Source organism: Brachyhypopomus gauderio, chromosome 1 (genome assembly GCF_052324685.1).
Source record: "Brachyhypopomus gauderio isolate BG-103 chromosome 1, BGAUD_0.2, whole genome shotgun sequence".
Lineage (NCBI taxonomy): Eukaryota > Metazoa > Chordata > Actinopteri > Gymnotiformes > Hypopomidae > Brachyhypopomus > Brachyhypopomus gauderio.
In genome coordinates this window covers 41572092-41644180 of record NC_135211.1, presented here as the reverse complement: position 1 = coordinate 41644180, position 72089 = coordinate 41572092, and the positions used below count along the sequence as shown (strand labels likewise).

Here is a 72089-nt window from a genome sequence, read left to right as displayed (position 1 = left end):
TTTCTAATGGCAATGACAGGCTAATTGGAGATCCCAGTGGGAAGTTTTCAGAATTTACATTCCAAGATGGAGAGCGTTTTACTTCCCTGGCACTGTGGGGAAATGGAGCTGGATCACGTCTGGGTGGTATCAAGTTTACGACCAACCACTCCCGAGAGTTTTTTGCACATATGACTGAATGGGGTCTGCCAGTAGAAAATAAAATTGATGTTGGTTCTGGAGTCTGCGCGGGAGTCAGAGGAAGAGCCGGGGCAGACATTGACAGCTTAGGATTCATATTTCTATAACCCCATCATGTCTACTGTGTTCATGAAGGTGAATTATCCCACACTCCACAGTGTGATTCCCAGTGTATCTATTTAGGAACTCTATTCCATGACCTATTACATCTCAAATCGGATGTAATTAAGGAATTTGTAACAATTGGAAAAATAAAGCACTTTGAATTCAAATGCTGAAGTTGCACACTTGTTTCTTTGTTAACACTATGATGGTTTTTGTAAACTGTTTGCCTATGTATCAAATTCATTTTGACCAACACAAGCTTATAAATCTCATTTGGTGGTTAGAGAATTGTGCAGGATTAAGTGATGTGGACTCGTTAGTCAATACCACAATCTGGAGCAGGAAGCCATGTGTCCTTTCTTGTGGACACAAACTGATTGGTCTTTATGAGATGACTAGATGTGTAAACCAAAGGTTTTTAACAGGCAGTCTTTACTTCTGTAGGCCCCTGATTCAAAGGCTAAAATTCCCAAACTGCTGGTGAGGTCAGACATACGAGATGAGATTACAACAACCAGGAAGAAAGGTTAAAAAACCTAAAACAGGGTGTAATTACATCAGATAATGAAGACTAATGAGACACAGGTTAGATTAATGATGATGATTGGTGGAGAATTACATGAGGGGGAGTGGTAACTGACAGCGTAGAAGCATGGGCTTGATTTTTGTTTTTAACTGAAACATGGTTAAATGAATGTACTGCCACAACTGTATTGATTGATTCACTACCAACAAACTTCAAATTCATAAATGTCTCTGGGGCCAGCGGTAAAGGTGGAGGTATAGCTGTTCTATTTAATGGTTCCGACCTATGCAAGTAGTTATCATTTGTTTATTTATATTGGGGATCTGGGCCCATACGATTGTAAAGCTGCTTTGTGACATGTGTTGTGAAAAGAGCTATATAAATAAATTTGAGTTTGACTTTTACATCCTTTGAGTAGTTCTGACTGGCATCCCAATAATATTACTATTAATGTTCTTTAGGCCTCCAAGTTACAATACAGATTTTACTAATGAATTTTCTGTTGGCTGTATCTCTCATACAGCCAATATTTTCTGAATTGGCTGTATCTCTCATTTCCACTGATTTCAACAACTGTTGGGGATTTTAATATACGTGTTGACAATCCGAAGGACAGTTAAGCCAAAGAGCTCTGTGCTATACTAGACTCATTTGGGCTCTCTCACCATGTGGATGGGAGTACGCACTGTCATGGTCACACACTGGATTGGTTATTTCTAAAGATCTAAAGATGTACCTTTATCAGATCATTACTGTGTGTTCTTTGATACATGGGCCTCAGCAGAACGGAAGACCCGGCATGTCAATTATAGGAAGAGGATTATCAATGACAGAACAGCTACACTTTTCACAAGCAGAAGAAACACGTCACCATATGAATCATCTGGATCTGTTAATAATTTGCTGAACAATTTCAACTAAAAAACTGTTAGTATTCTGGGTGAAATTGTTCCATTCAAAGCTAAAACTATTTCAGGTGAACAGAGAGCACCATGGAGAAATGCTACTGCAGTTCAAACCCACAAGAGAGAATGCAGGAAGACTGAACGCAGATGGCATGAAACAAAACTTCTGATTCAAAAAGAAATATACAAAAATATGCTGCATGCTTAAAATATAATCATATGTAAAGCAAGACAAACCTTTAACTCCAACATGATCAACAATATTAACAGTAGTAAATTACTGTTCTCAGGGGTTGACAAATTAACAAATGTGCACACACAAATGGTCCCTGAACTAATATCATCTTTCTAAGCAATGTAATGAGTATGCTTCTGTCTTTAATATAATTAGCATTTATTTGATGGGTTAATCTGGAATGCGTTAGAAAGCATCTACATATTTTATTGTAAAGACAATATAATTATTATTTGGTATAAATGATCGAAACACTTGAATGACCACTCAGACTTTTCTGAAGTTGTATTTCTGTCGTAGGATTGAAACGGTGCCATTACTACTTTAGAGCAGTGTTTCTCAACCTTTTTTCAGTTGTGGCACCCTTTATATGCATGCAAAATTAAGGCACCCCAGTTTACAATGCGTTAAAAACACAGGCTTTGGGGGGTGGGGGGTGGAGACGTAAGTTGTTGACGGGGGGTGTGAACGTAAAATGGACACAAATTAAGTATTATATCGCAATCTATCGATCGCGGGTGGTTGGCGCCAAAGCGAACTAGTAACTCATTGAATCATAGATATGGATCAGATAAATAAACAAGATTTTTTTTTCGGATGTGAGATATCGGAAGTGTGCCGTGAGAGCGTGTGAAAACGGCCAAATGCGTGTGTCTCATGCTCAATGCGTGAGCGTTGGCAACCCTGAAAATATACTCTCTGCAACCATCTCCCGGCCAACATAACACAAAAAAAGTGATTATTAAGACAGAGAGCAGATAAATGTGACTTACAGTCAGTGGGAAACCTGCGTAATCACGTGCTGACCTTGGTCATATGCAGGTCATATGCACGCTTTGAGCGTGAGACTCACGCATATTTAGCGATTTCACACGCTCTCACGCCACACATGGAATTTCTCACGCTTGAATATTATTATTATTAATTTATTTTTTTAATAATCTAATCGCCGCACACCGCAGCATATTCAGCCAATCCATCGGTTGTATATTATAACAGGTTGAACCAATCAGAATATAGATCGCGCTGTTTCTTGGTAGACTTTAGCCAGCCCGCTCCCCAACCACACACACACACACACACACACACACACACACACACAGCCGCTACACTAACCATCGCGACAGATTCCAATCCCCCCCGCCTGAAAAAAAGCTCACGCCCACCAAACTTGAGAGATCTGGTCATATGAAATACATTTTAATTATTTTTAAAGCGTATAATAACTTCAATTTTTAAAACTATAGTTTTTTATTTCACATCAGAATATTTTGACGGCACCCCCGATGAAGACAGACGGCACCCCAGGGTGCCGCGGCACCCCGGTTGAGAAACGCTGCTTTAGAGGTTGCTATGGCTTCAGTTGTCCACCAGATGTCACCGTCACCGAAGCTTTGAAGCTTTGAATCTTTATCGGCACAATTGTTAGGAAACCCTCAGTGCTTCATGAGGCTTCACTTGTCCATCACTAATAGTTAATACAAGGTTTAGAGATAGATATTGCCAACGTTTAAATTATAACATTTAAATTGGCCGCCCTTGTCTCGGATCCCATTAAACCACGAGTGGTGACGTCAGAGCCTCGGCGCATGCGTAATGTAAAAAACCGTTGTTTGGAAACACTTTGTTTCTTTGTTCGAACAAACTATTACACGTTTTCAGGTTCAAATTCAAGTTTTCACAACTCATTTTTGTTAGTTATAATAATAATGAAAGCCAGATATGTGGAGATGAGTGAAGATTTCCCACTCACCAAGCCCATTTCCCAGAATCCCCAGGTAATGTCAGACCCCGCCCTCTTCAGGTGCTCTATTTAAGAGAGCATGGGTCTTCCAGCTAGCACGATACACATCTTGGGGAGGAGCTCGGTCACATCTTACTTGGAACGGAGCTGTAAGTTTGTTTAATGTCATTTGCAGCATTTACTTTGTCCAAAATCTACCTACTTAACATTGTCTATCGGAAATAAATGCAAACTGTACTGATCCTGCTGTCATATATTCATGACTAATGTGTGAATAAGGTTAAAGAACATATTGTGCAGTCATTGTCTTTGTCCTTTTTTAGGTTTGTATTAAGAGCAAGACCATGCCAACGTCATTCATTGTTGGTGGGTCGGGAGGTGATGAGTTTATCTGTGATGGTAGTGGCTGTGGAGCTACCTTGACAAAGCTGTTTGTGTGGGCCGGAGGGTGGCAGATCAAAGCCATTCAGGTGTTTCTCTCTAATGGCAATGACAGACTAATTGGAGATCCCAGTGGGAAGTTTTCAGAATTTACCTTCAGAGATGGGGAGTGTTTTTCTTCCCTGTCACTGTGGGGAAATGGAGCTGGAACACGTCTGGGTGGTATCAAGTTCACGACCAATCACTCCCGAGAGTTTTTTGCACATATGACTGATTGGGGCCTGAAAACAGAATATCCAATTCATGTTGGTTCTGGAGTCTGCGTAGGAGTCCGAGGAAGAGCCGGGGCAGACATTGACTGCTTAGGATTCATATTCCTATAACCCTATCATGTCTACTGTGTTCATGAATGTGAATTATCCCACACTCCACAGTGTGGTTCCCAGTGTATCTACTTAGGAATTCTAATCCATGACCTATTGTATTCAATTAAGGAATTTGTAACGATTGAAAAATAAAGCATTTTGAATTCAAATGCTGAAGTTGCTCACTTGTTTGTTAATACTACGTGATAGATTGGCAAACCGTTTACAAGACCAGTTCCCTAACCACCAGGCCATGACTGCCACATGACATGACTGTTTTGTTAGTGTTGTATGTCTTTGTTTTATAATGGGCAATTAACCTATTCTAATAACCTTTAGAAGCAATCAAGCAGCAAGCATGGCAAACCGACCACGCAAACCAATTTTTTCTTAAGACGAACTAACTCAAATCCTGGAAGAAATTGAAGAAAATAAGAGTATTCTATTCTCCAAAGCTTGAAGCTCAACAAATAAAGAAAAAAAAAAAAACAAATGGGAAGAAATGGCCCAGAAAATAAGTGCCTGCAGTGCATACGAGAGATCTGCAATGGACATACACAAAAATGGCACGACTTCGCTAGTCATGCTAAAAGAAAGGGAGTGAACTTGGTAAAGAGAGGGCTAAGACTGGTGGGAGTCAGTCATCTATAACAGCCCTCACACAAGAAGAGGAAAAAGCCCTGGGAATACTGGGCCCAACTGCAACCCAAGGCATCACTGGGGGGATGGATGTAGCCTCAAGTGAGTTCCCCACTCCCCCACCTCAACCTGCATCCCCTGTGCAACCTTCTTTTCCCTCCAACAGTCCTGTCCCATCTTCTGGCCCTTCCTCTGCACAACATATCCAAAGGACTTCACATGCTCCTGACAATGAATGTAGATGTAGTGAGGAGTTAATTTCTATTGAAAGCCAAAGGTTGCAGATAGAGCGTCTGCAGCTAAAACGGGAAAAGATGCAACAGAGGGAGAGGCACCATATGTAACTGGTGAAACTGAAGAGGGTCCAACTTGAGATAATGGCCAAACAACTTTCAATGGCTGAGTTTGTTATCCAGGCCCTCAATTTCTGTGCCAATCATATTGCCAACTGAACAAGGTAAAATACTTTGCTATGTAACCATATTGAATGTACATGAAAGTTACTGATCTCTGATATATAAAGAAAAAACTAATCAAATTCTAAAAGTTAATTTATTATATCTAATTTTTCAAATCCTTTAGTTTTGTGGCAGTTTCATTAATGTTAATATTTTTCTTCCAGACTCCAGTTCTACTCACACAGACACTGTATAGTAGGTGCACAGACAAGGATTTTTTTTTCTATTTTATTTAATTCCTTATTCCTCCCTCTAATTGTTGCAGGTAATTAGTGGAGTCAAATAAAATACTTTGAAAAGCATAACTTGTGCCCAATGAATGCCTTTGAGTCTGTTAAATTCCTAAGAATTCGTGCTGCCAAGCCAGCCTGGTAATGTCCTTCTCTCCCAATTCCTGGTTAGATATTGGACAAGGTGGCTCCTCTAAAGACTAGGTCTAGGCCTATCATTAACAAAACTCCATGGATGACTGATGAAGTTCGTTCTTTAAGACAGAAGTGTCGTAGATCTGAGAGACTTTGGAAAGCTACAGGTTTGGAAGTACATCGTCTGTACCTAAAGGAGCTTCGCATCTCTTTTAATGATCGAAGTAAAGGATGCTAGGTCCTCCTATTTTGCTAATCAAATTTTACTCTCCAAAAGAAACCCAAAGATTTTATTTAATACCATAAACAATATTGTAGCTCCACCTCCTGTAGCACTGCCATGTCTTTCAGTCAATGACTGTAATAAGTTTCATGTATTTTTTGTGGAGAAGATCATGGACATTAGGTCCAGCATTAAGCTAGTGGCAGGTATTTCCTCTTCTAGCCGCCCACCTTCTCTTACTGTTTTGGATTCCTTTCAGCCTATCAGCTTAGAAGATCTGCTGGATATAATTGTGAGGCTAAACCCATCAAGTAGCTCTGTGGATGTGATACCCTCTTCATTATTGTTGAAGGTCTTACCTACCGTTGGCCCTGCTATATTGGCCATTGTAAATTCCTCACTGTTAACAGGTTGCTTTCCATCTTATTTTAAACACGCCACTGTTCAGCCTCTTTTAAAGAAATTAAATTTAGACCCGGCTGTGCTTAAGAACTATAGGCCTATATCTCAAAATTTTTGAGAAGGTGTTGGCAAACCAACTGATTACAGTTTTAGAAAATCACAATTGCTACGACTCTTTACAATCTGGGTTTCGGAAGAGGCATTCTACAGAGACTGCTCTCCTGAGGGTCTCAAATGATCTTTTAATGTCTGCTGATGTCGGTGATTGCTCTGTGTTGGTGCTGCTGGATCTCAGTTCTGCGTTTGATACCATTGATCATGAAATACTGATAAATAGGTTACGTGACTGGGTGGGCATATCTGGAACAGCACTTGATTGGTTTATTTCTTATCTCACTGGGAGAAGTTTCTTAGTTATGATGGGAAATTACACGTCTGAGGTAACCCCATTAACCTGTGGGGTTCCACAGGGTTCAGTTTTAGGGCCTTTGTTGTTTTCTTTGTACATGTTTTCTTTGTTTGGGGCAGATTTTAAATAGTTTTAATATTTCCTATCATTTATTTGCTGATGATATTCAGCTTTATTTCTCTTTTAAACCAAGTGAGGTTTATAGTTTGTCTAGGCTATTAGATTATCTTCAATCAATCAGAGAATGGACCTCAAATAACTTCCTACAGCTAAATGACAACAAGACTGAGGTATTGATCATTGCTCCCGAAAGGCTTAGTCAAATGATTAAACAAAATCTTGGGCTTCTTTCCTCTGCTGTCCACTCTAGCCTCCGAAATCTGGGAGTTATTTTCGTTCAGTCTTTAGCATTTGATTCTCATGTTAAACAGCTGTCAAGATTCTGTTTTTTTCCTCTTGAGAAATATCAGTAAACTGAGATCTATGGTTTCAACAGCAGATCTAGAGATGCTGATCCATGCGTTTATTTCATCTCACATAGACTACTGTAATGCCTTGTTTTCATCTCTCAGTGTATCAGCTCGTGGACGTTTACAGATAATTCAAAATGCTGCAGCGAGGTTACTGACCAAGTCAAGCAGACGGTCTCGCATAACGCCCATTTTAAAATCCTTACACTGGCTTCCTGTAGAATTCAGGATCCAGTTCAAGATTTTAACTTTAACATATACAGAGCACTACACAACACAGCTCCTGTGTATGTCGCTGACTTGCTCTACCCCTACACTTCATCGCGATCACTCAGGTGAAAAAAAACGTGAGTTTACTGTCTGTGCAACGCTCGCGTCTAAAGACTCCGTGCGTTTAAGGTGGTTGCTCCAAAACTGTGGAACACACTTCCTACACATTTAAGATCAGCTGACTCTGTGGATACTTTTAAAAAACAGCTAAAGACTTTCCTTTTTACGCAGGTGTTTAGTTAGTGGTGAGGTTGCAGCCGTTGACCTTGTGCACTGTATTTTCTGTTTGTTTTTATTTTTATTTTATTTTTTTGTTGTAAAGCACTTTGTGGCTTGTGCCTGTGAGAAGTGCTATATAAATGAATTTTACTTTACTTTACTTTAGATAGCAGGAATGTGTACGTCTCCTCTCTCCTCATCTTCCTCAATGTCCTCATCAGGAACGTGCATGCCAGCCTGCACTGCCATGTTATGAAGCATAGCACAACAGCATTTTAGTTGACGACCTCAAACACCTGGATGGGTAAAGAGGATTCAAACAGTCCCAAATATATTTGGGAGCCTGACCATGGAGTGCTCTATAAGTTAAAACCAAAATTTTAAAGTGACTCCTCAAATGCACAGGGAGCCAGTGTAGGGAGGCCAGAACTGGAGTTATATGTGCTCTTCTGTGTGTTACAGTAATCCAAACGGGATGAGATAAAAGCATGAACAATCATCTCAAGTTCCTTCAGAAACACAACAGATCTCAACTTAGAAATATTTCTTAAATGATAAAAACAGTTTTTTACTAGTGTTTTACAGTGACTGTCAAAAGATAAGGAACTGTCAAAAACAACCCCTAGATTTCTAAGACTATTTTTAACTGTAGGAGTTAAAAATGTCAGGTGCTGCCTAATTCCTGAAATTTTATCATCCGGCGCAAGAATAAGAGTCTCCGTCTTGTTTGCATTTAACTGTAGGTAATTATTGTTTAGCCACATTTTGATTTCTGACAGGCAGCTACTAAGTTCAGACAGTTTGTAAAACTCTGAGGCTTTAAAAGAACAGTACAACTGGATGTCATCAGCATAGAGATGATAAGACACATTACTGTAACATTTTTAAATATTCCCTAATGGGTATAAATACAATAAGAAAAGGATTGGGCCCAAAACTGAGCCTTGGGGCACCCCACATGAGAGTTTTGCCTCATCAGAATAAGCATGATTCATAAAAACTGTAAAAGACCTATCAGATAGATATGATGTAAACCAGTTTAACAAAGATCCAGAAATGCCAAACAAATCTCTTAACCGATTAATCAAAACAGTGTGATCCACAATGTCAAAAGCAGAAGTCAAATCCAAAAAAACAATTTAGTTGTTTTGATACAACTTTCTCAAGAATTTTGGATAAAAATGGTAGCTTTGAGATAGGCCTGTAACTTTCCGGTAGAGATGGATCCATATTAGGCTTTTTAATCATTGGGCATACAATAGATTTTTTAAAGCATTGGGGTACAGAGCCAGAGCCAAGGGAAGAATTAATCAGTTTTACCACACAGGGGCCTATTGAGCTAAAATAGGTCCGGAGTGGATAACCACTGTGACCCAGGACGTGTCCACCAGCAAACACACCTTCAGTTGCCATCTGACATACTCCTGAATTTGACAAAATGAAAGAGTCATGAGTACATCCAGGCCACTTAGCCCCAATGTCTGTGAAGACTCTTTGGTGGTTGCATACCACTTGAACGTTTACTGCAGAGAAGCCTTTACGACAGGTGTAGTTAGGGCTCAAGAGGTTGGTATTGTGTGGGGGGATGAGTGTGCCATCCACTACACCAGGGGTGGCCAACCCGCGGCTCGTGAGCCGCATGTGGCGCTTTGCCTGGTTTTGTGCGGCTCCCCAGCCGGTCCGCGGGCTCACCTGCACTAACGGGGCGACACACCGCTACATTTTCGTGGTGCGCGGTTTGTTTACAAACCTAGCGAGCCGCTAATACTTTTAAAATCGGCGTAGTGGAAAACTCGCATTTGACTTCACAGCTAATCATTTACACTCGCCACCCCCCCCCTCCCCCGCTCAACAACTAACACTCACCACCCCCATCGCCCCCATGTATGATGTGGCTCTTTGCCATAACAGAGTAAGAAAATTGGCTTTTGGTCTATTACGGGTTGGCCACCCCTGCACTACACCAATAATTCCAGGAATAGCTGCAATTGCATGAAAACCTATTTTGGTTTCTTGCAATGCATTCCTTGTTTGTGGAAATTTTATGCATGTTGGTGCCTGGCACAGAAGAGCTTTAGTCACAGCATTCACACATTTACACACAGCAGCTTTGCTTAGGCTGTAGACATCACCAAGAATCTACTGAGATCTACCACTGGCATAAAAACGACACACTGTCAGTAGCTGAATGGTGGGACTGAGGGCAAAATTTCTTCTAGTGCCTCTTGTTAACTCCTGTATGAGACCAAGGAGAGCCATGATCTCCTCTCTAGGCAGGCGGTATCTGTCACACATCATCAGGGAGATCAACACTTACCTACACTTAGACGCCAAACTGCGTTAAGACGAGCTGGCTGTCTACGTTGATTATGGCGTCTTCTCAAACGACGTCTTTGACTGAGAACCAATATTCTCTGTACAGCTGTCATGTTCACCGCATAACCACCACTGTCAGCTCTTGGTTACTTATATGTGTAAGTAATTAATGAATGAATTTGATTGGTTAAGAGTTAACAAGCTTAGAAGGCCATTTGTAAACATTGCTAGGGGAACAATATATTATTTGACTTTCCACTGGAAAGAAAATAGCATTTATGCCATTTATATGTGTATATTAATAAATAGTATGTTGTATTATGTGAAAACAATCATTTCAATTTAGTATGTATATTTATGCGCAGTATTGAACTAAGGACGTGGATCTAATTTATGTGACGCAATTACGCTTTCAAAAGTAGCCTACATTTAACTGTTCATGGATTTGTTTTGTAGTTCGGAGCATTTTTAAAGGGATAATCAGCGGCCTCTATCGTTTTTCAGACAGAACTGCGCGTAAACAACTTGGCGAGTTACGACAGGGTCAGATCACTCATAGATTTATGAACAAGGTTAAGTACGATGTGGGTTACGAAGAATTTTGGGAAACCGGCGTAAATTTAAGAATGTTTGTAAGTACGAGGTTACGAAGTACTTAGTGCTAAGAACGTTTTGGGAAACTCACCTGTAGACTGGTGGAAAAATAAACAAGATGTTGAAGTTTATGCTTATGTTCATTGATTCATTCAAACTTAAATTAATATTTCTCATGTTAAATATTGAAATGCGATTAAAATGTGATTAATTTTGATTAATTAATTACAAAGCTTTTTATCAAGTCCCACTCCTAAATAATAATGAAATTCATTAAATTAATTATTGTAACCAATGATGTGTCATCAACAGATGATGTCACAGAATGAATGTGAACAGTACGAGGAAGCAGTGTACATAGATCACCTGTGTTTGTGCTGCTGTTACAGTTGTGTGTTTTTATCTAACAAGTGTGACGTCCGGGCGCAGCAAAGGACGAGACACGGAATCTTCAGAGCACACGTCACTTTTAATGTATAACATATATTGCGCAATAGTGCACGAGAACACAGTCGAAACACAGAGACGTGTAAACATTAGACAACGATGAGCACAGGACACTGTTAAATAGACAAACCACATTAGCCCCACGTGATTACGAGATGAGACACAGGTGAGACAGACATTATCACAAGACATAACCACAACCACGAGGATCCACAGATGCAGACGATACACGTGGACAACGTAAACACACACCCAAAAGGGAGGGGCCGTGGTCCTCAACGTGACAGATGCCCCCTCCAAGGGCACTACCCGTCCCGGGGTGCCAACAGGACCGAGTGCCCCGAACCCACATCGATGGGCGGATCCGACGCGCTCAGTCCTGCGTCTGGGAGGTGATCGCCCTCAGTGAAGCGTCCGCCACGAACCGCCTAGAACACCCTCCCTGGGAAGACCGGGGAGAAGACGTTAGACACGTGTAACGGGACATTCACAAGCACACAGACTGGTACATTCACACATAGAGGAACAAAAGGGGAAAAAGGGGTTTGGTACACACACGGGAAGACTCACAAACTGGGACAGACAAACATGTAACAGGCGCCAGGCTACGCGCCAGGAGGAGAGCGATGAGGGGGGAGAGATCGGGAGCTGCAGGCGCTGCGGTGGACGGTCCTCCTCCAGCCTTTGCATTGAACCCTCCGCTGGGAGCAGCGCAGCTGGCGGACCTGCCTGGTGCAGTGCGGGTGGCGTACACGCCTGGTGCAGCGCGGCTGGCATACGCGCCTGGTGCAGCGCGGCTGGCGTACGCGCCTGGTGCAGCGCGCCTGGTGCAGCGCGGCTGGCGTACGCGCCTGGTGCAGCGTGGCTGGCAAACGCCCCGAGCGGGCCGCATGGGAGTTCCCCGTCGGTTTCCATCTCCTCCTCTTTCCCCTGGCTCCACTCCATGGACTGCTCCGGGCAACCCCGGGAGTAGTCCATTCCGCTTTCGCCAGAGCGATCGGAGGGTGGACTCCTCTCCGATCTCCACCTCCCTTTCACGGTCCCGGTGGATAGCTCCGAGGGGGGAGGGCTCTCCTCTTCCTCCTCGGTGTAGGAGCCCTCCGACGGAGGGTAATCTTCCTCTTCCTCCTCACCGTCGTTTACGGTGGAGGCGTCGCACACCAACGGAGGGTAGCCTTCCTCTTCCTCCTCACCGTAGTTCACGGTGGAAGCATTGCACACCGACGGAGGGTAGCCTTCCTCTTCCTCCTCACCGTAGTTCACGGTGAAGGTGTCGCACACCGACGGAGGGCAGTCTTCCTCCGCCTCACCGTAGTTCACGGTGAAGGCATCGCACACTGACGGAGGGTAGTCTTCCTCCGCCTCACCGTCCGCCACGGTGAGAGAGGGGCACACGGGCAGAGGGAGGTAGTCCTCTTCCTCCAAGTCTACCTCCGAGTCCCCCTCCCCAAACTTGCCCTCTGGGGTTGACGCGGTGGCGCCGATCATGCAGGTGCCCACCCTCAGAGGCGAGAGGGCGCAGGAAGGAGAGGGGTGTTGCTCCCTCCACATCCGTACCGCTGACTGGTGGTACTCCTCTGCCATTTCGGGAATATCAAAATCTCCTGTGCCGTGCACAGCATGTACGCGCTTACTGGATCTTGTTTCAGCTGCTCGGGAGTCGGCGTGGTGGTGTTGCGCTGGGCAGGTGAAGAGGCATGGCGTCGCTTGCTAGGGCGCTGGCCCTTCTTTGGCCGAGTAGCGTAGCCTGGCGTCTTCGGGTGTCTCTGGTCGGCTCGTCTTTCTGTGACGTCCGGGCGCAGCAAAGGACAAGCCATCTGTTTGAGCCATCTGGTATCCATGCACCTGCATGTAAAACAAAGACATACAACACTGACAAAACAGTCATGTCATGTGGCAGTCATATAGCAGTCATGTGGTAGTCATGGCCTGGTGGTTAGGGAACTGGTCTTGTGACTGGAGGGTCGTGGGTTCGAACTAAGGCCATGACTGAGGTGCCCCTGAGCAAGGCCCTTAATGCTCACTTGTATAGAAATGTCAGTCGCTCTGGATAAGGGCGTCTGCCAAATGCCATAAATGTAAATGTAAAACAACAGCCCACAGCAGAGTAAGATCACTACAACCATGATCACAGGCATGGCTGCCATGATCCACACCTTCCAGGATGTGAACCAAGCTCAGCAAGAGGATACAGACGACATCTCATGGTCTCTTAGGTCCCACCACCACAGATGTGGCTGCCATGATCCAGACCTTCCAGGCTCAGCAATAGGAAATCTTCTACCGACATCCTCTCATGATCTCTCAGGTCCCACCGCCACTTCCCAGATAGCAAATTCAATGTGGCCCAGATTTGGGTTTTATTATACAATAAATTCTTATATTATACAAACAATCTACTTTCTGAACTTTGCCACAGTGTAGATTATATGACATTATTGATGTTCAGCTGTCAGTAAAACAGCAGCTTCATCTCTGGTTCACACACACACACACACACACTAAAGCAGGTCACATGTTCTTGTTGTGCTGTACTGTTTGAGTCTTGGTTCCTCTCCAGGTTTCTTCCTAATGATCTTCCTGAGTTTGTCATTGGCATTGTTGCCTTTGGCTCGCTCACTGGGGGCTGTGGTCCTGGATGTCTGTAAAGTGATCCTGGATGTCTGTAAAGTAATCCTGGATGCCTGTACAGTCATTCTGCATGTCTGTAAAATGGTCTTGGATGTCTGCAAAGTGGTCCTGGATGTCTGTAAAGTGATCCTGTATGTCTGTAAAGTGGGCCTGGATGTCTGTAAAGTGATCTGTAAAGTGATCCTCTATGTCTGTAAAGTAGTCCTGGATGTCTAAAGTTAGGGTTAGGGTTAGAACATGTGGTTTTAAAAGTCCTATTTAAAATTCCTACTTCTTAAATCAAGTGGAATGGAAATACAGTGAGAGGGCAGTGTTGGAGATCCAGCACCAGTGACTGTGTAAGGTGTCATGTTGGTGTGATTGTAAAGTGTAATGTTGGTGTGACTGTGTAATTGTGTTAACAGCTGCATTTAATCAATGGCTAGATGTTGGCCCACACTTGGCCCATCAATCAAAATTTATTTATTTAGCGGTTTTTACAACAGTTGTTGTCACAAAGCAGCTTTACAAGCAGGCCCTAGTGGAAATGCGCCACAAGTGCCGAGTCAGCAAGTTCAAAATGCGGCTGCAAGGGTTCTGACCCACAGGAGAAAGAGAGATCATATTACACCTGCACTCCACTCACTGCACTGGTTACCTGTCAGCTTTAGGATAGATTTTAAGGTTCTAGTCGTGGTTTTTAAATGTCTTCATGGTGTTGCTCCTCTTTACCTCAGTGAAATGATGGTTAGATATGTTCCAGTCAGGTCTCTCAGTTCTTCAAACAGTAATCTACTGGTGATTCCTAAAATCAATCAATCAATCAAATTTTATTTATATAGCGCTTTTTACAACAGTTGTTGTCACAAAGCAGCTTTACAAGTGCCGAGTCCTAGCCCCCAGTGAGCAAGTCAAGGGCGACAGTGGCAAGGAAAAACTCCCTAGTTTTTTTCATGAGGAAGAAATCTTGAGAGGAACCAAGACACAGGGGGGAACCCATCCTCCTCTGGCCGACACCGGTCACCATGACAACAACAACAATTTAGACAGAAAGAAAATTAGCTCTGTATGAGGACATATACAGGATGGATGAAATAAACATTTCTGGAGTGTGGCAGCAACTCCGGCATTAAGTTAAATTATTACAGCCTAGCTAAAAAAGGCAGAACCAGAGGGTAACATAGGCTTGGGGGCATTCTGAGACAATGGCATCCATCCACTGCACTGTCAACAAACTTGAGTGACCACGAGCAGTGACAGGATGACAGCACCAGCACCCCAGTCTACCATAAACCCTTCGTCTATGAACCCTTGGATCTGTACTTTTATCTAAGGGGGGATGTTAATTATCAAACGCTAAACTAAATAAGTAACTTAGACTTAAAGATTGTGACTGTGTCAGAGTCCCGGACGCATTTTGTAAGATTGTTCCAAAGCTGGGGGGCCTTACAAGAAAATGCTCTTCCCCCTGCTGTTACCTTATTAATTTTTGGAACTAATAAAAAACCAGCACCCTGTGATCTTAGTTGACGTGGGGGTTCATAGTAGGAAATAAGTTCCTGGAGGTATTCAGGAGCAAGCCCGTGCAGTGCTTTATATGTTAATAATATAATTTTAAAATCAATACGGAATTTAACTGGGAGCCAATGCAGGGCTGATAGGACTGGTCTAATATGCTGAAATTTTCTAGTTCTGGTCAGAACTCTGGCTGCGGCATTTTGAACTATTTGAAGTTTATTTAGATTCCTATTTGAACATACTGACAGTAGTGAATTGCAGTAGTCTAATCTGGAGCTAACAAAGGCGTGCACCAATTTATCAGCATCATCCTGTGATAATGCATTTCTTAACTTGGCAATGTTGCGCAGATGTAGAAAAGCTATCCTAGTAGTATTATCTATGTATTTATCAAATGATAGGTCAGAGTCGAGTATGACGCCTAGGTTTTTGGCTACTGTGCCAGGTGTAATGGGGTAGTCTGTGAGATTAAGCATTAGATCTGGAATTTTCTGTCTTGAGGCCTTAGGGCCCAGAAGGAGAACATCTGTTTTGTCCTCATTAAGTTGGAGGAAGTTTATTTCTTCGTAATTCTGTAATTCCTGTAAGTACAAATAGTCATTATTCAAACTTGCATTATCTTTCAGATGAATATAAACAGGATCTTTAACTTCCTCTTTTTCTATTTCTTCATCTATTTGAGCCATCTGGTATCTGTGAACCTGCATGTAAAACACAGACATGCAACACTGACAAAACAACAGCCCACAGCAGAGTAGGATTACTACAACCACGATCACAGGCGTGGCTGCCATGATCCAGACCTTCCAGGATGTGAACCAAGCTCAACAAGAGGATACAGACGACATCTCATGGTCTCTTAGGTCCCACCACCACTTCCCAGATAGCAAATACAATATGGCCCAGATGTGGGTTTTATTATACAATAAATTATTATATTATACAACCGATCTACGTTCTGAACTTTGCCAGAGTGTAGATTATATGGCATTATTGATGTTCAGCTGTCAATAAAACAGCAGCTTCATCTCTGGACATGTTCGCACACACACACACACACACTGAAGCAGGTCACATGTTCTTGTTGTGCTGTACCGTTTGAGTCTTGCTTCCTCTCCAGGTTTCTTTCTAATGGTCTTACTGGGTTTGTCATTGGCATTGTTGCCTTTGGCTCGCTCACTGGGGGCCATGGTCCTGAATGTCTGTAAAGTGATCCTGGATGTCTGTAAAGTAATCCTGGATGTCTGTACAGTGGACCTGGGTGTTGTAAAATGGTCCTGTATGTCTGTAAATTGGGCCTGGATGTCTGTAAAGTGATCTGTAAAGTGATCCTATATGTCTATAAAGTGGTCTGTAAAAAAAGTAATTAGTTATAGTTACTCACTACTTGTTAAAAAAAGTAACTGAGTTAGTAACTGAATTACTCTGTAATAAAAGTAACTCGTTACCAGGGAAAGTAACTATTTGTGTTACAGTTAAAAAAAGTTATATGCCAATGAATAAGGATTTTTTTGAAAAAGCAGTTTTCACAGTCAGTTGAAATGAGTAGATCAGAAAAGTGATTAATGTTTGCTATTTATTGCACATCCACAGACCAGTGCAGGATAAAATCCTTTAAAATCCCAAATCTCTGAGAGAAAAAGTACATTTACATCTATCAAATTAAATAAAATTCTCTCAACCTGAGACAACTGGTTTGTTCACAACAGAAGTAAACTTAACAATAAAACCTCTATTCTTAATTCAATAAATCAAATACCCAGTCTGGTAGACATTCAAGAACTTCAAGTATTTTCTTAAATAATGTTTATATCGTCACCTTGAAAATGCAAATTTTTCTTCGGCTTGCTCCTGACTCGTCATTTCTGCCTCTTTTCCGATTGTGTCGTGTGCTTCGGCACGCGTGTAAAAACACTGGCTCTGATTGGCTTCCATAACGCTGCCTTAGCAACTTACTCACTTGTTAAGTTAAACAGGTGTTACTCCGAGAACTGTGACCTATCGAGATCTGTTACTCCTCACTAGCCTGGGCAGCGGTCCGCTCGCATTGCTGTTAGAATATCAATATATAGTAACGCACCGCTTTTAATGACCAGTAACGTCAACGGCGTTGTAACGACAGGAAAAGTAATTAATTATATTATCCCATTACTGACAAAATGACGCCGTTACCTAACGCCATTATTTTTAACAGTGTTATTCGCAAAACTGGTAAGGTGTCATGTCGGTGTGACTATGTAAGGTGTTATGATGGTGTGACTGTGTAAGTGTAAGGCTGGTGTGACTATAAAGTGTAATTTTGGTGTGACTCTTTAATTGTATTTAGATATTGCCTTCAATCGCTAGACTTTGGCCCACACTTAGTGATCTCATTCTAACACAATTCAACCTTTTTGTACTTTCCACTACAAATCGTTCAATATTATATTCTATATTTAAAATGTTGCCAGCATTGTATTGATTACATGTCACTATATTGCAAAACATTTTAAGTTGGGCCAAGCACAGCTGACTTCACCAACAACAATCCTTTCAGGTTTCGACCTGCGGGGTCATGTATTTGAGCTCTGCATAAATACTGATTTCTTCATAATTCTGTAATTGCTGTAAGTACAAATAGCCGTTAGTGGCCTTTGCATCATCTACCACATGAATATAAACAGGATCTTTATCTTCCTCTTTTTCTATTTCTATTTCTATTCATCCACGCCTGTGATCACTACAACCACGATCACAGGCGTGACTGCCATGATCCACACCTTCCAGGATGTGAACCAGGCTCAGCAAGAGGATACCGACATCTTCTCATGGTCTCTTAGGTCCCACCACCACTTCCCAGATAGCAAATTTAATGTGGCCCAGATGTGGGTTTAAGTATACAATTATTACATTATACAAACGATCTACGTTCTGAACTTTGCCACAGTGTAGATTAAATGACATTATTGATGTAGAGCTGTCAGTAAAACAGCAGCCTCATATCTGGACATGTATATACACACACACACACACACACACAGAGTTCTCAGTATCACCAATTATGCCACCAATTACATCTGCCTGCATGGAACAAGTGAATATTGACAAGTGAATATCAGGACATTCTAGTTATAAATTGCCTGGAAAATGCTCATATATAACCATAGCTCTATATTTATATGATTAATAAAATACCACTATAAATGCCTAAGTTCATCCTTATCATGCTTTGGAGGAATGTAGCACTCATAGCACTGCATGGTCTATGCAACATACAGCCATTTCACTTTCCCCTGTTCCCCTAATACTGCTGTGTTATCGCCTATACAAATTATAACATTTTGGGTTTTGGCTTTGTTTCTCTAGCTAAATTTAACTGTGTTTTGAAGGGCTCAGCTCTGACAGGTGTGTTATCCATTTTTGGAATCGATTAGAGTTGTAGATTAGAGTTGTAATTTAATAAATTTAAGTTTCAAAATTAACTAGACATGCATTTCCTGAAGGAAATACATAGTGCTTGAAAAGAGATGCAAGTCTCTGTGTGTGTGTGTGTGTGTGTGTGTGTGTGTGTGTGTGTGTGTGTGTGTGTGTGTGTGTGTGCGTAGTGTATATGCTCCATCTGCCCCATCTACTCCATCTGCCCCTCTGCTCTATCTGCCCCATCTGCTCTATCTATCCCATTTGCCCCTCTGCTCCATCTGCCCCATACGGCCCTCTGCTCTATCTGCCCCCTCTGCCCCATCTGCATGTAAGTATGTGTGTGTGTGTGGTGTATGTGTGTGTGACTGTGTGTAGTGGGTATGAGAGAGATGCATGTGTGTGTGCGTGCGTGTGTGGGGGAGGGGGAGAGACATTCAAAAATAACTGACACCACTCTGAGTGGAGTAGCCTTGTTTTATGTGATTTGCACCCTCCGAACAAACGGCCGTAGTTCGGGACCCATTTAACTTATCGCTTCACCGAAGAGATTGTGTGAGAGAGGACCCCTTGCTGATGATTGTGATATATTTTGGTGTGGTTTGACCCAAAAAGGACTGATTTATGACAAGTTAAAAACACACAAAAATCTCAACAAAGCTGATTCTGATTCTCATACATTTATATGGGGGCCAATGGGGCAGTTTTCTGTGTCTAGTGCCAAACAAATGCTCATAACTCTAAAACTAATTCATCAAATGATTAGATATCTCGGCATACCAGAAAGGACAAGTTTCTCTCCCATTTAAAGTTTAAATGGAGCTTTTAGGTCAAGGTGTAAGGATTTTACAGCAGTTTATCCAAGAAAGTTTTGATCATTTTTAATGCCAGCTCACACTCTAACTGGCAGTGTAGATTTGAAATTCTGAACATTCCACCATTCATTTTAATATAGGGCTTTTCAAGCCCTATAAAAAAGCCCCATTGAAATGAATGGTGGAATGTTCAGAAATTCAAATTATAACTGCCAGTTAGTGTGTGTGCTGGCATGAAAAATTATTTTAAAAACCTTGTGGATAAATTGCTGTAAAATCCTTACACCTTCACCTAGAAGCTCCATTTAAATTTTAAATGGCAGAGAAACTTGTCCTTTCTGGCACGCTAAAATATCTCATCAATTGTTCAAGTAGTTTTAGAGTTATGAGCATTTGTTTGGCACTAGACACAGAAACCTGGCCCATTGGCCCCCATATACATTTCTCAGAATCAGAATCAGCTTTGATGAGATTGTTCTGTGTTTTAACTTGTCATAAATCAGTCATTTTTGGGTCAAACCACATACAAAATCATCAAGCGGTCCTCTCTCATACAATCTCTTCAGTTAAGCGATAAGTTAAATATGTCCCGAACTACGACCGTTTGTTCAGAGTGTGCAAATCACATTAAACAAGGCTTCTCCACTCAGACAAGCAGAGATACAGTGACAGTTATTTTTTAATGTTTCTCCCCCCACACACACACACATACATACATCTCTCTCATACCCACACACACACACACTACACATACATACATCTCTCATACACACTACACATACACACATATACACCACACAGACATCTCTCTAATACCCACTCCACACAGACACACACATACATACACCACACACACACACACATACATCTCTCATACATACACACATACATACATCTCTCTAATACCCACTCCACACAGACACACACATACATACATCTCTCATACCCACTCCTGCTCGGCTTCCCGCCTGGGGGCTGCTAAAACCGCTGCTAACACTCCACACACACACATATACACCACACACACACACCTGCATCTCTCTCATACCCACTCCACACACACACACACACACACCACACAGATACACACATACACACATCTCTCTCATACACCATAGGGAGTTTTTCCTTGCCACTGTCGCCTTTGGCTTGCTCATTGTAAAGCTGCTTTGTGACATCATGTGTTGTGAAAAGCGTTATATAAATTTGAGTTTGACTTACATACATCTCATACACACACCTCTCATACCCACTCCACATACATTTCTCATACACACTCCACATACATATATAGATAATTGGACACGTTTTGAGGGCAGGCCTGGCCTTTTGAAGCGAGACGGCATTCACCCCTCTTGGGAGGGTGCTGCTCTCATTTCTCATAGCATATCTGCTAGGCTTAATAGTGGTAGTGTAGGTGTAGTTAAAGGGGATTGACAAACCAGAGCCGAGGCCAGGCAGCAGACAAACAGGCTAATCCGACTGTCTGCGAGCTGCAAAGAGACGTCACCTAGGTCACACCAGATTGAAACTGTGTCTGTTCCTCGAGTACCAAAAAATTATTCTCGTAAAGTTAGTAGACAAAATTTAATCAATGTTAAATTCAACTATGCTCCCTCAGAGAGCAGTTTAAATCTGAAACTAGGACTACTAAATATTAGATCCCTGTCATCTAAAGCATTGCTTGTTAATGAAATGATTACCGATCATGATCTATGCATGCTTTGCTTGACGGAAACCTGGACCCGACCAGACGACTATATGGCCCTAAATGAAGCTTCTCCCTCTGGCTATAGATATGTCCATAACCCCCGTCCAAATGGTCGAGGAGGTGGGGTCGCTACAATATATGACTCTGATATAGGCATTTCTCAAAAATTTGGCTTCAAGTTTAATTCTTTTGAACACCTCATCCTCACTGTATCAAATGTTTCAAATTTAACAAGCAACAAAGTGTCACAGTCGTTTATGTTAATTACTATTTACCGCCCCCCTGGTTCATACTCTGAGTTCTTGCAGGAGTTTTCAGACTTCCTGTCTCATGTAGTGCTATCAGCCGATAAGGTGATTATAGTGGGTGATTTTAATATCCATTTTGAAAATCGGTGTGACTCTTTTAGCATTCATTTTCAAGCAATTCTTGATTCAATGGGTATCACTCAGAATGTGGTGGGTCCTACGCATAACTGTAGTCATACTTTAGATTTGGTCTTGTCATTTGGTATTGACATATCCAGTTTAGCAATTCTTCCTCAGAGTGAGGCTGTTTCTGACCACAGCCTCATAACATACGAGTTGTGTTTAACTGACTGTGTTCATTGGCCACCCCGCTATCAAATTAAACGAGCTATAACACCCAGCACCATAGCCGTGCTCACTGATATTTTACCGGGTCTGACAAACACTGATCCACTTGTAGCTCCGGAAGGACTAGAGCGTTTCACCGAGCACGTCGAGACTTCCCTTCGTACAGCTTTAGACAAAGTTGCACCACTACGATATAAGAGAGCCACGGAGAGAAGAATAGCGCCATGGTACAATGAGCACACGCGTAGCCTCAAACGAGCCGCGCGGATCCTGGAACGTAAATGGCGAAATATGAAGTTAGAAGTGTATAGACTATCATGGAAAAGCAGCCTTATTGAATATAAGCATGCCCTCCATATGGCAAAGTCCTTATACTTATCGGCCTTAATAGAAAAACATAAAAACAATTCAGGACTCCTTTTTAAAACTGTTTCCAGCCTTACGAGGAGTCATGAACAAAACAATTCTCTTATTCCACTAGAGTGTAGCAGTAACAATTTTATGAAATTCTTTAATGATAAGATTGATAAAATTAGGGAAAACATTAGTAGTGCTATCTCAGAGCCTGTCAACATGCCAATGCACCTTGACAGCTGTCTGGTCAGCTCTGATGCCCTGTTCGAGTCCTTCTCCCCAATTGGTCGTGAGGAGCTTATTTCACTGGTGAAATCTGCTAAACCCTCCACATGCATACTAGATGCTGTACCAACCCATCTACTTAAAGAATTACTGCACAGCAATGTAGAACCGTTGCTTACTATAATAAATTATTCTCTGAGCCTGGGCTACGTTCCCAGTTCATTTAAACTTGCAGTCATCAAGCCGCTAATTAAAAAACCTGGTCTTAACCCCCAAGAACTGTCCAACTATAGGCCAATTTCTAATCTGTCATTCATATCCTAAATTTTAGAGAAAGTAGTTTCTTCACAACTCTCTTCCTTCTTACAGACAGAACATGTCTTAGAGTTATTTCAGTCTGGATTTAGAGCTCATCACAGCACTGAAACAGCACTAACTAAAGTACTGAATGATCTCTTAATATCCTCTGATAAAGGACACATTTCGTTTCTCATACTGCTAGACCTCAGTGCTGCTTTTGACACCATTGATCATAATATTCTACTTAATAGACTGGAGACACTCATTGGCATAAGAGGTCAAGCACTCTCCTGGTTCAGGTCCTACCTGACAGATCGTTACCAATTTGTGCTAGTAAATAACGAATGCTCTGAGCATTCTAAAGTAAAGTATGGTGTCCCACAAGGATCTGTACTGGGCCCCATATTATTCTCATTATATATGCTACCACTGGGCACTATCATTCGTAGGCATGGTATTAGCTTCCATTGCTACGCAGATGATACTCAGTTGTATATATCTTCTAATCCAGATGATACCACCACAACTCTCAAGATTGAGAACTGCGTCCAGGATATTAAAAACTGGATGGCGTCTAATTTTCTTAAACTAAATTCTGACAAGACTGAGGTACTGATTCTTGGGCCTAAAGCTGTTAGAAGCAATTGGGCTGATATTCCCCTTACCCTAGATGGTTTTTCAGTAACACCAAAATCTACTGCAAAAAGTTTAGGTGTCACTATTGATTCTGATCTTTCATTTGACACACATGTATGCAATGTCACTAAGGCTGCCTTTTTCCATTTACGTAATATTGCCAAGCTGAGACACTTACTTTCTTTAGCTGATGCAGAGAAGCTAGTTCATGCTTTTGTCTCGTCGAGATTGGACTACTGTAATAGTCTTCTAATTAGATGCTCTAAACAGTCCATAAAGAAGCTACAACTTGTACAAAATGCCGCAGCTAGAGTCCTAACCAAGGCTAGGAAATTCGATCATATTAGTCCCACTCTCGCTGCACTACACTGGCTGCCGATTAAATATCGCATTGAATTTAAAGTTCTCCTGTTAACCTATAAGGCGTTAAATGGTCTTGCCCCACAATATCTGAGTGAACTCATTGATTACTACAACCCATCTCGCCCTTTGCGCTCCCAAAATGCTGGATTTCTCGTAGTTCCAAAAATTAGTAAAACTACAGCCGGAGGCAGAGCTTTCTCTTTTAAAGCCCCTCAATTATGGAATAGCCTTCCAGCTCCAATCCGAGACTCTGACACAGTTCCAATCTTTAAATCTAGACTTAAGACTCACCTGTTTAGTCAAGCCTTCAGCTAAAATTCCCCTTGTAAGGTGTAGGGGCTTGGGGGCCCCCAGACGTTGAGATTTCTGGTGATCTGAGATGTTGATGCTGTCATCCAGCTGTGTCTTGGCATCACTCTATTTGTGACTATGACTTGACTGGAAAGCAATGTCTCAGTGAGCCCTCATGCCTGTGGTCACCTCTGAACCTCTCCCTTTAGTTATGCTGCTATAGATTAGTCTGCCGGAGCCACATGCTGATCACTGGCACGTGAGCTACGTACATTTAAATCAACGGTGGTTTAAATTCATGTCCACTCAGTCTGTATTATCTATCTTCTTGCATGGCTCTACCCAAGACGATTGGATACAGGCACCTGCAGGCACCTGGGGGATGGTCTGGCTGCCGGTGGATGTGCTGATACCGGGGTTCACCTGGGGAGTAACACTGCAGTCGGAGCCTACAATACCAGCATCACTGCTCCGACACGGAATGAAAGCCTGGCATTCATCAACAGACATTTACAGTGACAATATCAAAACCCAGAACTTTCAATTCTACCTTTTACCTAGTCTGATTGTGTGAATTATGTGTGACTTGTGTATTTGTGTGTTAACGGGCCGCCCAATGGAGGACGGGTTCCCTTTTGAGTCTTGGTTCTCCCGAGGTTTCTTCCTATTCCTCACCATCATAGGGAGTTTTTCCTCGCCACTGTCGCCTTTGGCTTGCTCATTAGGGTTCTGGACCCATAGTATTATTAACCTTGTAAACCCTGTAAAGCTGCTTTGTGACAACTTGAGTTGTTAAAAGCGCTATACAAATAAACTTTGATTGATTGATTGATACACACATACACCACAGTCACACACATACATCTTACACACACACACACACACACACACATCTCTTTTCAAGCACTATTTCCTTCAGGAAAATGCAAATCTAGTTTTAATCAAGTTGCCTTTAAATGATGCATGTAAATAAGTCATTTTGTCTCCCATTTGTCCTCACAACATTTAGCAGTTACTGCTATTTCACAGTGCAAGTTACATCTAATGCACAGTGCTTTTACACTGAGAACACAGGGGGAATGGTTTAACAAGGAACCTGTGAAAAATGATTCCCCCCATGTAAATGACAGAAAATGTGTTTGTGAAACACAAAAATGAAGATTTGCAAGATTTCCATCAGCTGTGGGCAGAACTGCTTCTGGACACTGATGGTGGCTTCTTCTCTTTTTGTGTCATCTTTGAAATGTTACTTGTTGGCTAATCTCTTGTCTCATATGTCTGACCTCACCGCTTCCTGAATTCACCAACAGTTTGGGCATTTTACCCTTTGACTCACGTTTAGTTATCTCACAAAGACCAATCAGTTTCTGTCCACAAGAAAGGACACATGGCTTCTTGCTTCAGGTTGTGGTACCGACTAAGGAGTCCACATCACTTAATCCTGTACAATTCTGTCAAACATCAAATGACATTTAGAAGCTTGTGTTGGTCAAAATGAATTAGATACATAGGCAAACAGTTTACAAAAACTATCACATAGTGTTAACAAAGAAACAAGTGTGCAACTTCAGCATTTGAATTCAAACTGCTTTATTTTTCAATTGTTACAAATTCCTTAGTTGAATCCAATTTGAGTTGTAATAGGTCATGGATTAGAGTTCCTGAATAGATACACTGCGAATCACACTGGAGTGTGGGATAATTCACATTCATGAACACAGTAGACATGATGGGGTTATAGGAATATGAATCCTAAGCAGTCAATGTCTGCCCCAGCTCTTCCTCGGACTCCTACGCAGACTCCAGAACCAACGTCAATCGGATATACCGTTTTCAGGCCCCAATCAGTCATATGTGCAAAAAACTCTCGGGAGTGATTGGTCGTGAACTTGATACCACCCAGACGTGTTCCAGCTCCATTTCCCCACAGTGCCAGGGAAGAAAAACGTTCTCCATCTTGGAATGCAAATTCTGAAAAGGTCCCACTGGGATCTCCAATCAGCCTGTTATTGCCATTAGAGAGAAACACCTGAATGGCTTTAATCTGCCACCCTCCGGCCCACACATACAGCTTCGTCAGGGTAGCTCCACAGCCACTACCATCACAGATAAACTCTTCACCTCCCGACCCACCAACAATGAACGGCGACGGCATGGTCTTGCTCTTAATAAAAACCTAAAAAAGGACAAAGATAATGACTGCATAATATGTCCTTTAGCCTTATTCACACATTTTTCATGAACATATGACGGCAGGATCAGTCCAATTTGCATTTATTTCTAATAGACAATGTCAAGTAGGTTTATTACAAAGTAAATGCTGCAAATGAAATTAAACAAACTTACAGCACCGTTCCAAGTAAGATGTGACCAAGCTCCTCCCCAAGATGTGTATCGTACTAGCTGGAAGACCCATGCTCTCTTAAATAGAGCACCTGAAGAGGGCGGGGTCTGACATTACCTGGGGATTCTGGGAAATGGGCTTGGTGAGTGGGAAATCTTCACTCACAGGGTTGCCAACACACGCATTTGACCGTTTTCACACGCTCTCACGCCACACTTCCGATATCTCACACCGAAAAAAAATATCCAGTTTACTTACCTCAGACCCACATATATGATTCAATACGTTACTAGTTCGCTAGCTCTGGCGTTTCTTTCGTTCGTCGCCACCCCCGCTCAACAAAATACACTCGCCACCGGCTCCAGGTTAAAATCTCACTCCAAGCGAACGTCAAAAGTTGGCAACCCTGCACTCATCTCCACATATCTGACTTTCATTATTATTACAACTTACAAAAATGAGTTCTAAAAACTTGAATTTGAACCTGAAAACGTCTAATAGTTTGTTCAACAAAGAAACGTTTCCAAATAACGGTTTTTTACACTACGCATGCGCCGCGTCTCTGACGTCACCACTCGTGGTTTAATGGGATCCGAGACGAGGGCGGCCAATTTAAACGTTATAATTTAAACGTTGGCAATATCTATCTCTAAACCTTGTATTAAGTATTAGTGATGGACAAGTGAAGCTTCACGAAGGACTGAGGGTTTCCTAACAATTGTGCCGATAAAGATTCAAAGCTTCAGTGACGGTGACATCTGGTGGACAACTGTAGCCATAGCAACCTCTAAAGAAGCAATGGCACCGTTTCAATCCTACGACAGAAATAAAACTTCAGAAAAGTCTGGGTGGTCATTCAAGTGTTTTGTTCATTTAAACCAAATAATGATTATATTGTCATTATAGTGTTTTGTTCTCCACTACATTACGCGAAATCTGTCGTTACTTCAGGCTTCGTGTGTTCAACAAAGTGTCAAAACAAAAGAAGCGCAAAGCACGTGCACCAATCAGCGTTAGGTTCATCGGTAACGCAAGAGCACCAATCAGCGTACAGTTCAACGGCGCTACACGTGCACCAATCAGCGTATATTTCAACGCAACAGCACGCAAGTCTGAAAGAAAACATATAAAATGGGTGAATCTACTGATTGTAACGCACCACACAATCCATGGACTTTAATGAAGTAGTTGAGAAAAAAAAAGACTCCTGTTTTCAGGTGTTTTCTCTGTCTGCCCCAGTATCATACGATTTCCTCCTCCATCCAATTTAAGGAAGCATGTAGAGGTAAGATAATTTCTTGGGCCTACGGGTCATTTATCTTAATTAGAAATCTAATAATATCTGGCAGCAAACCGTTTGTGTGTGTTAATATAAGTCCGACATTATCATTGTATCCATGGTTAGTTAATGCTCTCGGCATTGTGAAGGAAATATTGATTATATTCATGTGTGATTCATTTTAATCATGTCCATGCAGACACTATAACACAGTACTGCTTGCACTGCGTAGTAATTAACTGTAACCATATTGAAGATGTTTTTCTGTAAGACTGAAGTTTTCTGTGCAGCAGCAGTTAGAAATAACATTACTTATCCGTTTCTATGCACCCAAGGTTGAATCCCTGGGAAGCAGGCATCCTTAGTTTTTCTGCACACAGTTTTATGGAATCAAATCCAATTAAAAAATCACGAGTGTGCAAAATCATTTCGCTCGAGGAAAAGTGCTTATTTGCGCGAGCAAAAAGGATGTTTTTAGGATGTGAATTGTGATTGGCTGTCAGTAGGGTCTGTTTCATGTTTATTTTATCACGATATCAATGCATTTAGGCAGCTGGAAGCTCCAAATACTATGAACTATGGTAAAACAAATAACCAGGTAGCTAGCTAGATATTTATAAGTCCGACTAGCTATGCTAGCTAGCTAACTAACTATGTATACAATGCTAACGTCGGACTTATTTTAACATACACAAAGAAAAGTTTTGCTGCAAGGTATTGTTAGTTTTCTCATTAATATCTAAGGATTTTTACTTCATAAACCAAGTGTCCACATATGTGCACATTATGCACCAATGGCAATACGTTGAACGATGTACCATGTCATAGATATTTAAGCCATTCCTATAAATAATAGTAAATTTGTACAAAATGTGGTGTTGCTGTAAATTTTCCATTTTTATTGCCTAAAAAGAAGCTAAATCTAAGAAAGTGTGTGTGTGTGTGTGTGTGTGTACTGTAGGTGAAATTCATATATTGTCTTTCTGTAATATTCATCAATATACACATATGTATTGATTACACTTAGTTGTGAGTAGAATGGAAATCACATTATTAAGGTATATATTGAACATATGTTAGGCCTAGTACACGTTGATCATTACTGCCTTACATGCTTGTGGGCACTCTCTCTAGTAATGAAGTAGTAAATTGTGTGTGAAAGCACTCCTTGTGAGATGAAGGCAGACAGCCCTGAATCTGGTCTGTAGATAAGGATGAGCTGCGTCAGAATGGTGCATCTGACGGACCAGAGGAACAAGGAGACCTTGGCCAAATGACCCTGGCAGGGAAGGAGTGATGGGGGTGATACCTCACACCATGTGGGCCCCCAATGAGACCTAACATGCTTAACTCATGTCATGGAATTATAATGTAATCATGTAGCAAAATAGTATAAGAGAGGGGGGCAGCTTTCTCTTGCAGACGCTCTTGAGTGTGTGTAATGGAGATCTCTGGATCAATCCATCTTTCTATTTTTCTGTCTTTTGTCTGTTCTTGCTCACCATTAAGGTTCAAATTTCAACAGTACATTATAGTACACATGTATATGTGTTGTTTTTCAACCAGGGCAGTGTAGATCATCAACATCACACTATACAGTTATTGAGGATATTCCAGTAGGTAGTGCGTCAGAGTCCACTTACAGTGACAGTGACATCAGCGAAGGAGAATATGAGCCAGATGTGAGACGAAGTGGAAAAAAAGCGAAAAATAAAACGAGGAAGGGAACAAAGGAAATGAGGGAGGTTTAAATAATTGTCAAAGAAAAGAGAATGTTAGAGGCAGGAATAGAATCTGGAGATGCACGAATATTGATTACCAAGGGGTCCCATCTAAGTTCATGGGGAATTTTGAGGTGAAAGTGCAGGTTGAGGTACCCATTGAGTTATTTCGAGACTCACTAATAGATGAGACTGTTGAGAGAATAACCTGAATGTTTTGACATCACGGCCTATCTTTATTTATCCAATCCAAGCTAAATTGTATCCTGAATGGCATTAAATTGCAATTAACTGTTCAAATGTTGAGTTGTTCGTTTCAAGATTCTTTTACCAGAACAAAATTTACTTGTTTTAATAAAGAGGACAGATACTCACAATTTGTTATATATTTTGGCAATTTTTATAGAAAATATTAACTCCATTCTTGCATGGTGTCCACATATGTGGACAGTTGAATAACTTTATGTAAAATAAAAAACCATTTGACTTTTAGGCTAATAAAAAAACAATTATTTAAATCTAGCCTCAAGCAGAGATTGCAGGTTCACACGCGTATAGGCCTAAGCAGCAAAAGAGAACCAATGTGTTGTTTTGAGCAAATGTTTGACCTTTGATATTACATTGACATTTATGGCATTTGGCAGACGCCCTTATCCAGAGCGACTTACATTTTTATCTCATTTTTATACAAGAGAGCAATTGAGGGTTAAGGGCCTTGCTCAGGGGCACCTCAGTCAGGGCCTCAGGTCTGGGAATCGAACCCACGACCCTCCGGTCACAAGACCAGTTCCCTAACCACCAGGCCATGACTGCCCATGATATGAATGTATGAAGTGTTTTTTTTTTTTTTTTCTCTCAGATGAGGCACTAAATCCCCAAAGGATCAAAATGTGGCTAAATGTATTGGCAAAAAATTTTTCAGATCATAGAACTAAAACACATGCTGAGATTAGTTTGTGTGTATGTGTTTGTGAGGAGTTTCGTGTTTTAGTAGGTTTCAGTATTTGGCCAGTAGATGGAGCCAAAGTACAGATACAGATACAGATACAAAGTACAGATATTACAGCGATGAAAAGAATTTTTTGTGAAATGTAAATGTGCCATATTTTGTCAATTGTGATTTTTACACCGCAATCTAAATTTGTCCTCCGCTTTTAACCCATCTGTGCAGTTAGAACACACACACACTAGTGATTACTAGGGGGCTGTGGTGCACACGTGCCCAGAGCGGTGGGCAACCCTAGCCCGGCGCCCGGGGAGCAGTTGGGGTTAGGTGCCTTGCTCAAGGGCACCTCAGTCATGGCCTCAGGTCTGGAACCCACGACCCTCCGGTCATAAGACCAGTTCCCTACCACCAGGCCATGACTGCCCCTATATAAATAAAATGTTAATTCCTGGTCAAGCAGTATACTTTTTGTTATAAGATGTAATTACAAAGTTATTTGGCTCATTGGTCTGAATCATACAAGACTCATTACTTTTCTATATTATGCATGACCGGATTGCAGCATTAGTTTTGATGATTTTAGAGGTTTTTGTGTACAGTAGCGTCTCCAACAGGTCAATTTCAACCAAACTTGGAGCAAATCACAGGAACCTCAATCCATGACATTTGAAATTAGGAGATGATCACTTACATGGTTTGAGTTATAGCAATATAGGTCATATATGGCATAGCCTGAATGATGTAATGAAAAAAATGGACCAACCTGAAAATTTAAAAATCCAAAATTGTTTTGATAATTATTTACCTAGAGATTGGAGCAACAAAGACATTATATATAGAAACAAATCTGTATTTACCATCTATGGTTTAACAATATACTCTTAAAATAACAACAGTTATTTAAAAGGGAGAGCCAGCAAACCTATATGAGTCAGTGTGTAAGATCTGTGTATAAAAATTCTCCGCCAAAGATGGAAACACATCAACATGCATTCTCATATTAAAACGAAGCACCCTTCAAGTAGTACAACATACAGTATAGTGTAATTCACCATATTATATTACCTTTGGTTTCTTCCTCCTCTTTTCTCATTTTTCTCCCCTGGGCACCAGAGAACTTCGGTCTTTTTGGCATGTTTCCGGAAAGATGTCACTCGGTGGCGTTGTTTTTTTCCCCAGAGAAACAGTAACGAGGTGCGCAGAGCGAGCGGGGGGAGGGGGCTGCGCAGGTGATGGGTATCGTGTGCTATTATAATTATTCATTTGACTAATATTATTAAACAATGAAGTTGTGATTATGTGGACTTTGCTTGTTTTCATATTTATGAATTGTTCATTTGTAAATAAATAAATAGATAACGCATTCACGCGAGCGCCCCCCTGGACAGCCGGCGCCCCTAGCATTTGCCTATATCGCCTAATGGAAGGGCCGGCCCTGATAGTAACCATAATAAATACAAAACACACAACAATGATTGATTGATTTTGATAAATATACATGGTACATAATCCAAGTGAGATAAATGTCATGTCTGAACTCCTGGTTTGGAACTGATCATATAAGTAGAGTACTTTGTGAATCTATAATTACAGATAGTCATCCATCTCTGCATAGGAAGTGTCTAATACAGTGCTCACTGTTGACTTCAATATAGTACAGCGTTAATACTGGAAGTAAAGAGATTTTTTTTCTTTAGTAAACAATCTAAATATACCCTCAAAGCTACAACAATGATTTAAGAGTTACATGTGTTTTAAATAAGTTGGATATAAATCATATATAATCAACGCCTGGAGTCATGATGGGGCTTGTGGAGACAATACAGAATTTAAATATATGCAACTCCATTGGATAATGGTGCAATTATGAAAACATACCTTTGATGGTACCACCCCAGTGACGCAGAGGTACCACCTCTATGTCTGAGAGTGTATTTCTTGGTTAAAGTTTTAAGATTATTTTAATTCATCATAGGTCTGCAATTGGAGACAGCCATCCTGTGCCTTCCTTCTCTGTTCAATGAGGATGCCTCACTTCTGTTCACAAGTGAGGAAGTAAGTTTCTTTAAAAATTTAAACAAGTAACATGTTAACAGTGATGTCAGTAACGCGTTACTCTAATCTTACCACTTTTTTTCGGTAACGAGTAATATAACGCGCTACTATTTCCAGTCCAGTAATCAGATTAAAGTTACTTATCCAAATAACTGTGCGTTACTATTTTTATTTTCCCTAGTAAAAATATATATTTTTGCTTTCTTCTTGGCTCAGTTCTACTTTTGCGTCTGACCGTAGCGCTCGACTCCGCACGCTGCGCGCTACCCTGTGAGAGCGCGAGCGCGTTTTACAAGTCATTTTTTGCAGTGTCCTCCCGAAACGATATGTGGTAGTATAAAGAAACACACATCAAAAACAGGGGAAGGAACATTTACCTGGAGAATTTTAATGTTGCTTTGTGTTCCACGTTTGAAAAGTGCTGGAATTTTGACTAACGTCGCCTACTTTAAAATGCTTGAAATTGTAATGGTATTTCGTTTCACAAGCTGTCTGACTGAACAGGGGTGGGTTTCCCGAAACGATCGTAGCGCTAAGTACTTCTTAACCTCGTACGTTTCATACGAGGTTACGAAGTACTTGGCGCTACGAACGTTTCGGGAAACCCACCCCAGTTCGCTTGTATTATGTTTACAAATAAATTTACAAATAATACCGCGCAGCTACACAAACGTAATGTCAGGAGAGTCTTGCCCTTTAAGTGACACTGGGGGGGGGGGGGGGGAATGTAACTACTAAAGTAACTTGTAATCTAACGTAGTTACTTTTAAAATAAAGTAATATGTAACGTAACTAAGTTACTTTTAAAAGGAGTAATCAGTAATCGGATTACTTTCTCAAGGTAACTTGGCCATCACTGCATGTTAATGCTTTAATATGCTTGACACTAAAAGTAATTTTCTGTTTGTCTAGTCATGCACATGCGAGGTGGTCACACCCCAGATTATTCTAAGTGGTTGTAAGGAGGGAGTGCCCTTGCAGTACAGTTTGGTGAAAGTTACCATGAACAAGGAAATCATAGTGGAAGACTGCACAGACATGTCAGGGCAGTCATGGCCTGGTGGTAGGGAACGGGTCTTGTGACTGGAGGGTTGTGGGTTCGATTCCCAGACCTGAGGCCATGACTGAGGTGCCCTTGAGCAAGGCACCTAACCCCAACTGCTCCCCGGGCATCGGGCTAGGGCTGCCCACCGTTCTGGGCACGTGTGATCCACAGCCCCCTAGTAATCACTGGTGTGTGTGTGTTCTAACTGCACAGATGGGTTAAAAGCGGAGGACAAATTTAGATTGCGGTGTAAAAATCACAATTGACAAATATGGCACATTTACCTTTTTTTGTTTTTTACATTTTTACATCTCCCTTGCCCTCGGTGTACTATTCAGCACCTACTTTGTCTTTGGCGTGGAGTATCCTAAGGGACTGAAAAAAAACTCTTACATTCCTTGAAGCATTTGTGTTTAAAATGAAAGAAGAGAAATTCCTTCCAATTACAGTGAAACGAGTATTTAATTCTCTTTGTGAGTAATTTTGTAAAAAGGAGCTGTGTATGATAGACTTCTCACAGTTGAATAAGCTGTTTGATTTAATAGTTCTGAATTTTGCTACTTTTAGTGTAACTTCCAGTGTCATGTTGAGGACCCTGGCCCCTCCCTTTTGGGTGTGTGTTTACATTGTCCACGTGTATCGTATGCATCTGTGGATCTCCGTGGTGGTGGCTATGTCTTGTGATAATCCGTCTCACCTGTGGCTCGTCTCGTAATCACGTGGGGCTATTGTGGTTTGTCTATTTAATGTGCGCTTGCGCAGTGTCCTGTGCTCGTCGTTGTCTACAGTTTACACCAGGGGTGCTCATTACGTCGAAGGAAGTGTCGGTCGATCGCGAAGGAATGTGCGTAGATCGCGTCACATAAAATTGTAGATGAATCGCACATCTGCACTGACGGTTGTATTTTGATTGACATTCACGGTAGCCAATCTGCAATCCACTCAACAAATTACGTTCGCCGCCACCCCGGTAGATCTTTCTGACTTGGTCATCTTATAAGTAGCTCGCAAGCTGAAAACTGTGGGCACCCCTGGTTTACACGTTGCTGTGTTTGTGTAAATGTTCTACGTGCGCTATTGCGCAATATCTGTGTTCTCCGTGCGCTATAAGCGCTATAATCGTGGAAAATAAAAGTGACGTCTGTCGCAGCAAGGATTCCGTGTCTCATCCTTCGCCACTCCGCCGCACGTCACGTCACATCCATCATATTTGAGGTTTTTATTTTATTTATTTATTTATTTATTTATTATATTTCCATATGTGTGTTTATATCAGTACTAATAATTCTTCACTTTTTTCCATATGTGCTGTTGACATAGTATGGACAAATGCCAAGGTTCAGTGCTTTGTTTGTTCATTTTATTTTTTAGTGATTTTAGATTTTATGTCATTCATAAATTCACCTCAATAAATAGAATAATTTTGCTAAAATTATATGGTCACTTTTGTATTCCATTTAGAAAAAGGGTAATACATGGTTCTTGATAGCATCATAAAGAGTTCTATTTAGAACTCGTTTCATAGGGTTCTATTTAGAACCCTTTAAAAAAGGTTCTATATCAAATATATATACACTACCATTCATAAGTTTGGGGTCACCTAGACAATTTTGTGTTTTCCCTGAAATCTCATACTTTTATTTATTAAATGAGTTGCAAAATGAATAGAAATATAGTCCAGACATTGACAAGGTAGAAAAAATGTTTTTTGTTTTTTTTTTTTTTTTTTTTATTATTATTATTTTTTTTTTAATAATTTTCTACTTTAAACTTTGCTTTCGTCAAAGAATGCTCCCTTAGCAGCAATTACAGCATTGCAGACCTTTGGCATTCTAGCTGGTAATTTGCTGAGGTAATCTGGAGAAATTTCACCCCATGCTTCCAGAAGCCGCTGCCACAAGTTTGATTGGGTTGATGGGTCCTTTTTTTCGTACCATACGGTCAAGCTGCTCCCACAACAGCTCAATGGGGTTGAGATCTGGTGACTGCGCTGGCCACTTCATTACCGATAAAACACCAGCTGCCTGCTTCTTCTCTAAATAGTTTGTGCATAATTTGGAGGTGTGCTTTGGGTCATAGTCCTGTTGCAGGATGAAATTGTCTCCAATCAAGCGCTGTCCACAGGGTATGGCATGGTGCTGCAAAATGGAGTGATAGCCTTCCTTATTCAAAATCCCTTTTACCTTGTACAAATCTCCCACTTTACCAGCACCAAAGCAACCCTAGACCATCACATTACCTCCTCCATGTTTGACAGATGGTGTCAGGCACTCATCCAGCATCTTTTCAGTTGTTCTGCGTCTCACAAATGTTCGTCTGTGTGATCCAAACACCTCAAACTTTGATTCGTCTGTCCATAACACTTTTTTCTAATCTTGCTCTATCCAATGTCTGTGTTCTTTTGCCCATATTAATCTTTCTTTTATTAGCCAGTCTCAGATATGGCTTTTTCTTTGCGACTCTGCCCTGAAGGCGAAGCATCTCGGGGTCGCCTCTTCACTGTAGACGTTGACACTGGCGTTTTGCGGGTACTATTTAATGAAGCTGCCAGTTGAAGACCTGTGAGGCGTCGATTTCTCAAACTTGAGGCTCTAATGTACTTGTCGTCTTGCTCAGTTGTGCAGCGGGGCCTTCCACTTCTCCTTCTACTCTGGTTAGAGCTTGTCTGTGCTCTCCTCTGAAGGGAGTAGTACACACCATTGTAGGAAATCTTCAGTTTCTTGGCAATGTCTCGCATGGAATAGCCTTCATTTCTCAGAACAAGAATAGACTGTCGAGTTTCAATTGAAAGTTGTCTTTTTCTGGCCATTTTGTGAGTTTAATCGAACCAACAATTGTAATGCTCCAGATTCTCAACTAGCTTAAAGGAAGGTCAGTTTTATAGCTTCTCTAATCAGCAAAACTGTTTTCAGCTGTGCTAACCTACTTGCACAAGGGTTTTCTAAATATCCAATAGCCTTCTTACACAGTTAGCAAACACAATGTACCATTAGAACACTGGAGGGATGGTTGTTGGAAATGGGTCTCCATACATCTATGTAGATATTGCATTAAAAACCAGACGTTTACAGATAGAATAGTCATTTACCACATTGATAATGTATATTTAATGTTAGCTAAATTGAAAAAAAAACTGCTTTTCTTTCAAAAATAAGAACATTTCTAAGTGACCCCAAACTTTTGAACTGTAGTGTACTTACAGGAAAGTTGTGAATAGAAGCTTTTTAAAAAGTCTTAATTGTTGAGGCAGCTGCACACTGCATGGTGTCTTAAACAGCAGATAGAGTGGGCAGGGTCTGGCAAAGTGGGGGGGGCCTGATGTTAGCTGAGGCTTCTGGAGAAATGGGCTTGGTGAGTGGGACACATTCAGTCATACCCACGGATGTAATGGGGGGGAGCATCCCCTGCACTTTTTCAAAAGCCAGTTTTGGTAAACCCCGCACCCCAGTTCTCAAGCCATTTGTGTCCCCTCCACCTATGAAATCAAAATTCCGTCCATGGTCATACCTAATACAGTTAATGTCCGGGAAGCTCTGCTTTCTCAGAGAGTATTTTTAAACATAGCATGCAACCAAACGAGGAAGTTTGAAGTCACCCTTTGGGTCAAGGGGACTAGATAGGGAGAAGGCAGGAATGGAGACATGTTCCAGACAGGTGACATCAGAGTGGCTAATCGGGAGATTCGGGAGGATTCCCGATGGTGCCGGCTCATGCCAGTCTCTAGTTAGGGCCGATTAGGAGGGAAAAATAATTTTGGGTTGTATTTGGGCATGAAACTGCCGGGCTGAAAATGTGTCCCACTCCGGCCCTGGGTGACATGTTCCAGACAGGTGACATATTCCAGACATGTTCCAGACAGGTGACATGTTCCAGACATGTTCCAGAGACCCCAGTTGTTGAGATGGAGAATTTCCACGACATATGTTAAATAAAGCTATTTTTGTGTTGATAAGCCGGAGTAGTATGTTTACTGACTGTTCAAATAATTGTTATGGGCAGGTTACAATATAAAAAAATGTTTGTCATAATCATGTCATGTGATTATTTGACAGGAGTTTTATTTTAAAACTGTACATGTATTTAATTTAGTTATAATGCAAATACAATACAAACTAAACCAAAATGTAGAAAAATTATCATTTTGATCTGTACATTGGTAATATCTGACTGGGCCTTGTGCTACTTTATGTTCAACAAATTGGACCCCAAGGTCAAAAAGGTTAAGAACCTCTGTTCTATACTATTGTATTCGGACTATACTATTCAGATGTGAACAGTGGTGGACAGTAACTAAGTAAATGTAATTCGTTACTGTACTTAAGTAACATTTCCATGTATCTGTACTTTACTCAAGTACTTGTATGCTAAATGGCTGAGGATCTGACATGGCTACAACAGATGGCTTTCCCCAACACCCCTGGCCTTATTTAGCCGAAATGTTTGAATTCCTCGAAAAGAAAAATGATTCGTATTCCTTCAAGTGTCTCCTCTGCATTCCGAAGAACACATCGCGGTCATCATTTATGAACTCGCTGTCAAACTTGAAAAATCACGTCGAGGTAAGTTCGCCATTAGATGAGTACTACCAACAGGGTGGTTTATATACCCCAGTTAATGATATGACATTGAAATACACTACTTTTAACAGATGCTTTTATCCAAAGCAGTGCGCTAGTACGCGAATTTGGCCAAGCAAAGCAAACTTCGCAATTCATTCCTATGAGGGAGGCAAAGGCAAGTAAATATGAGCGAAGCGAAGCAAAATTAATAAAATAGTGTGTAAAATGTTGGCGGGGCGGCGAGTGTAAATTGTTGGACACTAAGTATATCGCGATCCATCGATTGCCGGTGGTTGGCGCCAGAGCGAACTAGTAACTCATTGAATCATAGATTCAGAGGTAAATAAACTAGATTATTTTTCAGTGTGAGAAATCGGATGTATGTCGTGTGAGCGTGTGAAGACGGTCTCTGGTAAAGACAGTCAATGCGTGTGTCTCACGCTCATTGCATGAGTTGGCAACCCTGATTAATATTATATTAATTATTATTAATTATTTGGTCCAGTTTAATATTATGAGTTCAGTTGGTAGGGCTGCACACAGTTCTAGCTCTAGGTGCTAGAGCTTCTAGCTTCTGTTCTGCCTTCGACCTCATCTCTATGCCGTAGCTTAGTATGGTACATGTAAATTGTATGGTGAATACCGCCTCCTAGTGGACTTTTACGCGGTTTTGCGCCTTCAGCAGAAAACTACGTCCTGCGCAATTCCCGACTAGTTTTTCTGTTGGTGTAAATTCTGAACGGCCACGGATTTCAGCTCTCCTGCCTCCGTGTATTTTCACACTTGCGCCTTGGACATTATTTGTCTGTAAGTAATCCTTATATGTTAGTTAGCAAAATTATATGGATATTTGTTTGTTTATTTCGACTTATTTCGCTCGAGAGATAATGTTTACTTACCCGCAGTGTTGGCTAGTCAGATCTACCTAGCTAAGCTGGGTTTCGTTTTGTGTAGACAGAAAATAGATCGTCTTGATTGCGTTGTGGATTTGTTTTATGATTCACGTATGTTTATTTCATATCTTATCTACAGTTTTACAGTGAAAGTGAAATTGCAAGTGCGAGTGAGCGAGTAAAGAAGTGTAAAAGAAGAAAATAAAAGGACAAAATACACTCCAACTTGTCTTCTCTTAAACTGTTCGCTAGCTGTCTAGTTCTGCACCAGTAACGCAGCCCGAGGACAGAATAGTAAAAAGACAACAGCGCAGCGGGCCCAAGTAAGGAATCATGAGTGAACGCTCAAACAGCCCAAAACAGAATGCCGTCAAAGCGACATTCGATAGAGATGCTTTAGGGCCATTTCAAACACCAGATGCCCGGTCACAAACATCCCATCATCCTTCATGCTGCTCCAGCAAGAGGTCAACATCAACAGCCGCTGCCAGAGCACGCGCCAAACTAAAAGCTGCACAGGCACAACTAGAGTTTGCTGAAAAAGAAGCCAGCATAATGAGACAAAAAGCTGAACTCGAAGCCAATCTCCACCTCCTCAGCTGCCAGAAGAACGCTGCTGCCTGCGAGGCCGAAGCAGCGGCCTACGAGGAGGAAGAGGAAATTGAAAGCGGGGAGAAGCGGCACGGGCCATGCGTTCCAGAACAGCCCCTCAATGCAGCCGAACGAGCCGGTAACTATGTCCAGCAACATGCAGAGCTGTTCCACAGTCAACCGCAGCCACTGAAACAGGAACCAGTGGAGCCCCAAAGAACACTCAGACGCCAAGATGCCGGAACCGGACCAGCCGTTCGCCAGCATCCGATGCAGAATATCACCAACATCAAACGTGAGGAATCCAACGTGAGGCCCCCACTCAGAGCATATCCTGACAACCTACAGATGCCCACCAACCCCCAGGGAGTGACCACACACGAGCCTCAACAAGCTCAAGATCTTGCCAGGTATCTCATGCGGCGAGAGCTCGTCAGCTCCGGCCTTCTCAAGTTCGATGACCGCCCCGAACACTACTGGTCATGGAAAGCATCCTTTGTAACCGCTACTCAAGATCTAAACCTCTCCTATAGAGAGGAGTTGGACTTGTTAGTCAAATGGCTTGGTGCCGAATCAGCTGAACATGCAAAGATGATCCGCTCAGTGCACGTCCTCAATCCCAGCACCGGCCTCAGCATGGCGTGGCGACGCCTGGAGGACTGTTACGGCACACCAGAGGTCATCGAATACGCATTGTTAAAAAAGCTTGAAGATTTTCCTAAGCTAACCAACAAAGACAACGCCAAGCTCAGGGAATTGGGCGATATCCTGCTCGAACTAGAATGCGCGAAGGCAGATGGATTCCTCCCCGGCCTTGCTTTCCTAGACACGGCCCGGGGGGTAAACCCCATTGTGGAAAAGTTGCCCCATAGGCTCCAAGAGAAATGGATCACCAAGGGATCCAGGTTCAAGGAAGAACACGGGGTAGCTTTCCCTCCATTCCCGCTCTTCTCAGAGTTCGTCCGCCAACAGGCCAAGGTCCGGAATGACCCCAGCTTTGCCTTCACCATCTCCACGCTGTCCAAACCCGACAAGGTCACAAAGCACAGCCAGAAAGCTACAGTCGCCGTGTACAAGACGGATGCTACATCCAAATACAGTGATGGCCACGCCACAGAGAAGAAAACCACCGAACCCGATCGTGAGTGTCCTCTACACAAAAAGCCACACCCACTCAAAAAGTGTAGGGCTTTCAGACTAAAGACTATTGACGAACGTAGGGCATACCTGAAAGATAACCACATATGCTACAAGTGCTGTGGGTCAACGGAGCACATTGCAAAAGACTGCAAAGCGCCCATCAAATGCATTGAGTGCAATAGTGAAAGACACATAGCAGCTCTCCACCCTGGCCCGCCTCTACCTGCAGAGAGCACCAACGCAGACAAGGAGGAAAGAGGGGAGCCAACTGAGGACATACCGGCAGCCATCTCCAGTTACTGCACTGAGGTTTGTGGTAATACAGATAGCCCACGCTCGTGTGCCAAGATCTGCCCGATCAAAGCCTTTCCTGCAGGCGAAAAAGAAAAAGCAATCAAGATGTATGCAGTGCTGGACGAACAGAGTAACAAGTCTCTCGCAAAAGCAGAGTTCTTCAACCTCTTCGGTGTCAAAGCCAGCCCAGCACCATACACGCTGAAAACCTGCTCGGGGACTTTAAAGACCTCTGGCAGGCGAGCCTACAACTTCGTGCTCGAGTCCATGGATGGAAAACTGCATCTCCCACTCCCCACGCTGATCGAGTGTGACATGGTGCCGGATGACAGATCAGAAATTCCGTCACCAGATGTGGCATACAACCACCCACACCTCCAGCCAGTCGCACACAAGATTCCTGCTGTGGACCCCGACGCACCCATCCTCCTGCTCTTAGGAAGAGACATCCTGAGAGTCCACAAGGTACGGGAGCAGATCAACGGGCCACACAACTCTCCTTACGCGCAACGGCTCGACCTAGGCTGGGTCATAGTGGGTGAGGCCTGCCTGGAGGCTGTCCACAAATCAGCCGAAGCCAACGTGTACAAGGCAAGTGTGCTGCCCAACGGCCGTGCAACTTTTCTCCGTCCATGTCCGAACAACATCCAGGTGAAGGAGGATTACAGCGGCAAGCCACACCGCCACCAATGCCTCTCCTCCACCCAGCAGAATGACCCGGACCGAGTAACGAGCACAGATGGGCTGGGGCACTCCGTCTTCGAGAGCTCAAGAGATGACAACAAACCAGCGCTGTCTATGGACGACAAATTGTTCCTGACCATCATGGACAAAGAGGTCTACCAGGATGACGACCACAGCTGGGTAGCACCTCTGCCGTTCCGGTCGCCATGACGAATTCTTCCCAGCAACCGGGAACAAGCAGTGAAGCGTCTAACCTCACTCAAGAAGACTCTGGAGAAAAGGCCAGAAATGAAAAACCACTACACCGAGTTCATGCAGAGAATGCTGGACAACGACCAAGCCGAGCGTGCACCACCCCTGGACCCAGGTAAAGAACACTGGTACCTGCCCACGTTCGGTGTGTACCACCCGAAGAAGCCGGGTCAGATTAGAGTAGTGTTCGACTCGAGCGCCGAATTTGAAGGCACCAGCCTGAATAATGTACTCCTCAGCGGCCCTGATCTGAACAACACGCTGCTAGGGGTGCTCCTTAGATTCAGAAAAGAGCCAATCGCCATTACAGCAGATGTGCAACAAATGTTTTACTGCTTTGTGGTCAGAAGCGATCACAGAGACTACCTCCGCTACCTCTGGTATGAGGATAACGATTTAAACAAGAACATGGTGGAGTATCGGATGAAAGTCCACGTCTTTGGGAATACTCCTTCCCCAGCCATCGCCATATATTGTATGAGGCGTGCCGCTGAGAGAGGCGAAGCAGATTACGGCTCAGATGCAAGACACTTCGTGGAACGCCAGTTCTATGTCGATGATGGGCTGACCTCTGTCTCCACACCCGAACAAGCGACAGACCTCATCATAAGAAGTAAAGAAATGCTCGCAGAATCGAACATAAGGCTGCACAAGGTAGCATCTAATAGTGAACAGGTAATGGAAGCCTTACCTGAACAAGATCGTTCCAAGGATCTGAAGGACCTGGAACTTGGCGTTGATCCTCTCCCCCTCCAGAGAAGCCTGGGCCTATCCTGGAACTTGGAAACAGACAGCTTTACCTTCTTAGTGTCTCAGTCAGAGAAGCCATACACACGAAGAGGTATCTTGTCCACGGTCAACAGCCTATACGACCCTCTAGGGTTCGTCGCTCCGGTTGTAATGCAAGGAAAAGCATTAGTGAGAGAACTGTCAACAGAGCAGGGTTGGGACACCCCACTCGACCCGGAGAAAGAGACCAAATGGAACACATGGAAGGACTCACTAAAAGCTCTGGAAGACCTGCACATAAATAGGTGCTATATCCCTGTGCTACCGACTTCAACTCAGAGGCGAGAACTCTGCATCTTCTCGGATGCCTCCACAGTAGCCATAGGCGCCGTCGCCTACCTGAGGGCAATCACCGCAGATGGCAAACCACACGTGGGCTTCATCATGGGAAAGTCCAGGCTGGCCCCCCGTCCTGCTCATACCATCCCCCGCCTCGAGCTCTGTGCAGCCGTTCTAGCTGTCCAGATGTACGAGCTTATCAGAGACGAGATGGACATCAATGTGGATGCCGTAAGGTTTTTCACAGACAGTAGAATTGTGCTCGGCTACATCTATAACTCGTCAAGAAGATTCTATGTCTACGTAGCCAATTGGGTGACACGCATCAGGCAATCCACCCATCCAGATCAGTGGTCCTACACCCCTACGGACCTGAACCCTGCGGACCATGCTACAAGGTTCATGCAGGCAGCAGAGCTACGGCAAAGCAGTTGGCTCTCCGGTCCCAGCTTCCTCACAGGTGAGTACACAGAGGAGTTTCCAGAACCCAACGTCTTCACCCTCGTGGAACCCGAAGCAGATGCAGAGATCCGGCCTGAGGTCGTGGTTCTGGCTACCAGAGCCCTGGATGCTTGTCTGGGCTCTCAGCGCTTTGAAAGATTCTCTAACTGGAGGAACCTCTGCAAAGCTATAGCCAGGCTAATCCATGTTGTTGCATCCTTCAAAGGCAGTCCAGCCAGCTCGGTGGGCAACAAGTGGGGCACTTTCAAAGATGCACTCACCACAGGTGAGCTGTTCCAGGCAGAGAGTGTCATCATCCGTGCTGTCCAGCATGATGCCTACAAAACTGAACTAGAATGCCTCAGAGAGGGCAAAGCACTTCCCAAGCGGAGTCCACTCAAGAAGCTCAATCTAGTGGCCGATGAGAGCGGTCTGCTGCGGGTCGGAGGTCGCATCTCATTCGCCCCGGACCTGCCAAGGGAAGAGAAACACCCTCTGATCATTCCACATACTCACCACATCGCTACACTGTTGGTGAGGTACTACCACAAACAAGTAGTACACCAGGGGCGTCTGATAACAGAGGGTGCCGTGAGAGCAGCTGGATACTGGATTGTCGGAGGTAAACGTCTGGTGTCTTCCATTATCTACAAATGCGTGAGCTGCCGCAAGCTGCGCGGGCGCCTAGAAGAACAGAAGATGGCCGACCTGCCTCCCGACAGGCTCACTCCAGAGCCTCCCTTCACCCACGTAGGCCTTGATGTCTTCGGGCCATGGGCCATTATGACTCGTAGGACACGAGGAGGAAGTGCAGACAGTAAGCGTTGGGCAGTGATATTCACATGCCTGGCTACCAGGGCTGTCCACTTCGAGCTCATAGAGTCCATGACCACCGACAGCTTCATCAATGCCCTGAGAAGATTTTTCGCCATTCGTGGCCCGGCCAAGCTTCTACGCTCCGACAGAGGGACTAACTTTGTTGGTGCCCGTAAGGAGCTGGGCATCGACATGGAAGAGTCAAAAGTTACAACTTACCTCCAGAGCAGGGGGTGTTCATGGGTCTTTAACCCCCCCCATTCTTCGCACATGGGGGGGGCTTGGGAAAGACTTATCGGCATCGCCCGGCGCATCCTGGATGCCATGCTGCTCCAAACCAGACACACTCGCCTCACACACGAGGTGTTGAGCACTCTTATGGCCGAAGTTATGGCTATAATGAATGCGAGACCCTTGGTGTCTGTGTCCTCCGACCCGGACGAGCCGACTGTCCTTACCCCAGCAATGCTCCTGACCCAGAAGATGAGTTCAGTCTCGGCGCCCTCTGGAAACTTCCAGATGGCTGAGTTACATGGGAAGCAGTGGAAGCACGTCCAGTGCCTCGCTAACACCTTCTGGAAGAGATGGAGGAGAGACTACTTATCCACGCTGCAGGGCCGCCGAAAGTGGACGGAAGAAAGGCCAAGCGTCAAGACCGGTGACGTCGTCTTGCTCAAGGACAGTCAAGCCCACAGGAATGAATGGCCTGTGGGAGTAGTAATCAACACGCTGCCGAGCGGGGACAAGAGGATCCGGAAGGTGGAAGTGAAGATTGTGAGAGATGGAACTGTAAAAGTCCTTCTGAGACCCATCTCAGAGATTGTCGTTCTGCTTTCTAACGAAAGCTAGAAGACCATTTCCTTTTAACTTTAAGTGTACTTTGTGTTTAAGTAAAAGTCTGTAGTGGCATATTAGCTATATGCCAAGCGGGGAGTGTTCTGCCTTCGACCTCATCTCATGCCGTAGCTTAGTATGGTACATGTAAATTGTATGGTGAATACCGCCTCCTAGTGGACTTTTACGCGGTTTTGCGCCTTCAGCAGAAAACTACGTCCTGCGCAATTCCCGACTAGTTTTTCTGTTGGTGTAAATTCTGAACGGCCACGGATTTCAGCTCTCCTGCCTCCGTGTATTTTCACACTTGCGCCTTGGACATTATTTGTCTGTAAGTAATCCTTATATGTTAGTTAGCAAAATTATATGGATATTTGGTTGTTTATTTCGACTTATTTCGCTCGAGAGATAATGTTTACTTACCCGCAGTGTTGGCTAGTCAGATCTACCTAGCTAAGCTGGGTTTCGTTTTGTGTAGACAGAAAATAGATCGTCTTGATTGCGTTGTGGATTTGTTTTATGATTCACGTATGTTTATTTCATATCTTATCTACAGTTTTACAGTGAAAGTGAAATTGCAAGTGCGAGTGAGCGAGTAAAGAAGTGTAAAAGAAGAAAATAAAAGGACAAAATACACTCCAACTTGTCTTCTCTTAAACTGTTCGCTAGCTGTCTAGTTCTGCACCAGTAACGCAGCCCGAGGACAGAATAGCTTCCCTGTCCAGCCATGTGGTGGACAATGTATAACCTCAGAAAAAGTCCCCCAAGCTAGGACTGAAGTGGCCGGTTCAAAATTATTGTTCAGTTTCGTGGTGAATTATGTTTTAATATTAAACGGTTTATCTACTTGTCTACCTTTCTAGTGGGAATTATTAATATGGATAATCTTTGGAAATGAATGTCGTGAGGATAATAGGCTATAGGCTAGTTTTGTGTATTTTGTGTTTGCTAGGCAAATGTAAAGCCTGGTTTATACTTGACGCTCCGCGAGCGGCGCGAGGGTCCGCGCGGCGAAAATTATGTAATCGCGATTGCTCGCGCAGCGACAGCACCTCTCGAATTTTGTAACTTCGCGCACGCGCTGCGCTTCAGCGCGATGGACAAAGTCATGTTTGCCGGGTTCATACACCTTTACAAGGTGGAATTAAAGCACTTGTACGTCACTTTCAAGGTCCATTTCAATATTTCCCAGCACGTTAAACTTAAGTTAAATATTTATATATATATACTCGAAATGAATCAAAATAATTCGCTTTTTATAACATTATTTAATGGTTGTTTATTTTCAAAACGCCCAATCTTAACTTCTTCACGTTCTCTCATGTTTCGTCCTGGAATTACAAGAGGCTCGTATTTGTTAACGTATCGTTTCGGACAACACTGCAAAGCCATATTTACGTTTGATGCCTGATGTGTATATATATGGTCTCTGGTCAGGTAAAAATGATCTTTCATCGGTTTTGCAGGGGTTTTTTATTCTCCACTGCCACCTATCGCCACCTATCGTTTCGGAGAACACTGCAGTGACGCTCGCGAAAGTATAAACCAGGCTTAAGGCACTGTTTCCTGTTCACCTGTTGATCGAGTAGGCCTAGGGGTTTTAATGTGACGCTAAGAAAAAAACGGTTTTTACTTTTAATACTTAAGTATTTTTGAAAGCAGATACTTTTGTACTTCTACTCAAGTAAAAAATTGAGGTGAATATTTTTACTTTTACTTGAGTAATATTCAATGCAAGGTAACTGTACTTTTACTCAAGTACATAATTGGTGTACTTCGTCCACCACTGGATGTGAATAGACTATACTATTGTGACACTGGGCGCAGGGAGACGGACGAGGCACGAGTCCAATGGTCTTTGCACTAACATCACTTTATTTACATACAAATATGCACAGATAGCACACGTGAAACAGTAACACATGAACACAGGTATGACTCCAACAAAGACAAGCACAGGACACTGCGCGAACGCACATTAAATAGACCAGGGGTCGGCAACCTATGGCACGCGTGCCACCATTGGCACGCCGAGGCATAATCACTGGCACGCGACACGCTGAACCAGCATTAGCATATATATATATATATATATATATATATATAATTTTAATATAAATGATTATATTAATGGATTATACTTTCGCAAGTGACCGTAGCGCGCGACTCCGCACGCACACCTCGCGCGAACGGCGGAGGCGTTTATATTTGGCGATCGATTGCGATATAATACTTAATTTGTGTCCATTTACACACACCCCCCCCCTCCTCGGTCAACAATTTAAACTCGCCGCCATAGTGGCACACTCATTGACTGGACATGTTAAAGTTGGCACTCCATGTCTCAAAGGTTGCCGACCCCTGAAATAGACGAACCACATAAGCCCCAAGTGTTCATGAAACAAGCCACAGGTGAGACCAATGAACACTCAGACACAACCACACCCACAAAGATCCACAGACGCAGACGAATAGATGTAGACAACGTAAACACATGCCCAAAAGGGCTGGGTTAGGGGCTGTAACGTGACAACTATTCTATTCAGACTATACTATTCAGATGTGAATAGATTATATTATTCTATTCAGACTGTACTATTCAGATGTGAATAGAACGTATCATCCTTTTGGAGTCAAACTTTCTGAACTACGAGATCGTCAGCAAATGTACAGCATATAAGAATGGAGAAAGAACACTTTCATTTATCTGTCCACACTTCCCATTTGGACAGAGACATGCACATTTCACCCAGAGTTCCTCTGTTCAGTGTTGTAAAGAACAGCCCACATGAACTCTACAGTTATGTCCCATCCATCTACCTCATTGTCTTCCTGTACAAACATCCATACAGTTTACCAACGCAGTAAAGAAAGCTTCTTTTTTATGAACTTTAGATCAATCAATATCTCCAGTCATGGAGTTGAGTAACGTTAATCCACTACACATATGTGCACAAGGTGCTTGTTGTTCTCAGCTTGGATGGACTTCAGTGTGATTCTAAGGAGAGAAACCACTAAAACCAAACCCAGAACTTACTTCAGCAACCTCAGGAATGCCTGCCTTCACTTCACAGCAGAGGTGGATAGAGTATTCAACAATTTTACTCAAGTAAAAGTACTGTTACTTGAACCACATTTTACACAAATAAAAGTAAAAGTATGCATCCAAAAATTTACAGGAATGCCTGCCTTCACTTCACAGTGGAAGTTGATTTAATGGGTCACAGACCAGGAAGACTTTGTGGTGACTGTTTTGGTTTTTTAGACTTGTCACACAAATAATCAGACCCTCCAGAAAGTCGCGATGTTGCGATTTTCAACTTCAACGCAACTTCAAGCAAACCCCGCGAATTCAGGGCGGTGTTGCAACTTCAGCCAATCACCGCAACTTTCCCGCAAATTTGACCAATCACTGATGTTGTATTGATGTGACGTCGACAAACTCCCGCCTTACTTCCGTATATACGTTCAAGAGGAGCAGACTGAAAGCAGCATGAGCGACGAAAATAACGGCAAAAAGATCGGGAAAAGCAGTATCCCAGTACACTACATGAAAGCGGGGATAAACTGTCCAGATCAGACCCGCAAATTGATTATCTATGCCCCCCTGGATGATATTTAATTACTATTAGAACCGGCCCGCAGGCCACAGCCGCCCGATGGTGTTTTGCACGCACAAACACTACATTCCCCACAATGCAACGGTAGCCCGCGAAGTCACTGCAGCGCACGCAAGTGGCGAGGGTCTGAGATAAAGTTTATAAGTTTAAACTTTAAACTGAGATAAAGTTTATTTATCTCTGATCCATATCTATGAGTTACTAGTTCGCTCTGGCGCCAACCACTGGCGATCGATCTCGATATAATACTTAATTTGTGTCCGTTTTACAGGCCGCCCGGTAACAACTTACGTTCGCTAACCCCTCCAGGTTCAAATCTCACTTCAAGCGATCTTGAAAAGTTGGCAACCCTGAATAAATAGGTAAATAGATAATTAAAATGGACTACTAAATAGCAAAAACACACCGCAACTTCCATCGCAATTTTTTTGAAAAACACCCGCAACATCAAACATTTTAGCCCGCAACAATCACAAAAAAGGCCCGCGAAATCCTGGTGGGACTGAATAATGAAAAGGCACAACACATTAATTTTACCATTAACTGCACTATGAGGACACGTTTAGTGTTTCACACAAAATTACTTTGATTTGTTTAGATGGCAGTCATATAAAGCTCATATAAAGCTTGTTTCAGTGAGTGTTCTTACTGTGACTCTGTTATGGCAGTTTTATAAAGCTTGACGCAACTTTGGGAATCTCTGTGTCTAACGACTGTAATCCTAGGCAAAGGTGCAGCCAAAATCTTCCTATGTAATGTGTCGGGATACATGTGGGTGCGCAGATAGTGTGTGTACCACCACCTCCCCAGAAAGTGGCATGGCTTTATTCAACTTTATTTGACTTCACCAGTATTAATTCTTAATAGATGGTAACACTCTGCAGAGAAGTGTGTGGTTAAGAGATATCCCGGAACAAATGAAGGAACAAACTACTCTTGCAAGCAGAGAAGTTTATTCACACAGGCATGCTGTACCCCAAATGTTCAAAGATGAGAGGGCAGTCCTCTCATTTATACATACACAGACCAGCCCTGTGCGTGCAAGCAACAGGGTGGGCTCAATGAGGCTAGTCTAACATATGTAATCTATGCTACCATATGTGGAAACAAATACATTCTTCTCAACCATTGGAGGGGGTTTACTTCTCAAGCAGGTTGCACGACAGTTGAGCATAATTCATACGTGTACAGCATAATGCACAGGAAACACCTAACTGCAGACAGGAAGCATGTAGGTAGGAGGAGATAATGTTCTCTGGTACACACACAGAACATAAGAAGGGGGGGGGGGGAGGTGTGAGACGGGGTGTCAAAAAGTCACATAGAACATTGGAGGACAAAATGTTCCTTCAATCCCCTCTTTTGTGATTGAAATGCAATAAGATCACAATACAATTATTCCTCATACAAAGACAAAGCAGGTCCCCTCTTCAGGTTCAGCGTTCTGCCAGGGTTTCAGGAGCAGAGGCTGCATGGCATGAGGGTGGGCTTGTGTCAAGGCATCGATCATAGCCCATATCCGATTAATCAAACACCTAAAAAGACCGGGACCACAACACAGCAACAGCAAAACAACGATAATGACAAGAACGGCTATGGCAATATAAGGAGTCATCCAGCCAAACAAGGTTCCCCACAGAGACCAAGAATTTTCCCGTTTCATCATCTTTCAAATCCTTGGCTACCTGCTTCATTTTCTCCACGGCAGTAGTTATGGATCCGTGCTCATCATCATTAGCGGGGATATACGTACAACACTGGTCACCAACCAGTGCACAGTGGACTCCTCCCTGTGCAGCAAGCAAAATATCTAGAGCCATGCGATTCTGGATCACGGTCAGTCTTAGGGCGGCAAGCTCAGTCTTAACACCCATCATAGCTTGGTTAGTGGCATTTACATACATAGCGAGTCTGTAATTAGTTTCTTCCACATGATTCCAGAGTCGGGCCACCCCTATCTGCGGGAAGAAACTAGTCCAAAACCTACACATATACAGTTCAAGCTGATGTTTGGGCGGGGGAAAACCTGGATCGGCATCTCGCTTCACCCTTCTAACGCGTTTTTCAGGCTTAAGGGGACGGGTAGAAACCATTGTTACTGAGCCTCTTAGTTTCGTGAATGCACATTGCCCATCCCAGCTATAGGGGAGGGAGAGGTAAACATATCCACAGACTCAAACCCAATCCATATATTTATTAGTCCTCATGGTTCCGCGGTAGTCAGGGGCTACCATGGAACCGTTAACAGAACAGTTCAAGGAACAATCCTCTCTTACAACAATTCTGCAGTGATCCTTATGCACCTGACCTACGGGGGTATTACCGTTCCTCCGAAAGCAGTACGGGAAGGCCCCATCAAAGCCTTAAAGGCTTGAACACGCGAGAGGGTATTAGACGGCGACTGCCAATTTGTATACATGTCTATTTTCCGGGCTCTATTCCTCTTCAGACAAATCAGCTCATTACTATTTTGCTTGCTACACCAATGAGTCGACTTAAAATCTAAACAGCGATCTGCTAAGCAGCCTTCTGCCACTGCCTAAAGTGTATCAGTCCCGGAAGGGATGTCGGGCCTCACTGAAGACATGGAGGTACTAGTGGGCATGATGTGACACACATAGCATGACTCATTAGTGGTCAGTCGGGCAGTCCAATTAGCATATTGCCAGAAGCTATTATCATGCTATTATCATGCGGAAAAGCGCTAACAAAATTATACATCAAAATAAGCCAGAATGGGCCCATGATCAGAATCATACTCTGCAGGATCAAATGGCATCCCCCAGGCGGGAGGCTTCCTGAAGCTATCGGGTCTTTGGGGTATACGTACACAGCGTTTGATTCACGAGACTTCAAGAGGGGAGTCGATTCCCAAGGCAACGCCGTACCTAGGGATGATTTCTTGTTGTAATTTAGTAACCACGGTTTGCGCATTTTCCTTGGTGCATGGGAATGCTTCAATCCATCTGGAGAACTTATCCACCATGACCAGGAGATACTTGTATGGGCCTCGCTTGGGCATGTGTGTAAAATCAATCTGCCATTCCTGGAATGGAGTTTCTGCTTTGGGTAACGTTTGGTGTTTTGATATATTGTTTCGTGCACAAATCAAGCATCTATCCAAAAGTATGGACACATCCTCTTTTAGGTTCTTTATGCAAAATAGTTTCTCCATATCACTTATTACCCCTCTTCGTTCGCGATGTGAAACACCGTGAAAATCGGGAACGAGAAAAGGAATGCAGTGTCGCGGAAGACACAGACGACCTGTACCATCGGTAATAGGAACAGAGAGTTCACCAGATTGGGTGCCCATCGTGGCCCAGAACGAGACATCATCTGACGTGGCTGAGGCCTGTACAATGGACATAGAAACGCCAGGCAACAGAGCACTAGTAGAGGCTGCCTGAGAAACAGCAGCAATGTTCAAACTAGGGCAGAGAGGCGCCAAGGACGCGGCCTTGGCTGCACGGTCTGCCAGGTTGTTTCCTTTCGTCTCAAACGCGTCATTGGACTGGTGCGCACGAACTTTAACAATGACCAGAGATGTTGGTAAATGTGAAGCAGCAATGAGATAATTTACAAGGGAATGATGTGAAATCGGTTTACCATCCGCGGACATGAAACCACGAGCCTGCCAGATGCCTCCAAAATCATGAGCTACCCCAAAAGCATAACGTGAATCAGTGTAAATGGTGACGTCGTCATCAGCTGCCCGTTGACACGCTCGGGTCAGGGCAAATAATTCAGCTGCTTGTGCAGAGTTGAATGGCAAACTATGTGCTTCTAGGATTCGCTCCGGAAGTTCGCACACTGCATAGGAACACAGAAAAACACCATCAGCAGGTTTAGAACATGATCCCTCCACAAAGAGGTGACGACCTGTAGACAAAGGTGTCGATTTGAGGTCAGGCCTGATGCTGGTTTTGAAAATGATGTGCAGTAAACATTCGTGTTCCTCATCCTCATGAGGGGGGCTTATAGAGAGCAGACGCGAAAGGGCCGAGGCCACATTGTCAAGGGAAGTATGTGGTCGCACAGTGAGATTTTCAGTTCCTGTTAACACTGCTTCATACCCGCTGCGCCTTTGTGCAGACAGATGTTGTGTGTTCAGATGTCTAAGGACATATTAAACTTGGTGAGTGGTATGCAAAATGAGGGGATGTGACAACACAATTTTTTCTGCATCGGTTACCATGACAGCGCAGGCAGCAATAGCCCTGAGGCAGGACGGCAAACCACAGGCAGTGTTATCTAGCGTCTTGGAGAGAAACGTGCAAGGCCTCATGCCCCCCCCCCGTGCTCCTGAGCCAACACAACAGAAGCGACTCCCCCCTCTTCTGTCACCCATAGGTGGAATGGTAGTTCATAATTGGGCATCTGCGTATTGCAGGATCACAGAGCCGGGGGGCAGACTGGTGTGTTGTATGGGCTGTGACATGGGGTGATTACTCCCTTGGCAAGGAGGTCGGCCAAAACAGCGTCAATGCCCATGGCCTTGTCCTCAGATATGGGGTACTGTTTAACATAAACAGGTTTAATGTTACATTTAATAGCAGCTTCATATGGAACACAACGAAACCAACATCATTCCTGTGAGTCGCCCAAACAGAAATAGGAACCGCTTCTAAGTCCGAGGCTAAAAGAGGAACCGAAACACAGCTGTGGTTTTTAAAAGTTGGGTTGCCTATATGCAGTGCGGAAGTCTCAGAGGTTGACACCGTCAGGCGGGATCCGCTGAAAGAGAGGCACAGACCCAGTTTACTCATTAAGTCACGTCCTAGCAGGTTAAATGGACACTGTGGCATTTATACGAAGGCGTGATGGAATCTAAGCTGATCTTCATCGAGCAGGCAGATCAGGGGGGGTGTATAGGGGGACACAAAAGGCTGTCCATTGATTCCCACAGAGCAAATGGACCGAGAGGACAATGGTCCCTCGTATGTGGAGCCCAAAGATGACAATGTGGCTCCGGTATCCACTAAGAAGGGGTAAAGCTGATTATCAACTACCAAAGCTATGACTGGTAGGTCTGAGTTCAATGGCGAATTACTAATTTTAGTAAAACATGCATGATTAACTTGGATACCTGGAGCGGGCTCTGAGCCCTGCGGGCAGCCCTATCGCCGATATGGGCTTGATGCGGCAGGAGGGTTAGACTCATGTGGTAAGTGGCGAGGGGGAGGGGTGGGCTGCCACATCGGGGCAGCCTGTGCTTTAAGTTCCTCATCTCGCAAGCGTTTCCTGCACTCTTCCTGCCAATGCCCCTCCCTCTGACAATAATGACACTTACCCGGTCTGCGGTTTACTGGTGGCCACTGCTGAGCGTTACCATGACCACGGCCCCCTCCCCTCTGTCTCCGGGGTGGACCTGGTTGATGCGAGGGCACACCTGCTTGCACACTCAAACACGCTCTATTAGTTTTCCTCTCAAACATGCCATCAGATTCCAACACTTTCAATTTCTTTTCAATCACCCAGCGCTGAGGACCCGCGGTCGGCTAAGTGGGTTTTTAGAACCTCTATCGCCTCGGGTCTACAATTGGTTATGAACGTATTCACAAACAAAGCATTCGGTAGATTCATGTTAACATCCATATTTCCCATATGTTTCCACGTATCAATAAACCTTGTCCAAAACTTGCTAATCGGTTCTTTTGGCTCCTGTTTGCAATTAGTCACCTGTGTCAAATCTCCCTTCTTTCGTCTCTTCTCACATAAATATTCGCATAATTTGTTCCCCATTTTCGCGACTTGCTTTGAGTCACTCCAAATGTATTGAGTCTCAATCTCGCATGTTTGTACTAGGCACTCGGGTGTGGCCGAGACTAATGCCTCGGCTTCGTCTGGTTTTTGTTTATCTTTTCCGATCTGGGTACGGGTAATTGCCCCAATTTTTACAGAGTCATACTCCTTCGTTTTTCTCTTTATGTTAACGGGTATGTCATTTTTAGGGTGTAGTTGTGGCACCTCCCTGATAAGACTTTCCTCGTCATACTCATCTCCCAGGGCTTGCAACAATATAAACTGATAATCTGGTCCGCCCAATTGCTGATTATGGGTTAACCGGACCAGCGTCTGAGTGAACCTCACAGGGTCCGAGTTTGGATCGGGCAGGAGTTTTAAAATTCCTAAAAGAGCCGTAACATCCAGGGGAGAGATTTCAACTCCCACCAAACTGGTAGCCCATGCCATACCCATATTAACAGGGGCACGCAGTGGCCAAGGCGGTGGATCGGGTCGATCGCCAGGGTCATACTCTGGTTCAGAATCAGAATCGGAATTATCTTGCCTCGGAGGTGGAGGTTGACGGACTATAGTTTTTTGCTGTATGGCAGGTGCCGCAACACTCAGCGCACTGAGATCGGGATAAACTGGGGAAACTGACTTAGGTTTAATAGGCATCTCGTCGGACAGCTTCTCGTGAGGCGGAGGCGGTGGAGCAGGAGCGAAGGGCGCAGACTCACTAACGGGTAAAATATGCGACGGATTACGACCGGCAATTTTTTTTACTTTTGACTTAAGTTTCGCGTTGACTTTCACTTTTGGTTTAGGAATTGTCTTTAGCACAGAGTTTGGAACAAATATCTTATTTGCCTTGTTCCAGAACTCTCTCGTATCATACCAACATTTATAACATTGTTCCATATAAGGATAGTGCCATTCGGGATCGCCCAACGACTCGTGTATCATACGGTAAGCGCTGGACAGGTAACCGGCATCGAACGTACTCTGACAACTATTCTATTCAGACTATACTATTCAGATGTGAATAGACTATATTATTCTATTCAGACTGTACTATTCAGATGTGAATAGAATGTATCATCATCCTTTCTGAGTGTAACAAGGTTAAGAAAAATGCTTATTGTTTTTGTTGTTAAAATTCCACCAAATCCTGATTTTTGTATAACTACTTGTTTTGTGTTCCATGTATTTCATATGTGTTCTGGGAAACCTTTTATTTTAAAGAGTTGGTGTATTGTGTACTGTTCCTTTAAGTGACGCAGCTTTGCTTGGGGCCACCGCGTAGTTACCTCACTCTGAGAATAGTTATCTGAGAGGAGGTACGTAGCTCTGATGGTCGTGCTTAAAACACATATTTTTCTGTGTAAACAACATAAAATGGGCAGTAAACAGTGTTAAATGTTAGAATCAGGGTTGTGAACGTGTAAATGTGCAGTAGCTTGAAAGTGAACTTTATAACATGTCTTCCATGTCGAGTTATCACTGACACATGTGCTCTGTGGCCGCATGCCCCCCATGTGCATTTCTGCTAACAGGAGGCTGATAACCTGCGTGTATGAGAGCAGTGTGTATGTTCACTCCAGAGGTTGTCTGTCTGTTTATACAGATACCACCAGCCATATTAAAGAACCCGAACCAGCAGAGGCCCTGCTCCGAGTCTTTCCTTATGCATCACAGATTCCCCAGAACACAACGCAGAGTATCTATGGGTTAACGGGAGTGCGGACGGACAGTCCTGACCACAGTAAAGTGTAGATGCACACCCGTTACATGAGTCAAACTTTCTGAACTACGAGATTGTCAGCAAATGTACAGCATATAAGAACGGAGAAAGAACACCTTCGTTTATCTGTCCACACTTCCCATTTGGACAGAGACATGCACATTTCACCCAGAGTTCCTCTGTTCAGTGAAGAACAGCCCACGTGAACTCTACAGTTATGTCCCATCCATCTACCTAATTGTCTTCCTGTACAGACATCCATACAGTTTACCAACGCAGTAAAGAAAGCTTCTTTTTTATGAACTTTAGATCAATCAATATCTCCAGTCATGGAGTTGAGTAACGTTAATCCACTACACATATGTGCACAAGGTGCTTGTTGTTCTCAGCTCGGATGGACTTCAGTGTGATTCTAAGGAGAGAAACCACTAAAACCAAACCCATAACTTACTTCAGCAACCTCAGGAATGCCTGCCTTCACTTCACAGCAGAGGTGGGTAGAGTATTCAACAATTTTACTCAAGTAAAAGTACTGTTACTTGAACCACATTTTACTCAAATAAAAGTAAAAGTATGCATACAAAAATTTACAGGAATGCCTGCCTTCACTTCACTATGAGGACACGTTTAGTGTTTCACACAAAATTACTTTACTTGGATTTGTTTAGATGTCATATAAAGCTCATATAAAGCTTGTTTCAGTGAGTGTTCTTACTGTGACTCTGTTATGGCAGTTTTATAAAGCTCATATAAAGCTTGACGCAACTTTGGGAATCTCAGTGTCTAACGACTAATCCTAGGCAAAGGTGCAGCCAAAATATTCCCATGTAATGTGTCGGGATACATGTGGGTGTGCAGATAGTGTGCGTACCACCACCTCCCCAGCAAGTGGCATGGCTTTATTCAACTTTATTTGACTTCAGTATCTTAGTGATGGCAGTTGTTGTTGCAGTCGAGCGATTTATAAAGTTTCCCTCCTCAGGATTTTCGTTAAGATGGTTTCTGTCTCATTTCTGGAACCCGCTTCAGGAGAAAGATAGAGTTGCCTGCTCAGCGCTGATTCACCTGACCAAGAAACACCCCCAGCTCCCCTTCTGAAAGGATTTTCAGTTGCAATGGGTCACAGGACATCCGTGGAGCCTGACACTGTTGACATATCGCCCAGCCCCTGCCTGTGGCATTTGCCTTAGCAGTCATCAGAACACAGGCGAGTGGTTATTTGTACAGACTGTACATTTGGCTAAAGTTGGTCATTTAGGAATCCACTCTTTTTAAAGGGAGCCTGTGCTCCCTTTAGAGTGAGAATGACCCCTTGAACTCATTGTGACTGAAGGTTGTCACCCTGACGCCTCTGCAGTTGGAATTAGTAGTCATGACGTATTAATTTGCATATTTACATGGTCCTCCTTTTACTTGTTTTGGTAGAAAAAACTGAATTCTTTCATGAAATGGACATTCGTTTGATTAGCAAGTATGATATTGAGTATGTACGTAACGTTCTGCGCGGGGCAGAACAGGAAGGCGGACACAAACGCTGAGGAGAGCTAGATTTATTCAAGGAAATTCCATTGACAGAGTCGAAATACCGGGCGCAGGTCAGATCGGGAAGGCAGTCCATACATGAAATGTACACAGGCATGACAACGGGCACGGAAAACAACAAGGCAGACTAACTAAGGGACAAAAGGCAAAACACACGGGAGACGGATAACAAAAAGGCGCAAACTTACGAACAGCAGGATTGACAAGGCACAGGTTTGAACAAAAAGACCGATACTGACATGGGAGACACGGAGACTATTATACACAGAACTAGACAAGGACCAGGTGCTAACAATGATGACATGGGCGTGGAAGACAATGGGAAACCATAGAAACAAACGAGCAGGGCGGGATAAACAGGCAAGAAACACAGACATGAGGGAACCTGGAGTGACAGCTAGGAGAGGGGGCGTAGCCCTACGTGACAGAACCCCCCCTCAAAGCGTGCCACTCCAGGGCACGCAAGGGCAGACAGGACAGGGAACCAGACTAGGACAGGACAGGCAACCACGGTACATGGCGAGGGACAGGGATAGAGGACGCGGGACAGGACACCACAGGACAGACCGGAGGGACAGGACCGGGCAAAACAGGACATGGATGCTGGGGCATGGCAGGGACAGGAGATGCGGAGGCGGGCCAGGGCACGGCACCACAGGCAGGGACAGGGCGAGGCACGGGAGCAGGACTGGACAGGACAGGACCGGGAACAGACACGGGAGTGGGGCCAGGGGACAGGGAAGAGTCAAACACTGAGGCGAACACACCGAGAACAACAGACATGGGGAGTGACAGCTAGAAGAGGGTGCGTAGCCCTACGTGACAATGTATGAGTGATACTGAGTGTTAAGCATAGAGATTATTTTTATTCTGAGGGAATGTCGTGAACTGCTACTTTTGTTAATGATATATTGTCCGTTAACCACAAGGTAGTAGTATGTACTTAATCGGATCTCAAGGGGGCCAGACAAGTAAAATAATTCCAAAATTACATGGAACTAACAATAAGTCCACTTTTTTTTATTAGTGCACAGTAGTAAATTATAAAAATCTTTATATGAAATTAATTGTTTTTACGAAATATATTATGAACAACTTAACTTTTTAAGAAAAGTATGTGCAATTTCAACAACACTTTTACTCAAACATTTATTTAAGTGCATTATGCATAAAAACTGATCACAGTGACATTTTCCACATCTGGAAAGCAATTCTGAACACATGAACTTTCCATTTTTTCTTTAAAAATCTGACATTGTGTTCATTTTTCTTTGTGACAAAGACATTTCTCTTAAGAGGGTGCCAGGGTCAACAGAAAAAGCAGGTAAAGTGATAGAATTGATTAAAACAGGCTATATAAGAACAATATAAGAACTGCAGGTTTTAAATAAAATGAGAGTTTTTTCTTCTTTAATAATGCAGGTTTATTCCGCGGGCTGGACTGAACCCCCTGGCGGGCCAGTGCGGGTATGTTTGACACCCCTGGCCTAGATAGTAAACACACTACATACTACAAAATGTTTATTTGTGCAGCGTTTTTCATAAATGGTACAAGTCAATGTGTCAAATGAAATGTTATTCTGGAGATACTTATTAATTACTTACACATGATAATTCACATTCATGAACACGGTAGACATGATGGGGTTATAGAAATATGAATCCTAAGCATTCAATGTCTTCTGCTTTTCCTATGACTCCCACGCAGATTCCATCAAATTAAATGTTATTCTGAAGATACTGTGACGGGCAGGGTGAGCAACTCAAAAAGGAAGCGATCACGCCAAGTCTCAGGGAAAGAGGATGGTTTAATAGAAAGTGTGCAAACCAAAAACCCGTGCATTGTTCCAAATATAGGAAATAATAACCAGCAGTCAACTGGTACAAAGACAAGACATATATAGACGAACAAACGACCCTCAGGTGAGACGAATCACGGGTCCCGCCCACCTGAGGGACGAACATCACGTGACCAAAAACAGGCCCGCTGCCGCTGTAACCGGGGGCGACCGGTAGGGGGCCCCCCCACAACGTGACAGATACATAATTACTTACACATGAACTAACAATTTTTCATTAATGACTTATGACTACTAAGATAATAGTTTATTAATCCTGCCACAGAGAAATTTGCAGTGTTACAGCAGCGGAGAGGAAGGGACAGAGAAAGGAAGTATAAAAACAATATATAAGATAAAAATTAAAAACAAAAATCTATATAAAATCTATATGTACAAATGTTTACAAAATATATAATGATATTGAAAAATATAATCTGATGAATGGCGAGATATTGCACATAGATGTTTTGAATATTGCACATTAGCCGTATTGATTGGACATTGTTCTACAGATGGTAGCAATGTTAGACATGAACTACAAGCTATTGAGAGCAGCATGTGTAATACAGTCTGACAGCATGTGAAACTGCTATGATAAGAACTATGATAATTCTTCATTACCCATTGCCTATACACACTTAAACATTCATTAAGAACCCATATTGTAAAGTATTATCCAAAGAATGAATATAGATGAGCTGCAGTTTTACTTTGGAGAAATGAAGGGAAGGCTGAGTGTTCTACACCTTCAGGCCAGCAGGATTAAGAGTTTGTCATTTCTAGAGGAGTATTAATACTGATGGACACTGCATTCAGGACACATCCATTTATTAATACTGATGGACACTGCATTCAGGACACATCTGTTTGCACTACCAGGAAATTCAAGGAAAATAACTGATTAATGTCCTATGATTTAAACATCTATGTTTTCATATTCCGGTTCCTTCTATTAAATCAGAAGGACTTTGTTTGCACAGCTGATGAAGGACCTCTGGCCAACCGTTGTGTTTCTATAGAAACTTTGTGTACCACTATAATTTTAGAACTTAAATGGAGCTTCATGGAGCCTCACCCTCTGTGTGGCATTAACAGGCCTGTCTCTCACACACCCAGTTCAGATACGTGTGGCACTGTTCATCGTTCCAGCTGTAGCGTGAGTCTGGACTCGGCTTGCTGTGGACACAGTCCTCTCCACTCCGATATTCATTTGGCTCCCCCTCCAACCAATACCTTAGTATGCCACAGAGAGAGAATGTGTAATTCTGTAAATAATTCTATAATGATAATATAATATTAAAATCTTCATAATTAATAATATCTTATATAAGTCTATAATAATGATTGATAATATTTACATAATATTTTTACATACATTTGTTGAAGCATTATTGGTTTTGCCTTAACCAAAAATAGACAACAAATTTCTGGAGTAAACAGTAGAGGTGTATTCAACTAAGGATTTTCATAGTCAAATCTGATTCGTCAGATTTTCCCTTTAGTCGACTAATAGTCAAATCTGGTGTTTTTTTTATCTAGAGCACCTTAAACGGGATCCCGTTCTCATTCAGGTCTTTTTTCCACTTCAAAGTAAAAACCTAAAACACTCAGATAAATGAATAAACATGGTAGGTTGGCTTTATTCAGCTTTTATTTATTTACTTATTTATTTTTTAATGAAACGTTAGAGAACATTAAAAAAAAAAGTCACGGTCAATGCATGTAGCGTGTTCAGCTCCGCTCATTTGGACTGTGCAACTGCAGGGTGTGATTTATTTATGTGTAGTAAGGGAGATGCCTGTTAATGCGCATTTTAAAATATTTATTAACAGAAATTAGGATGATTTTATTTGAGAAAAGGCTATATATAACGAAAATAAAGACATTTCATGTAACAACTAATTCTTAGCAGCATCCTTCAAGTACCCATCGCTGCAGAAGCAAAAGTCCAGGGGGTGGAGCTAGATCTAGATCCAACTCCTCCCACCGTCCATAGTTTCTTTTGGTCGGTCCAGGGGGAGGAGCTGCATCTAATCCAACTCCTCCTACTTGTGCACTGCACAACTGAAAGCGTCTGTCCTTTTTTCAAAACCGTGATATGCATCTATAGATGGATGGAAAAATATAAATAGCATTATAGTAGTTATTGTGAAGTTTTTCAGTGAACTGGTTAATGAGGATCATGGCCATTACATGCACCCACTACTGAATAACAATCCCCCTCGACGTGTCCATGCGGTACCAAACAGCACAACCATTACAAATTATAAGTAACTACAGCAAACACTAATTAACAGTTTATGTCCAATATGAAGAACACAACATACATAAATAAGTATTTAATACATCTGTATTCTGTTTAGCTAACCGCTTGTCTTCTAACATCAGTTTTTACCGTCACTTACTTAAACACCTAGATTAATTTAACAGTGGTTGTCTGTGCAAACAGAAACAGTCAGATTTAGTAAAATCACCAAAGGAAACTAGTTACTAGCATTAGCAAGATGAAAATTGGTTTATTATGAACTTTCACATTCGTGATTGTTCACAAATGAACGGCAAGTTAGTAAATAAGAATAGCAATTTAGGACGGCAACAATGATTTGAATGGCTGATCTGATACAACTCCTCCTGCGTAGTGCAATTACTTCAGACCAATGAAAACACCACAGGGGGAGGAGTTGGATCTAGATCCAGCTCCACCCCCTGGACTTTTGCTTCTGCAGCGAGGGGTATCTCGGATCCTTGGGCACCCCCATGCAGTTAGAATGGTACATTCGACTATGACGTTCATAGTCGACTAGGGGGTATAGTCGACTATAGTCGAATTAGCGACTATTGCAGGTCAGTCCTAGTAAACAGCACTAGCGCTTACCGAGTGGACAGAGAGGTTCCGTCCACCCAGGTCCAGACTGAGTCAGTCTCCATCAGTCCGATCCAGACGTGCACTGCCAACCCTCGTATGAAGTCCTACAACATGTGGATCATACAGTAACACACATTTATTTTTCTGTGACCTGATGTCAAACTGAAAATGTGCAGACAGGTATTTTGCATCTGAGGGACGTCTTGTTGTGTGTAAGGTTTGCAAAGGCCAAGATAACACACACACACACACACCTACTCCTCTCTGCTGTTGATGAAACACACACATACACACACACACACCTACTCCTCTCTGCTGTTGATGACGCGCGCACACACACACACACCTGCTCCTCTCTGCTGTTGATGACGCGCACACACACACACACACACCTGCTCCTCTCTGCTGTTGATGACCACCAGGTCTGCTCCTCTCTCTTCACAATCCTTCCTGCTCAGGCTCCAGGTGTTCGTGGTCATGGAAACGTAGTAGATACTGGAGCCAATCGTCACCCATCCAGACGGGCAAGTGGAGGCTGGCACAAGCATCATCGATGTAAACAACAGTGTAAACAACCACTGACACTGTGAGATTCTCCTGCAATCACGGTTCATTTTCCAGCTGTTATACTCTTTACACTAATTGCCTTCAAACTCTTTCTTGAAACGCTTCACAGCAGGTCACATGGCTCCCAGACCTTCCTTGCCCTGTGATAACAGTACTCATGTGTGACTTACCCTTCACTCATATGTGGTGTGTGACAGTCCTCACATGTGACTTACCATTCATTCATATGTGGTGTGTAACAGTCCTCACGTGTGACCTACCCTTCACTCATATGTGGTGTGTAACATTCCTCACGTGTGACCTACCCTTCACTCATATGTGGTGTGTAACAGTCCTCACGTGTGATTTACCCTTCACTTATATGTGTTGTGTAACAGTACTCACGTGTGACTTACTATTCATTCATATGTGGTGTGTAACAGTCCTCACGTGTAACTTACCCATCATTCATATGTGTTGTGTAACAGTCCTCATGTGTGACTTACCATTCATTCATATGTGTTGTGTAACAGTACTCACGTGTGACTTACCATTCATTCATATGTGGTGTGTAACAGTCCTTATGTGTGACTTACCCATCATTCATATGTGGTGTGTAACAGTCCTCATGTGTGACTTACCCATCATTCATATGTGGTGTGTAACAGTCCTCATGTGTGACTTACCCATCATTCATATGTGGTGTGTAACAGTCCTCATGTGTGACTTACCCTTCACTCATATGTGGTGTGTAACAGTCCTCACGTGTGACCTACCCTTCACTCATATGTGGTGTGTAACAGTCCTCACGTGTGATTTACCCTTCACTTATATGTGTTGTGTAACAGTACTCACGTGTGACTTACTATTCATTCATATGTGGTGTGTAACAGTCCTCACGTGTAACTTACCCATCATTCATATGTGTTGTGTAACAGTCCTCATGTGTGACTTACCATTCATTCATATGTGTTGTGTAACAGTACTCACGTGTGACTTACCATTCATTCATATGTGGTGTGTAACAGTCCTTATGTGTGACTTACCCATCATTCATATGTGGTGTGTAACAGTCCTCATGTGTGACTTACCCATCATTCATATGTGGTGTGTAACAGTCCTCATGTGTGACTTACCCATCATTCATATGTGGTGTGTAACAGTCCTCATGTGTGACTTACCCTTCACTCATATGTGGTGTGTAACAGTCCTCATGTGTGACTTACCCATCATTCATATGTGGTGTGTAACAGTCCTCACGTGTGACTTACCCTTCAATCTTTGGAAGTTTTCTTCACAGGTTCTCATCTGTGCATTTGACTGGTCCCGTTCTCTTCTCAGCTGTTCATATCTGGTCTGTAACTGGTCCCGTTCTCTTTGGAGCTGCTTGTATATAGTCTCTAACTGGTCCTTCTCTGCGGTCAGGTTTTTGAAGAAGTTCTGGACTTGGTCCTCCTTATTTGTCTGATCAGTGCTGTTATCTTGTGCAACACTAGCTAAAACATGGAGTATACATAGAACATGGAGTACACTTTTGTTTGCATTATTGTGGCTGTGCAACATACTAAAAAGGCAAATATGGAGTGAGGACGGGTGTGTGGAGTGAGGACGGGTGTGTGGAGTGAGGACGGGTGTGTGGAGTGAGGACACGAGTGTGTGGAGTGAGGACACGGGTGTGTGGAGTGAGGACACGGGTGTGTGGAGTGAGGGCGGGTGTGTGGAGTGAGGACACGGGTGTGTGGAGTGGTGAGGACACGAGTGTGTGGAGTGGTGAGGACACGAGTGTGTGGAGTGAGGACACGGGTGTGTGGAGTGAGGACACGGGTGTGTGGAGTGGTGAGGACACGGGTGTGTGGAGTGGTGAGGACACGAGTGTGTGGAGTGAGGACACGGGTGTGTGGAGTGGTGAGGACACGGGTGTGTGGAGTGGTGAGGACACGAGTGTGTGGAGTGGTGAGGACACGAGTGTGTGGAGTGAGGACACGGGTGTGTGGAGTGAGGGCGGGTGTGTGGAGTGGTGAGGACACGAGTGTGTGGAGTGGTGAGGACACGAGTGTGTGGAGTGAGGACACGGGTGTGTGGAGTGAGGACACGAGTGTGTGGAGTGGTGAGGACACGAGTGTGTGGAGTGAGGACACGGGTGTGTGGAGTGAGGACACGGGTGTGTGGAGTGGTGAGGACACGAGTGTGTGGAGTGGTGAGGACACGAGTGTGTGGAGTGGTGAGGACACGGGTGTGTGGAGTGGTGAGGACGCGGGTGTGTGGAGTGGTGAGGGGGCGGGTGTGTGGAGTGGTGAGGACACGGGTGTGTGGAGTGGTGAGGACACGGGTGTGTGGAGTGGTGAGGACACGAGTGTGTGGAGTGGTGAGGACACGGGTGTGTGGAGTGAGGACACGAGTGTGTGGAGTAAGGACGAGTAAGGAACTGATTTGACTCACACAGGATACGCAGGACAACATTCAGGGTGGCTTGTATGATACACATCACTCCCAAACACAGCAGCCCCGTCCTGTATAACCGATGGACCGCTGTCCCTGTGAGCACAGACAGACGACCCACAAGTGTGCAGAACCACAGCAGGACAACACAGCTCAGATCCAGATATGACCAAAACATGCTGGGGTTCCTGAACAACTGGGCCAAACAACCCCAAACGGGCAGGGATGTTTAAAGAGACCATAACCTTTTTCAAACACCCTACATTCATAATTTCAAATGCATCACTAATTGCTTTTATAACATTAGGTTTTGTCTGACGTGACACTCATGACAGAGAAGCGTGCCGCATAGAAGCGTGGCGTTTTATCAAATAATAATAATTATTATACCACAGTTAGTTCCGACCCTACAATGTGATTGGCTGTTATAGCACTGTAACCGAAGCTCTCCATGTATTACTCCGCCACATACAGGTAACCTAGCAACGAAGCAGCGTTTACAAGCCAAACAGCGCAACTACAAACAAGCAGCAACATTATCAAAATGAATTACAGGGAGTTCGTTAAATCTATTGGCTTGGAAACCATTTGTTTCGATCTGAAACTGGAGGATGAAGCTATAAATGACCAGCCTGATTCCTCCAATGAGCCAAGGTTTGTCACGCTTACAAACAATGATTTGGATGAGCTGGAAATGCAGAGAAACAAAGTTAATACTGTAAAACAAACGTCCTGGGCTCTTAATGTTTTTACATCCTGGTTAAAGAGCAACGACATTGCAGTCGATTTTAGTATTATCAACAAAAATGAAATGAATCAGCTTTTACAACGTTTTTATGGATCCGTCAGAAATGTGAAGGGAGAGTTATATAGCATCAGCAGCTTCGTTGGTTTAAGAGCTGGACTGAACAGATACCTGAACGAACCTCCAATCAGCCGTGGATGGTCAATAATTGTTGTACTTTATTTTTAATAAATACAACTTTATCAACAGTTGTTTTTGTGTATATTTACCTCTATAATATTTATTGGGTAAGGCTGTTCCAGTGTTGTGTAAGTTTAGCAGCGAGCCATTAAATGGAACTATTTTAACTGGCGGAGTATTTTTTTAACCAAACAGGTCGTATTTTCTCGTCCTCTTTAACTCAAGATCTTTCAATAAACAGTGATAATTGAACTGTGGTATAATCGCAATAATACACTTGAGGTTCGTGCTGTAACGTGTAATATTGGCACTGCTGTGCTGATCTACGACCGCAGCACAGCAGTGCCAATATTACACGTTATAGCACGAACCTCGAGTGTATTGTTGCTTCATAATTTATGGGGAGATGGGTTGCGGGCCGGTACAAATTCATTAAAGGGCCGGATCTAGCACTGGTTAACACTGTTTTAAACATCCGGGGCTTATGCAAAACAGGCATTAAAACGACAGGCTAGTATAAACTCTATATTGGCTTCTGTACTATTCTTAACTCTTTACACTGGTTTCTATACTATTGTAAACTATTTACATTTGCTTCTGTGCTCTTCTGTCAAGCAGCCTAGCGTGTGCTGAATTTGGTAATTGTCATCACTTATCAAAATATTGATCAAAGAATTAAATCAACAGCGTTTTGTGCAGCTTTGTTTAACAAAATTTTGCAACGTTTTGCTCTTTTTTTTTGTTTTGTTCCGTAACTGGTCCAATGTGGTGACAACCTGCGGAAGTGGCAAAACTCAATACGCTGTGGTGAGTGTTAGGGTTAGGGTTAGGGTTAACTGGCAGACAGTTCATAGCTTTGAGGACCCAAATCATTTCCTCTCGCCTTCGTGTTTTTCTCTCTCTTTCTCTTTCTCTCTCTCTCTCTCTCTCTCTCTCTCTCTCTCTCTCTCTCTCACACACACACACACACACACACACACACACACACAACAAACGTGTCATCAAGATTTTGATTCCATACATCACGCACTCCCAAACTCTGGGCCGTGGTCATTTCTTGTTTATGTTTTGACCACATAATCTAATCTAGTACACATAATCTAATCTAGTACACATAATCTAATCTAGTAGACGTCCACAGACATCGCAGCTGCCGGTGCGACTTCACCTGATGGTGTTAAACTACACCTGGATCCTCTTGGTGTTCTGTGTTTCCGGGTGATCGTTTGCGTTAGCGCCTGTTGGGTCGGCACACCCACCCGTCTTACCCGCGCTGCGTGTCCTGGTTCGTCCTCCCACGGTGTCCTGGGGGGTGTCTGGTGTCCAGTGGTGTCCACCGTCCCCTGGTCTTGCTGGAGCTTGTGAAGCGAACATGCTGGTCTGTTGTGACTGTTGTGTGAAAGACACTTTATAACAGGAAGCGTCGCCCTTCCGTAGTTCTCCATTGCTGTGTGGTTCCTGCGCTGCGGTTGTGATGTCCAGGCCATTATTTTCACTTTGTAGGCCGATACTACACATCAAGGCTCCGATACTTCAGCAATAAACCTCGTACTACTATCAAGGCTAAAATTACCTTACTATGTCTTGATGCATATACATAACGTAAATAACGATATATGCAATTAGGATATTTGCTGTTACCAGAAATAGCGTCTTCCCTTATTCTTAAAGCAGTATGGCCAGCATCCAAACGGATCCGAAACATTGTTTTACCCTTTTTTAAAGCCACAGAAGATCGCCGTGTTACTTTGTCTGAAACAGTTTTGCACCTCCAACAGATTTTGACGGTTGGAAAAGTTCCGTTAGACAACAAGTTCCAGGCGCGCGAGAGAGAGAGCGAGAGAGAGAGAGAGAGAGAGAGGGGGAGAGAGAGAGAGAGAATAGAAGCTCCTGTTATTATTGAGGGGATAAAGTTACCGAGACGATATGGAAATCCACTGTCCTCCAGCAGCGACGAAGAGCAGCAAGGTTGGTATTTTCTCGTCTTTTTATTTACCCGAATCACCATTTTTACCATCATACAGCGGTTACAGTGATACAGTACCTATATATTTTTAACGCAGATAGACATGTTGCTGAACAGGAGAATAGCCCTAGAATGGTTGTTCCATCTATGTCAAGATTTGGTCAAGGCAGAGGAAGAATAATAAGAGGTAGGCCTACACACACACACACTAGCGTTATATGAGACAAATCATGACACAGAGTAATGTTACACAGACATGGCTGGGAGTATATATTTTAATAATTAAAATGTTTTTATTTAACGATGTTTTCATTCTCAGCAGCAGGATGGAGTTGCTCTTGCTCGGCGCACGCTTGCGCCTCACGCGCAAGATTTTATCCAAATATCGGACGTATCGGCCAACTCTTTTTTGGCAAATATAAGCAATATCCTCTAACCAGAAATAAACAAAATATCATAATTAAAAGGCAATACACTTTGCTGTTTAAAAAAAGTCAGCATGTTTGTAATTACATTTTCTTGAGATAATGGAAAAGTTATTTTCAAAAATATGATGAAAACAATGAAAGACATCCATTTAAAATGTTATTTAATGAAAGGACACAGTGTATCTGAGAAGGATCAAAATGATGTCAGTGATAACTGCATCCCCTTGTAAAGAATTCTACATGTGAGTGTCTGACTTACAACCGTGAGGTGCTTTGCATCGAAAAAGTGTAGTTTCTGTATCAGTGTGTCAAACACAATCACTAAAAAGTGCACCAGTGTAAGAAAACACTGTAACATTATTTATTATTAATTATTATTATTATTTATTATTACATAGGCTCATCAGTGAGAGAGAGAGGGAGGGATTGCTGTCCCTGCAACAAGTGCACATGTCAGTGTCACCAAAACAGTAGCACCAGCAGGAACATTAGTAAGGGTTGACCTATAATTTACACTTTTTTTATACTGAGATATGTTTCCACTATCAAGCACTTATTAAAAAGCCAGTCTTAATCATTAAATTGTAATAGGTTGCACAGTTCATTTTATTTTTTTGTTCCAGGCTCCAGCTGTGAAGTTGCTCAGAAAAGAAGTCTGGAGAAAAGCAAGACACTGTTTCTTGAGAGACATTTTCCCATGAATGAAGATAAAATGCAGTTGCTTACTGATGGGGTCTCAATAAAAAATGTCAACAAGTGGTTCATAAACTACAGGTATTAAATTAGGCTAGTATTCTACTTTTACTTAGTAACATTGTGTTTTCTCCAATTTATACACACAATACTGATTATGAAACAATGCTATATAATATTATTTTCTGAGTATAGATGTGATAATGCGCACTGGATAGGCGATACCTGTGGGAATAAATAATGAGGCAGAAAACAAGGGAGTCCAAAAACATGGAGGTTAGGTAAATTGGCAGTCAACAAAAAAAATTCTCCCTGAGTGTGTGTCTGTGTCTCTATGTTCAATAAAAAGTAGTGTCTGTGTCTGTGTGCGTGCGTGTGTGTCCTTGTATGCCCAGTGGTGGATGGTGCTTTGCCTCTAGGGTCTGTCCTCTCTCCCCTTCCTGCACCCCATTCAGTCCCCCAGGGGGCTGTGGCTTCCGGTAGAGAGTACGCTGTGCGCAATTGGCTGCTGCTTCTCGCCGGTGTGTGTGTGATTGATTGTCTGTGACTTGTACCTGTGTTAAATTGTAAAACGCCTTGGGAATCTGGAAAGGCGCTATATAAATCGAACATTCATTCATCATTCAAGGGACAGGTGCACATGATTAGTAATTAGGTGATTTGGAATGAGGAAGGCGTGAAGCTAGGCGTGTACGGGGTTGTGATGGGTGTGGAACGGAGGTAGTGGGTGTGTCCTGAGCATGGGCGTGGTAGTGGGGGGGGGGGGAGTGGACCTGACTACCCAGGGCCCGAGGAGGGAGAGGAGCCCATTTTGCTCATGTGCCTCGTTTACTGGCATTTATAGGGGCCCACTGACATTGAGAGTGTACAAGGCCCAGAATTTGCTGTTTTGCCCCTGGTCCTGAGACCTGGGACGCCAGCTTCCCGTGACAAAAAAATGCATGATATACATGTTTATCTGCCATGAAATGGAAATTTTAAATATTTAAACCTATGTCCAAATATTTACACATATTTTCTGTAATTTCAGATACTGCATGTTCAGTGTGCTTAAGAAACGTGCAACAAAGAAGATCAGAAGTAACACCACAGAAGAGGAGATCACTCGAATGATACCAAAGGCAACATGACTTGCTTTCAAGCATGTCTTGGTCAATGATCGGGTCTTAAATGAAGGTTGCTATAGGACAACAACTGTTTTTTTACGCACCTGGCTGGATGCACTTAAGGCCAATGAAAATGCAGAGAAGGCTGCAAGTGAAGCAGTGAAATTGATGGACTCTGAGCTTTAGAGCTTTAATATAATTTATTTTGTAAATTTAATAACCTTCTGTGTGACACATTTTGATGTTATTTATATATAAATATTTAATTCTTGTTATTGTTATTTTGTTTTCCTGATTAAAACTATATTTCCCAATCAAATTCATGTTATAACCTTTTTCTGTTCAGCAATAAAATTGTATAATATTTACATTAACTAATCTTTCTGAAATTTAATGTCTGACTACATTAGGCTAAATCATGAAACACTAATATAGTATTATTAATTAGTATCATAGGTTTAGTATTAAATAGTATTTGGTCTTGACTGAACCGTCTCAAGACATAAAATCGTTGTACCTTAAGACAAGGTGAAGTCTTAAGACATGCCTTGTCTTCAAGACACACAAATTTATTACTTCCATGTCTTAAGACATTAGCCTTCATGTCTCAAGATAGAGATAGTGTCTTCACTTATAAGTCTTAAGATGTCTTGCTACAACAAACTGTCTCAAGACATCTTAAGACACATTGATGGCTGGGTATGTAGTTGTGCACCAGGACGCCACCTGCGGACCGTGCGGTTCATCTACTACCCTTCAGGGGCAGAGTTATGACCAGCGCTCTTTGCTCCTTGTTGCCAAAAGTGCGTTCAAGGAGAAATACCAAAAATGAAAGCTGTTTAAATTCCTATTAGTTTGCCGTCAATAAAACATTACCAGACGTGTGGACTCGAGTCACTAAACTGACTTGTGACTTGACTCGACAACATCACTGAAGACTTGCGACTTGACTTAGACTTTAGCCTACCTTTACTGACTTGGACTTAGAATCGGACTTGAGCTTTAAGACATAAAATAAGGATTTTAAGTCTTTTCAACATAATAAATAAGTAATATAGAATCACATAACTGGATCAATTTGTATTAAATGGTGCTGTAAAATGTGAACCGCTCAGCTCAGTTTATCCGTAACCGATCGGGGGAGGGGGGCAGCAGCATTGAATTTGTGCGGAGAGGACAAGCAACATGCTCCCAAAAATTATCCTGTTCAATTATAAAGATTATGCTGTTGTGAATAAAAGAAGAACTGCGACATGCAAGACATGTGGAGTCAGGATAAGAGATGGAGATGCAACCACTTCAAACTTTGTTCGATATTTTAGGCTGCACAAACAAAAGTCTCTGCTATGTATATTTCACATAATGCTATAACGGTTAGCTAGCTGGGATGTGATAACTCAGGGGTCGGAAATTAACTTTTACAAGGGTCCACATGAGCAACTTGACTTGTGTCAGCGGTCCGCACCAACGATAATTCGAAAGCGGATACCGGGGGGTACGTGACAACGACATCTCACTCAAGCGAATCTAAACACTCAAAACTCCTAACGTCAGTTAGTCTGACTAACTTAATATACTACTAATCAACTGCATCAATAGTGTTAAATATTGAAATT

General features: G+C 43.0%; 1 protein-coding gene, 1 long non-coding RNA gene and 3 pseudogenes across 14 annotated transcripts in view; 3 read left to right on the top strand and 2 right to left on the bottom strand.

Annotated features, from left to right (window-relative positions):
* The window catches only part of LOC143527488 (aerolysin-like protein), a 935-nt pseudogene extending 476 nt beyond the window's left edge, over positions 1-459 (top strand). The window contains exon 2 of the transcript XR_013134142.1: positions 1-459. This exon is cut by the window's left edge and continues 154 nt beyond it. The product of XR_013134142.1 is annotated as an aerolysin-like protein (transcript).
* Positions 460-3710: 3251 nt separating this feature from the next.
* On the top strand, positions 3711-4580 carry LOC143526000 (aerolysin-like protein; annotated as a pseudogene). Its single transcript, XR_013133794.1, has 2 exons — positions 3711-3844; positions 4019-4580. The product of XR_013133794.1 is annotated as an aerolysin-like protein (transcript).
* Positions 4581-25672: 21092 nt separating this feature from the next.
* Positions 25673-26917, bottom strand: LOC143525994 (aerolysin-like protein; annotated as a pseudogene). Its single transcript, XR_013133793.1, has 2 exons — positions 26415-26917; positions 25673-26244 (listed from the first exon to the last, which is right to left on the bottom strand). The product of XR_013133793.1 is annotated as an aerolysin-like protein (transcript).
* A 567-nt stretch (positions 26918-27484) lies between these two features.
* LOC143520995 (uncharacterized) lies at positions 27485-70796 on the top strand. 9 transcript variants are annotated; one of them, XR_013132586.1, is made up of 8 exons: positions 27508-27547; positions 27652-27697; positions 32334-32413; positions 62829-68248; positions 68344-68433; positions 69073-69165; positions 69298-69448; positions 70398-70796. It is a non-coding gene; the product is annotated as an uncharacterized LOC143520995 (long non-coding RNA). The 9 variants fall into 9 exon arrangements; XR_013132583.1 differs by lacking the exon at positions 32334-32413 and having other exon boundaries at positions 27485-27547; XR_013132598.1 differs by lacking the exon at positions 32334-32413 and having other exon boundaries at positions 27503-27697; positions 62829-62956; positions 68059-68248.
* Positions 58786-67798, bottom strand: LOC143520969 (uncharacterized). 2 transcript variants are annotated; one of them, XM_077013602.1, is made up of 6 exons: positions 67549-67798; positions 65356-65451; positions 64188-64412; positions 62763-62905; positions 62380-62474; positions 58786-60737 (listed from the first exon to the last, which is right to left on the bottom strand). In XM_077013602.1, the coding sequence occupies exons 1-6, from the start codon at positions 67796-67798 to the stop codon at positions 60593-60595; spliced, it is 954 nt and encodes a 317-aa protein (XP_076869717.1). In that variant the 3' UTR covers positions 58786-60592. The 2 variants fall into 2 exon arrangements, with proteins under 2 accessions (XP_076869717.1, XP_076869718.1); XM_077013603.1 differs by lacking the exon at positions 58786-60737 and adding an exon at positions 60782-61608.
* Positions 70797-72089: the final 1293 nt, after the last annotated feature.

Excerpts from the sequence above, each read along its gene's own strand:
- LOC143520969 (XM_077013602.1), bottom strand. The coding sequence starts at position 67,798 with ATGTGTAGTATCGGCCTACAAAGTGAAAATAATGGCCTGGACATCACA. Across the intron at positions 65,452-67,548 it reads AACCAGGACACGCAGCGCGG|GGACAGCGGTCCATCGGTTA; the intron begins GTAAGACGGGTG and ends CTGTGCTCACAG. Across the intron at positions 60,738-62,379 it reads GGAACCTCTCTGTCCACTCG|GTATTGGTTGGAGGGGGAGC; the intron begins GTAAGCGCTAGT and ends TGGCATACTAAG.